General features: G+C 48.2%; 4 protein-coding genes across 9 annotated transcripts in view; 2 read left to right on the plus strand and 2 right to left on the minus strand.

Moving 5' to 3' along the window:
* The window catches only part of TCHP (trichoplein keratin filament binding), a 10,155-nt gene extending 9,326 nt beyond the window's left edge, over positions 1–829 (plus strand). The window contains 1 exon segment of the mRNA XM_054392564.1: positions 770–829. Coding sequence (XP_054248539.1) covers positions 770–829 — 60 coding nt within the window.
* Positions 830–2,614: 1,785 nt separating this feature from the next.
* GIT2 (GIT ArfGAP 2) lies at positions 2,615–31,891 on the minus strand. 6 transcript variants are annotated; one of them, XM_054392474.1, is made up of 20 exons: positions 31,840–31,891; positions 27,918–28,051; positions 27,276–27,388; positions 26,294–26,399; positions 25,909–25,995; positions 25,056–25,186; positions 23,716–23,810; positions 22,881–22,926; positions 20,479–20,530; positions 20,319–20,391; positions 19,880–19,977; positions 19,473–19,584; positions 18,320–18,462; positions 17,007–17,156; positions 15,074–15,322; positions 13,613–13,702; positions 10,913–10,995; positions 10,636–10,818; positions 4,501–4,564; positions 2,615–2,939 (listed from the first exon to the last, which is right to left on the minus strand). In XM_054392474.1, the coding sequence occupies exons 1-20, from the start codon at positions 31,889–31,891 to the stop codon at positions 2,727–2,729; spliced, it is 2,274 nt and encodes a 757-aa protein (XP_054248449.1). In that variant the 3' UTR covers positions 2,615–2,726. The 6 variants fall into 6 exon arrangements, with proteins under 6 accessions (XP_054248449.1, XP_054248451.1, XP_054248450.1 ...); XM_054392476.1 differs by lacking the exon at positions 17,007–17,156 and having other exon boundaries at positions 20,479–20,527; XM_054392475.1 differs by lacking the exon at positions 13,613–13,702.
* Positions 31,892–32,380: 489 nt separating this feature from the next.
* On the plus strand, positions 32,381–51,407 carry ANKRD13A (ankyrin repeat domain 13A). The gene is made up of 16 exons (XM_054392488.1): positions 32,381–32,404; positions 33,204–33,311; positions 35,726–35,858; positions 36,699–36,823; positions 37,509–37,554; positions 37,888–38,031; positions 39,726–39,921; positions 41,231–41,297; positions 42,656–42,737; positions 43,798–43,856; positions 45,133–45,269; positions 46,440–46,597; positions 47,180–47,293; positions 48,903–49,054; positions 49,300–49,364; positions 50,362–51,407. Exons 2-16 carry the CDS (start codon positions 33,213–33,215, stop codon positions 50,558–50,560), a joined length of 1,776 nt encoding a protein of 591 aa, XP_054248463.1. The 5' UTR covers positions 32,381–32,404; positions 33,204–33,212; the 3' UTR covers positions 50,561–51,407.
* A 6,579-nt stretch (positions 51,408–57,986) lies between these two features.
* On the minus strand, positions 57,987–65,854 carry LOC128975591 (sodium-dependent serotonin transporter-like). The gene is made up of 13 exons (XM_054392565.1): positions 65,635–65,854; positions 63,839–63,973; positions 63,496–63,715; positions 63,109–63,247; positions 62,699–62,833; positions 61,772–61,875; positions 61,176–61,303; positions 60,829–60,941; positions 60,442–60,573; positions 60,202–60,301; positions 59,832–59,932; positions 58,680–58,847; positions 57,987–58,070 (listed from the first exon to the last, which is right to left on the minus strand). The coding sequence occupies exons 1-13, from the start codon at positions 65,852–65,854 to the stop codon at positions 57,987–57,989; spliced, it is 1,779 nt and encodes a 592-aa protein (XP_054248540.1).
* Between the last annotated feature and the right edge of the window lie 3,332 nt (positions 65,855–69,186).

Raw genomic sequence — 69,186 nt, forward strand, 5'->3', positions numbered from 1 at the left:
AAACCTTGCATTGCTTTAAAAAGGGAGCTAATGACAGCTAGAATCCAACCCTGTTATGGCACTTTGTGTTTATATAGAGATACAAACTCTGTGACTTGAAAAGGAACCAAACACTGAACTTTGCTTCATTTGTTCACCTAATCATTGACAGCCAGCTGGAGGTGAGCCAGTGGGTGCTCAGGTGGTCAAGGAAACCACCAGCATCCTGGCCTGGATCAGCAACAGGGACCAGGGCAGGGATTATCCCCTTGTACTGGCCATGGGTGAGGCCACATTGCAAACACTGGGTTCAGTTTTGGGGCCCTCACTCCAAGAAGGACATTGAGGGGCTTGGAGCATGTTCAGAGAAGGGCAACAAAGCTGGTGAAAGGTCTGGAGAACTTCTGAGGAGCAGCTGAGGCAACTGGGGTTGTTGAGCCTAAAGAACAGGAGGCTGAGAGGAGACCTTCTGGCCCTCTACAACTCCCTGAAAGGAGGCTGGAGACAGGTGGGGATTGATCTCTTCTCCCAAAGAACAAGGGATAGGACAAGAGGAAATGGCCTCAAGTCACACCAGGGGAGGTTTAGATTGGATGCTAGAAGAAAATTCTTCACTGAAAGGGTTCTGAAACACTACAAGAGGCTGCCCAGGGAGGTGGTTGAATCCCCACCCCTGGAGGTGTTTCAAAGCCCCAGAGATGTGGTGCTGAGGGACACGATTCTCAGTTTTGAAATTCTGGACTGTGGGACATTTTCTGAACCGTTATGAACGAAAACCTCTGACACGCAGAGCGACATCCGTGACCCATCCACCTGCCAGGCAGCACTGCCTGGCTTACTCCTTGGGTAATGGTACAATTTAGAAAGATCTGCATGAAACTCACTGGAGAGAAGAAGTCTGTTCACATTTGGATATGCTGAGGTACGGAGGTGATGTGCTATGGCAGACACAGCTGCTGTCACACTGGCACGTTCCTAACTTCCTAGGTTTCTTTGTTCCTTTAGTGAAACTGCATCTTGAGCAACACTGCTGCAAACAAGATGGTGCCTGGAAGATGGCAGGAAAAAAAAAATTCTCTAGGGAAACTCAACAATGAATTCTTAAACCAGAAACAAAAAGGTTATTAGTTTAACCACTAATGCCCTAAAGTAACATCAAACATATATATTAATGGCATAGTGACAACTAAAAGAAATAACTATGGAGTTTCAAAATCCTTCCAAAAAACAGATAAAGTGACAAAGACCTTGGAGAGTTACATGGAAGAAGCTCAGCTGCCCACAACTACTATTGTTTTAGCAGACTAAAAACATATTGCACAACAGTTGATATGGGAACAGATAATATTCAGCTTGCACTCAATCTTCCTGCTGCTGGTGACAGTTAAGGTCCTGGAGCCTTTGGTGCCCATTTCCACTGTGAGAACTTGGTCAGGCTGGAGAGTAGGGGGAGAGGAACCCCATGAAGATCAACAAGGGCAAGTGGAAGGTCCTGTCCCATGGGAGGAATAATCCCCTGCACCTGGACAGGTGAGGGGGTGACCTCATGGAAAGCAGCTCTGGGAGAATGACCTGGGAGTGCCAGTGGGCAACATGTTCCCCCTGAGCCAGCAGTATGCTCTCATGGCCAAGCAGGCCAATGGTCTTCTGGGGTACACAGAGCATGGGAAAAAAGATCGAGGGAAATTCTCCTCCCCTTCTGTTCTGCACTAGTGAGGCCACATCTGCAGTCCTGGGTCCAGTTCTGGGCTCCCCATTTCAAGAGAAACAGAGAACTGCAAGAGAGTCCAGTTGAGGCTCCAAAGATGCTGAGGGGCCTGGAGCATCTCTGTGAGGAGGAAAGGCTGAGAGCCCTGGGGCTGTTTAGTCTGGAGAAGAGCAGCCCCAGAGGGAATCTGAGCAATGCTCAGCAAGAGATAAAGGACCTGTGGGGGGCAAGAGGAAGGGGTCAGGCTCTTCTCAGTGGTGTCCAGGGACAGGACAAGGGGCAACAGGCAGAAAGTGGAACTCAGGAGGTTCCACCTGAATAGGAGAAGAAACTTGTTTGATGTGAGGGTGCTGGAGCCCTGGAGCAGGTTGCCCAGAAAGGTTGTGGAGTCTCCTCTGGAGAGATTCCAAACCCACCTGGCCATTGTGATCCTGGGCAAGATGCTGTGGGTGCCCCTGCTTTTGCAGGAGGGGTTTGGATTGGATGATCTCCACAGGTTCCTTCAAGCTCTGACCATGCTGGGATTCTGTGATTCTCAGTCAGCAGCATCAAGGCACATGAGGCTCCAGGATGGACAGAGCAGAGGTGAGATTCTGCTCCCTGACACACACAGCTGATGTCAGCAGGAGCTCTGTGAACAAGACCTGAAAGCAGGACATGGCCCCAAGGAGACATCTAGCAAGAGCTTTGATACAACGCTGGTAGGTGATATTGGCTCCACAGCTATTTGCAACATGCTATTATCTGTAACTAAACTGGCAACACAGGCACAAAATAAGGCAGTGGGTTAAATTAATCATAAACTCGTTAGAAAACATGCAAAAATAATACTGAGGTTTGGGGGAAAAAAAACAAAAAAAAAAAAACAACCAGAATTGAAAACAAACAAACAAACAAAAAAAAGAGAAAAGTTTCTTGCCCCTTTTAAGTTTTTCCTCATAAAAACACGAATAGTTCCACACCCACAGCTGAAATCCAACCTTAAAAAAACCCAACAAAACAAAACCCCAAAAACCAGGAGTAAAAAGCCAAGTGGGAGTCAGTTGTTGTTCTCTTTGGTGGTGATGGTGACCAGCTGCTTGGCAGCCTTGGCGATGTCGTAGGCGCACTGGATGACCTGCTGCGTGACCAGCTGGATGTCTGTGCTGGGGCATGTCTCCACAGGAAGGGTTTTTTTGCACTCAGATTGGAGTCTGTAGGCACTAGATGTCAGCAGACGCAAAGAAGTCCTTACCAGCTCAGATTTGGGTTTCTGGGAAGGGAAAAGAAGATGATGGAACACCACAGAACAGCAAAATCAATTCAGGATCGCTTTCGCATCAGGCATGATGGGGCCAGCAGGAGCAGGGTGGTCATTGTACCCCTGTACACAGCACTGGTTAGGCCACACCTTGAGTACTGTGTCCAGTTCTGGGCCCCTCAGTTTAGGAAAGATGTTGAATTGCTGGAGCATGTCCAGAGAAGGGCAATGAGGCTGGTGAGAGGCCTTGAGCACAAGCCCTATGAGGAGAGGCTGAGGGAGCTGGGACTGTTTAGCCTGGAGAAGAGGAGGCTCAGGGCAGACCTCATTGCTGTCTACAACTACCTGAAGGGAGGTTGTAGCCAGGAGGGGGTTGGTCTCTTCTCCCAGGCAACTAGCACCAGAACAAGAGGACACAGTCTCAAGCTGCACAGGGGAGGTTTAGGCTGGAGGTGAGGAGAAAGTTCTTCACAGAGAGAGTGGTTGGCCATTGGAATGGGCTGCCCAGGGAGGTGGTGGAGTCACCATCCCTGGAGGTGTTCAAGAGGGGATTGGACGTGGCACTTAGTGCCATGGCTTAGATAGTCATGAGGTTTAGGGTGACAGGTTGGACTCGATGATCTCTGAGGTCTCTTCCAGCCTTCTTGATTCTATGATTCAATTAGAGGTACGTCAGTGTTGTTTCACATGAAACTTCTGCTGCTAGGGCTCTGCTTGCTGGATGGGCAGTCAGGGATGACCTACCCTGATCTCTCCATGCTGTAGGAGATTGTAGAATCATACAATGTAAGGGGTTGAAAGGGACCTCTGGAGATTATCCAGTCCAAACCCCATGCCAACGCAGGGTCACCTAGAGCAGTTCACACAGGAACGTGTCCAGGCGGACTTGGAACCTCTCCAGAGATGGAGACTCCACAACCGCTCTGGGCAGCCTGCTCCAGGGCTCCAGCACCCTGACACCAAAAAGGTTTCTCCTCTCATTCAGATGGAACCTCCTGGGTTCCAGTTTGTGTCCATTGTCCCTTGTCCTGTCACTGGCCACCACTGACAAGAGTCTGGCCCCACTCGCAGGTTATTCCCAGATTAGCCCTACCCAATCGGCAGATTAAGACATGAAAGATGTGCCAAACACGTGGTCACTTCTCCCTACCTTCAGCTTTTGGGTTTCATTTGCAAAGGGAAATCCACCAAGGAGCAAGGAGGCCAAAATCACAGGCTCACAGGATGTTAGGGGTTGGAAGGGACCTCTGGAGATCATCAAGTCCAACCCCCCTGCCAGAGCAGGACCAGAGAATCCACCACAGGTCACACACAGGAACACATCTAGATGGGTCTTGACAGTCTCCAGATAATGAGACTCCACAACCTCTCTGAGGAGCTTGTTCCAGTGCTCTGTGACCCTCCCAGTGAAGAAGTTCCTCCTCATGTTGAGGTGGAACCTCCTGTGCTGCAGTTTATATCCATCACCCCTCATCCTATCACAGGGTACAACTGAGAAGAGCCTGTCCCTTCCCCCTTGACACCCAGCCCTCTGACATAAAATACCTCATTTTAATGCCTGGAAGGTACTTACTTTTGGGAACAAGGCTGCCATTTCTGTCACTGCCACATGTATCCTCTCGGAGCACGGTATATAGCTGCAAAAAGATGCAGTGGATTATTCATCATGAAAAGACTCCTCTCCCCTTCAGTTTCATTAGTTATTGCCTATTGTTCTCCAAATAACTAACAACTCCCCCCACACACTCTGAAAAAAATATCTCTAATCTACAAAAATATCTCTGTAGACAGCACTGAGGGCAACCAAAAGAGCTGGTGCCACACACAAGGTGGTGGCTTTTAGTGTCAGCTCAGCAGTAGAGAACTGTGTGAGTTCAGAAAAAGCCCAAACTCAGACAGCACAAAATGATTCCTTAAGTTTTCATTATTCATCAAATCACAGAATGGTTTGGGTTGGAAGGGACCTTAAAGATCATTTAGTTCCAACCCCGTGCCATGGGCAGAGACACCTTCCACTAGACCACGTAGCTCAAGGCCCCATCTAAGCTGGCCTTGAGCACCTCAACCTCCATGGCATCCACAACCTCCCTGGCCAACCTGTTCCACTCTTTAATCCAATTTGGTCTGAAGGAAGAAGTCTCCACAGCCACTGTCCACCACCCACTGTCACTAAGTCTCAGTTTGGATGCTATTATGGAAATGCACCTGTGAATAGTAACTGCACATTAATCTGTCTGAATTTCCCAACCTTCCCCTCCCCAACTTTTCACATGCTGGGATTTGTCTCTTAATTGTCCAGAAAATTGCTTAACTGGTTCTGTTTGGTGTATGCACAACCATGTGTTAGTGTCATGTGTGGCAGAGCATGCCCAAGCAAACTGCTTTGCGTGAGTCAGGCACAAAGGAAAGCAAGATTCTCCAGCTTGAGGGTATTGACACAAAATCTGGTGATACAGAGGTGCTTTGGAAAAAAATCAGATCAAAAGTGGGTTGGAAGAGATCTCTTAAAATCATCCAGTCCAACCATCAACCCAGACACCACCATGGCCATCAAACCATGTCCCAAAGTGCCATGGCCACACATTTCTTGAACACCTCCTGGGATGGGGACTCCACCACCTCCCTGGGCAGCCTGTTCCAGTGCCTGACCACCCTTGCAGCAAAGACATTTTTCCTAATCTTCAACCTAACCCTGCCCTGGCACAATTTCAGGTCATTTCTTCTCATTCTATCACCTGTTAATAGGAAGAAGAGGCCAACTCCACCTCACTCCAACCTCCTTCAGGCAGTTGTAGAGAGCCAGAAGGTCTCCCCTTAGCCTCCTCTTCTCTGGACTAAACAACCCCAGTTCCCTCAGCTGCTCCTCACCAGCCCTGTTCTCCAGACCCTTCCCCAGCTTTGTTGCCTTTCTCTGGACCCACTCCAGCCCCTCAATGTCCTTCTTGGAGTGAAGGGCCCAAAACTGAATCCAGGATTCAAAGTGCAGCCTCACCAGTGCCCAGTACAGGGGCAGGATCATTTCTATGGTTATTTTCCACCTGTAAGTTACAAAGTAGAAGCCTTAAAAAAAAATCCCCAAAACTAAACCACTTTGTACCTAAGTTACCAAACACAGTGAACCCAAAAACTGTATTCCAAGCCACTGGCAGCCAGACCTGAGGCTTTACCTTCAAAAGCTTTTCAGCCACCAGCTCTGAGCTCTGTAGAATGATTCATAGATTGGTGTAAGGTGAAAGGACCTTAAAGATCATCCAGGTCCTGCCCTGTTGCCATGGGCAGGGACACCTCCCACTAGAACAGGTTGCTCAAGGCCTCATCCAACCTGGCCTTGAACACCTCCAGGGAGGAGGCATCCACAACATCCCTGGACAACCTGTTCCAGTGTCTCACCACCCTCACTGTAAAGGATTATCTTCCTGATCTCCAGTCTAAATCTCCCTTCTTCCAGCTCAAAGCCATTGTCCCTCATTCTATCACTACAAGCTCTTGTTGAAAAGTCCCTCTCCAGCCTCCCTGGGGCAGCTGTATTTTGTTGCAGAGATGCCTGCTGAGGACACACCTGGATTGCAAGGAGATTTATTTCCAGCCCTGTATCAGTTCATGATCAGCTGAAGGTAGGAATGCAGCACCATGCACATATTTCCCCTTTCTCATCCCACAAACTGGAAGGTCAGCCCTGTGAGAAGGGGATATGGCAAACTTCCAGTGCAGAACTCATACCTTGCTTTGTAGGTAAAGTTTAACTAAAGGTAAAACACCAGGTGAAGGTGCCTTGAGAACAGCAAGAGTACTCTTGCATTAATTTACACACAGCAAACAAACAACACACAATTCTCACACAGCAGCTTACAGATGTGCCTCTTCAGACTACCAATGACCATCACCATGTGTGGGTTTTAGGCTCTAGATTCAGTAATTTTGTTAACCAACAAAGCTGATTCCATCAGCAGTCATAGATTTCTCTTCTGATTAATGTGCCAAATGAAATTTGGTCTGTTCATAACAGATCTTAAACCTATTTCCCATAAGCTGCTGTGAAGTGCTGTTAGTGTGGGCTGTTCAAAGTTTAATTTCATTTTTATGCTTCAAGGACTCAGTTTTAGTTTAAGCTCATTAAAGTGATTCAATCTTGAGCAAAAAAAACCCATCAAAAATCACAAAGCATTCAGGAGAAATATTCAGCATCAGTAAATTATGGTGGATCATTGCCCTTTCAAGCAAAAAAAAAAAAAAAACAAACCCACCCCAAACCCAACCCCCTCCAGTTGTGATTTGTGCAGTCATCTGGTAACAGCAAAGGTGCAAAACCAGGTCACTTGCAAATGCACTGAGACAGAAGCAACACACTGGGGTCATTCTGGCAATGCAGGAAAATTGCTCTCAAAGAATATTTTCTGTAGGTCTCAAATCAAATGAATTCTTCCAAATCAAACTGAAAGTGGAAAAAAAAAAATCTCCTAAGTTGACCAACAGGATGAATGAGGTGATTCTTCCCCCTCTACTCTGCTCCCCTGAGATCCCACCTGGAATACCAGGGCCAGTTCACAACAGGGACAGGGAACTGCTGGAGCAAGTCCAAAGCAGGCCTGGAAGATGATCAGAGGGCTGGAGCACCTCTCCTATAAGGACAGGCTGGGAAAGTTTGGGCTCTTCATCCTGGAAAAGAGAAGGCTCCAGGAAGATCTTATAGCAGCCTTCCAGTACCTGAAGGAGTCTGCAGGAGAGCTGGGGAGGGACTTTTTACAAGAACTTGTAGTTATAAGGGGCAGTGGCTTTGAGCTGGAAGATGGGAGACTGAGACTGGAGATCAGGAAGAAATTCTTTCCATTGAGGGTGGGGAGACACTGGAACACTGGATGAGGCCTTGAGCAACTTGGTCTAGTGTGAGGTGTCCCTGCCCATGGCAGGGGGGGTTGGAACTGGATTATCTTTAAGGTCCTTTCCAACCCAAACCATTCTATAACTGTAATTCCCATTCTGCTGCTGAGTTAACAATTAATTTGCTCCCTTCAAGCCACACTGAGCAGCACCTCAGCTCATTAAAGAGCCAGTTTGCTGATTAGGTTTCTTCACTGGCATGGCAGAGAAAGCCCCAAGGACGCCTCAAATGACAGAGACCATGCTCACTGATAGTATGTCATGGCATGTCCTCCAGGTGAGCTGCAAGGTTCAGAGTGTCTGGGAGGAAGGGCTTTAGAGTCTGCCCACTCACTATGAGCTCATGAAATAAGCTGACACATTTGTGAGTGAACAGACACTCAGTGAGACAGGAGGAAGACATTCAAACAGTGACAGCTTGGATAAAAGAATCCATCATGAGCAGCAACTTGTGGTAACCTCCTCCTGTCCTGATGTCTGTCACTGGCAGAAACACCTGGCTTAGAAGTTGGGAAGTTGTTTTAAAGCACAGCTCACTTAAAGTTCATTTTATTTTGGGCATTAATAAACAAAACTTTGGTCAGGTTGGATGTGCTAGATAAACACACATCCTTTTCCACTGACTCAAGGCACAAATGGCCTCATTTGACACGCCAGCTGTACAAAGAGTTGAGAACTAAGCTGTCAGGTGTCAATGTCCCATGTTGGGAGATGTGAAACTTCTGCTCCTTTGCCCTGTTGGTTGTCCAGAAGCAGCAACTAAACTTTGTGCTGCTGGTTGTCCTATTCTATCTTGTCTTGGTTGCCCAATTTGTCTTGATGGGCAATAGAGAGAACAGAGACAAGAGAATCTTTTCCACGAGAGACAGTTCCAGTTCCCCATGAAATTCTGTGCTTCTGTTCCCTGTTAAATCAACACTGGGTGACCCAATGGAATGGGTAACATCTCAGATCCTCAGCTCCCTGTAGGAGAGTGCTGCAGTTTTGTCCTCACCCAAAGCATTTCATGCATGGCCTTCAACGACCCCTGTGTGGATGGTGCATGAGGGAGAGAGGCAGCAGAAAGGAAGAGAAAGGACACTGTGCCTGGGAGGCAGGGACAGAGGCCAGAGTACCAGGAGGCTGGACTGGGCTGCTGGGTGGTCAGGGGCTGCAGGGGGGCACTCTCAGCCCGTGTGCTGGAGCAGCTGAGGCTCCCTCTGAGCTTGAGCACTCCTGCACGAGCTAATGGCCTACTTGGCCAGGTGAACACAGGAAAAGGAGCAGAAAGCAAGGAAAAAAAAAAAAAAAAAGGTATTTAATTAATAAATTATATTCTTGCACCATTTCATTACTCTGCTATTACCTATGCAGTGTGTGATTTTCATCTACAAGGTTCCTAGCACCACCTTAAGCATCTCACTTTAAGGAAGCGCTGCAGGCAGGGAAGGGTGGAACCCACCCCCTCCATCTCCTGTGTGTCCTAGGCCCACTGAGACAAAGCCAGGGAACAGGAAAACAAAGAACATCAACTTCACAGTGCAGTGCTGTTTCAGATTATACTCATTTAAGTGCTGGCAAACTCCCCACTCCACACATGGGACAGGAGAGAAACCAAAAAACAACAACAAAAAAAAAGTACAGACCAGGTTGTTTAAAAATCTCTTTACCAGCAAGAGCTAGGTGTGCTGCACTGGTTCTTCCAGTGATTTAAAAAATATATAATCTGAATACTGCAAACTGGGAAATACTTCAAAATTAAACTCCTTTAAAGCTTCTTTTGCTGTTGGGTGCTCTGTGAGAAACAAGCAATGAGGGATCAGTGGCAAAGGTTGTGGAGGAGGGCAAAGAGCTCAGCCCAAACACATTGGAACTGGCCGTGAGGGAAGGAGAGGGAGAGGCCATGAGCTGTCCCTTCTAAAAATAGAAAAGGCCAAGAAGGAAAAAACACAGAAGTGGCTCCATTGTTGTGCACTTCTCTCTGCAGGGCAGGAAGTGAGGGCTTGACATAAATCATCAGCTGCTTCTCACCAGCAAAGCTAGACACAGAGTGTGGGGTGGGAGGTGAGAGCTGCCAGCCTGCAGCTTCAGAGCTTCTGGAGACCAAAGCTGTTCCTGACCCAAAACATCTCCACACTTAGGAAGATGTAACTCTTATTGCCAGTCCCCTGTTACACTGGAGCACCACCTGATGAGCAGCTAAGGGCAAGTTCACTTCTGCTCGCTCATGGCTAGTGTGAGATTCTTGAGTTGGGCCAGAAGCCCTATGAGGGAGGTGAAGTTGTGTGCAACCTGGTGTGCTGAGGAACAGGCTCCTGCTTACCCAGCTGTCTCTAAATCCAACAGATCAAACCAGCTTTAGAAGCTACATCATCTGTATCAATATGTCAATAGGAAAGCCAAGTTCCCTCTGCCTTTGCTAATTTTTCCTGAACCAGACTTGGTGTTCCTATCACACCTCTGTGGGATGTCTTCTAAGGCCATAGAGGTCTGAAGATCCAAGAGAAGCTTACAGCAAGTTCTCTGGTTCCTATCTAAACCAATACCCATCTTGCAGCAGGACTTCACAAGTGCTTTGCTTCTCATCCCTGTGCCAGCTGTGGGCAGGGCAGGCAGAGCCCACTTGCAGGGGGCTGATCTGGCTGTTGGGACAGGACCTGCTGTTCCCACCTCCCGTGCTGGTCACTTGTCCCTGCTCATCTAGGAAACCCCACAGACCTACAAGTGGTGTAGGTGTCAAACCAGCTTCTCCAGCGTTAGCACAGGAGCGGTGGCTGCACTTCTGCAAACATCTGAAGAGTTTTCTGCCTTCTCTCCCAAAGCCCAGGGCTTTCCCAGCCCTCCCCCCTACCTGTCGTGCTTGTTCTCCTGCGCCGCTCGCAGCAGCTCCTGGATGTTCTTGGTGATCTGCTCGGTTTTCCGAATCACATCTTCTGTGCTGGGCAAACTGGAGCTGGGGGCTGTGTCGCTGTCTTCAGGGATGGATCCCTCCCCTGGCCAAATGACACTCCTCTGACGGGCCTTCCTGCCTGACCTGCGAAGGGACACAGCACAGCTGGGTCCCGAGGGGCAGAACTGGCTGTGCCGTCAGCTCCGTGCGGCTGTGGTGTCAGCTCTGTGCTACCTACCCAGGCTCCTCCATCTCCAGAGGGGTGGTGGGGTTGTCATAGTCACTCTCAGACATGCTGCTCTGCTTCTCCAGCTTTGAGGCCTGCAAAGAACACAGATCTGTTTGAGTGTCCCACAGGGAAGAAGTGCCCAAGCCATGCCAAGACCATGTGCTGAGAGAGCAAGCCCCATGTGCAGGACAACAGCCCAGCAGCTGCTGCTACCCTGGAGCCTGCTGGGTCCCCCTGCCCTGTGGCAGGCTCCTGCTGCCAGCCTGTACCAAAGGCCCTGGGTGCTGTTGGCATGGCCTCACCAGTCTGAGTCCCACAGTGGGGCAGACTGAATGTAGACTGGAAACCAAACTGAGCATGGGAGGCCCAGCATGAGGTGGGAGGCTGGACTAAGTGAGGGAGGTCTATGGTAGAGGCCACATCTAGTATGAGAGTGTGACCACAGAGCAAAGGCTGACCTAGGCACGGGGAGCCCACCAAACAATGGGAGACCAAAATGAGGGGTGAGGACCAAGATAATGGGAAAGGCAAAACAAAGAGAGGAGACTAACGTGATGGCAGGAGGCCCACTGTGTGGTGATGGCCAAACAAGACTGAAGAGGATGTAGGGAACAAAACCAATAGCTCCAGACTTTGAGCCCATTGCAGATGGGAGGCTGAGAGGAGGGTAGAAGACCAAAGTGAGATGAGGCCCACTGGGTCTGATTTCTCCTCTTTCCCAGATGTATAGAGGAGAACAATACAATCAGGCAAAGCTCTGATGCTTGCCCAAGAAATGGAACAAGATGGCACCAACATGAACCACACAGAAAGAGCAGAGCAAAAAGAGAACTTTTCTTGAAAGATCTTTGCAAAATCAGCTCGGTCTGACAGAGAAATGCAAATGTGTCTCCCTCAAGTTTCATCTCGGAAAGTTTTAACACAGAAATAAATCTTGAACATGTGATACAACAAAATGGGAATAAGCTATTCACTGTTATCTAAGAAATGAGACATCAACATCTCAAACCAGCCCAAAAGATCTTGCATTGGTGTTTGTTTCAGAATTTAAAGAGATTTAGTCTGAGTAAGACCTCAAAACAGCCTCAACTCACTCTGGTGGAAGGTGCTGTCTGCAAGCAGTACAAGCTGGCAGCTAAGGCTGGTGAAACAGCAACATAGAAGCCACACTGCTGCTCACCTCCAGCCTTCATTAATCTGTGACCTGTTAAGCTGGACCTGCCCAGGGGCTGTTACTTCAGTCACAGCCCAAAATGGATGTTATTCTGAAGCTGCAAATGCAATGTGCTTTTCCCTTCTTTGGAGTATCTTAACTTGTAATTAGTTGATGGATCCCAAATAAAATCTAGTCTAAAAATCTAGAAACTGTCACAGACAGTTTCTTTCAACTCTTCATGCTGTTAAATGGGTTCTCTCCCAGGGTGGGATTTTCTGCTCACTTCTAGCAAACAGATTTAAGACCAGATTTAAGTGTCTCACTACAGAAAAAAGAAAAGTGTACAGCAAAACCTTAACCTGGAGAAGGCTTCTTCAGAGAGCCAGCAGCTCACAGATGAGGCCAGATGGAATCAAAAAAGCTTACAGAACGTGTTTGATGTTTCTTGGTAACATTGCAAACCTTTTTTTTTTTCCTAGAGTCACATCTGCAGCTAATGAAATCCCTAAGAACAAAGTTCTGCAGATCCTGGTGTCTTGAATCTTGCCCTGAAAAGAGTCTTGCTAAAAAAAATTCCAGGCTTTTTCTGTCTGTGTCAGCAGAAAGCAGGCTGCTGAGACTAAAATGTGTTGGTGTGCAAGATCAAGTTTGGATGCTTAAGGAACTTGCTTCAAACAAACTAATGAGCACCTGCAAGATAAATGGTCAACAAATAAAGATAACTTGGTCAGTCAGTACCAAGACTCCAGGGAGACATCATAGTGGTCTTCCAATACCTGAAGGGGCCTACAAGAAAGCTGAAAAGTGACTTTCTACAAGGGCTTGTAGGGATAGGATGAAGGGCAATGGCTTTGAGCTGGAAGAGGGGAAATTTAGACTGGAGATTAGGAAGAAATTCTTTCCAGTGAGGGTGGGGAGACACTGGTACAGGTTGCCCAGGGAGACTGTGAATGCCCTTTCCCTGGAGGTGTTCCAAGGCCAGACTGGATAAGACCTTGAGCAACCTGGGCTAGTGGAAGGTGTCCCTGCCCATGGCAGAGAGTTTGGAACTAGATGATCTTGAAGGTCCCTTCCAACGCAAACCATTCTATGAACTGTAAGATAAAGAGTCAATAAATAAAGGTAAGTTGGTCAATCAGTACCAATTTGGATTGGTGCAAGCTGACAGCCCCCAGAGAAAGCAGGCTTCCAAGCTAGGACCCGGTGAGCTTCAGACGCTTCATGCAGCGCGTTTTAGTCGGGAGGAAGAGTTACGGTGGCTTAGGAAATACCAGCAACCAAGTTGTCTTCAGGCTGTTTCCAGTGTTACACAGCTGAGTAAGTGATCTGGAGTAACTGTGCATGGTGTTAAATGCTAAGGATTTCAGCCACTGTGAAGTTAGGGAGAAGCCAAGTGTCCACAGCACGTGGAAGAAGAAACAGAGAGTGATGAGATACTGCTCGGTGCAAGCGTGAGGGGAGTCAGTGTAAAAGAGGAGAAGACAGAGGCAGAATGGCTTCCAGGGAGACTGCCACCTCCTCCAGGGAAGAGACCAATTGGGATGGTACTTAACCCTTCGTGTGCTTTCATCCCTTGACCAGGAAAGCGTGGAGGGGAAGGAAGGTAGAGATGAAGAGGAGGTCACAAACGCACTCCTCCCGATCTAAAAATGGGAAAGAGAAAAAAAAAAAACACTCGGGAAAAAAAAACAAACAAACAAAAACCCCCCCCAAACCAAACCACAAACTGAAATCAATTATTCCATTAACAAATTAATTGAAATAAAGAAACATTCTTACAATCATGGAGATGACAAATCAAGAATGATATTTTTTTTTTAAGGGTGGCTAAAGCTGAGTGGACTTCATTCCTTCAAAATACTCTTGGCTTCAAGTTAATCCCAATATTGATACTCCAGGGGTGCTAAATTCCACAGAGAATAAAATACATTCCCCACAAACCCCAATTAATTAGCTCCACACAACAAATCAATGCTGCACAACCACTATTTCTGCCCTAGTTTCAAATCAAATGGCTGAAGGATCTACACAAAACACTGTCATGCCACATGCAAAAGAATTCTGGACGTTTCTTGCTGCCAGATCTGCCTTTTAATCAATATGCCAATAAAATTTTCAGTGATCCAGATTTGAAGTTCTTAGTAATTGAAGGGAGGGGAAACTGTGCTGATTCCTTGGTGCCCTCAACTGTCTCCTTTGGAATGTGGATGGAATGTTTGCTCTCCCTCATGCCAGGTAATAAAAAAGTTAAATGCCAAATATGTTTTAACTATCTGGAAGGAAATACAAATCCACAAATGTTAAATAAGTGCCTAAAAACCAGTGTCCCATATCCCTGCCCATGGGGCAACCTATAAAGGTGAACAAAAGAATTAACTTTAATAAGCACTGGTGTGTGTTTGCTCACATCAACAGTGTGAACACATCGGTGCTGAATCCTTGTGGCTTAACACACAATTTCTTCTCCACTATTAGCTCATCATACAGGGGAATACCAAAACCAGGAGAATTTGTTCAGCTAACAGATCTAACCCACTTTCAGTTCCAAATTCAGAATAAAAATTTGGTGGCCCAGTGCAAATTTACCTTGGACTGTGTTTTATTTCTGAAGGTGGTTCTGAAATCCCACAAATTGGTACCTGCTTCAAGAAAGAAATCCACCAACTTCCCTACTTGGAATATTATTTTTCCCCTCTTCCTGCTTCAAGAAAGAAATCCACCAACTTCCCTACTTGGAATATTATTTTTCCCCTCTTCCTGGTTTTTAAACAAACACATACTGATATTTGGCCTCTCTCTTGTGCTTAAGAGAAACAGCTGAGCATAAATCAAAAGCTCCAGTTTCCATATACCAGAATCATTCTAGTTTTTAACACAGCAAACATGAAGGGTTCTTCCAGCTGAGATCCGCTCTGGAGCAGAGAGCTGAGCAGCTTTGGTGAAGGAGCAGAGATGGAACAGACAGCAAAGCTCACCACAAAGAGAAATGCAGAAGCATCAGCAGTTTTACTTACATGTGGAGGGAAAGGTTGCAGCCTGGTTATGCTCTCCTCTGGGTAGGTGACCTCTGCCATGGGCAGGTAGGGTTTCTGACCTGAGCCGGTCTCGTACATGGACATGGGTCTGCTGCCCCGTGCGGATGGGCGCCGCTTTAGAGAAGAGTTGTTGCTAGGGTCTGTGTATTCAGAACCACTTTGGACCTGATAGATATTGGTTGTAGCCTGTCTTCTGAGGTTGGTATTTTCACTCTGCAGAGTTTGGAGCTGAAAGAAATGTTTAGCAGTGGGACTGTTTAGCACTGTTTAACAGTGACAGGATGAAGGGTGATGGCTTCAAATTGGAAGAAGGATTTACGTTAGACGTTAGGAGGAAATTCTTCCCCGTGAAGGTGGTGAGGCACTGGAAAAGGTTGCCCAGGGAGGTTGTGGAGGCTCCAAGCCTGGAAGTGTTCAAAGCCAGGTTGAATGGGGCCTTGAGCAACCCAGTCTAGAGGAAGGTGTTCCTGCCCATGGCAGGGGGGTTGGAACTAGGTGATCTTTAAGGACCCTTCCAACCCAAACCATTCTGTGATTCTATGACTTTGCTCTTCTAACAGCAAGCATCAAAAGAACACTGACTGTACGACACATGCTTGGCAGCTTTACCAGTTTGATTTCTTCTTCAAAACCTACTTAAGTTGCTTAGCACAAGCATAGAAACATCTACATCCTGAGCTGGAAATACTTACATTCTGATTTCCAGCAGGATCCAAGCTAATTTAGATCTTAAAACCGGCTGTTGGAGTTAAAAAACCCCATACAACCCATTTCCTTCTAGCCTGGCTGTACTGGCACATGAAACCATGTGATACAATGAGGCTGGGGGTGGGGAAGGACTGCAAATTAAACAGATTTTCAAGCAAAAGTGATCCATTTCAGCAGCCAAAACTCTGAGAGGACTTTAACATAAAGCCCGTGAAATCTGAGCATGCCAGAACTAAAGCACAGACAGCAGAGGCAGCACAAAGAGAACTGGAGCTTGCTCTGCGAAGCAAGAGGAGAGTTTAGCTTAGGAAAATTAAGTGTTTGCTTTCTGAGATGCCAACAAGAAATCATTATAAAGCTTTTTATGATTCTGTGTTTGTGGATATTTAAAACTGTAACAATTATGATGGTTTTTTTGGATGGAGTGACTGGGAGGAAGTTTGCTATGTTAACATAACAGAAAGAAAAGATGGAAAAAATCTCACTATCAGCACTTCTCTGATAAAACTCAAGTCAAATATTCCAAGCAGCTGATGGCCTTTTAACCAGCAAATTGCTTATTTAGTATTTACATTTACTTTGGCATCATGTGAACCTTGGACAACATGATCTCTATCAAATACTCCTGCTTTGCCTAAAGCACCTTCCAGAATCCTACAAGGAAGTGCAGGATTCTGTCAACATAATTTATGCTTTTTCTCCTCATTCTGTGTTCTCTGTAGTGAGATGCATCAAGGCTTAAGATGTGAGGATTAGCCAGGAGCCAAGCCACCCCTTTAACAATTAATATTAGAGGCAATTAAATGGATTTATACATTTTATAGTCTCCTCCTTCCAAACTTCTTCCACATTTTATGAATATGTTTTGGGAGCAGTTTTTGTAAACTCAGACCAAAATCTTAACCACCTGAAAATCCTTCCTTAGCCCACAAAAATATCTATTCACCAGAACACTGGCAAAGCATTTAACAAGTTGTTGATTTGTTTCTGTAAGAATCAGAAGGTTTGGCTTCTAAACTGAGGGTTTGGAGCTTTAAATTCAGAATTTTAGCACAAAATGTTCAGTGTTCTTTTTGTATAAGGCTATCTAGACAGAGTAACTCTTACTGTAAATGATATAGCTCTACCTTATCCTTCTGAAGGTTATTGCATCTTCGGTTTTAGTCTGATCAACTTCAAATACCTCAGGAATGGTGCCTGTTACCTTTTTCTGCATGATCCTCAGCTCATCACTCAAGTTGATGTTCACTTTCATTAGCTGCTGAATCTTGACCTCAGAAGCCACCAGAGCATTTTTAACTTGCATGTACTCCTGGGCTGTCACTGGTCCATCTGACAAGTCTGAATCCAGGCTCTGCAAACAAGAAAAGAACCACACTTACACCACTGAGAACAGATTACCAAAAGAACACAAGACAATGAGATTTCAACAGCTTTTTATGTACTTTAAAGGGATCAGGGTGCTAATTAAGTTGAGTTGAATAAGATACATTCATTAAAATAATTTTAGTCCAATATAAAAGCAATTCGATGCCAATCAACATCGAAACACTTGTCTCAGCGTTTTAGTGACACAATATTGTTTCACAGGGATTTAGTTATGCAATGAAGAACTGGGAAGTCATAAAAGACAGATTAACTAAGCATCCAGCATGTTACCAGGGAAGATTAAACTGGAACTACTAGTTTTACTGCTCCTTTTTTACAATATCCCAAAATCCCAGCACGGTGGCAGTTGGAAAGGACCTCTGGGGATCATAGAATCATAGGAGTTGGTAGGGACCACTGGATATCATCCAATCCAAGCCCTCTGCTAAAGCAGGGTCACCCAGAGCAGCTTGCCCAGGATCACAATGTCCAAGTGGGTTTGGAATCCCTCCAGAGAAAGAGACTACACAACCTCTGTGGGTAGCCTGCTCCAGGGCTCTGGGACTATGTTACCATGGTGCATTATCTCCAGGAATGGTTTAAAACACTCAGTCACTATTGATCTGCTCTAAGTAGTTCTTCAGTAGGAAGCAGGTTGTGAAATAGCATGGCACCACTGATGAAGAATGCTTTGGTAGATTCAATTATTCCAGATTTAGACTGGAGATTAGGAAGAAATTCTTTCCAGTGAGGGTTGGGAGGCACTGCCCAGGCAGGTTGTGGATGCCCCCTCCCTGGAGGCCAGGTTGGATGGGACTTTGAGCAACCTGGGCTAGTGAGAGGGGTCCCTGCCCATGGCAGAAGGATTGGAACTGGATGATCTTTAAGGTCTCTTCCAACCCAAACCATTCCAGGATTCTGTGATCTCTGCAGTGAGATCTGCATCTTAACTCCAGTCATGCAGAGTGGCATGTGTTACTTTTTAAAATCTATTCACAGATTGCTTGATGGCTCTGAAATGAATCTGAAAACTAATTAAAATATTAACATGCATGAATGATCAGGCAGTGAAGTCCCCTCACAAAGGAAAAGTTTCACTGCAGTGAAGTCAAACAAGATTTGGTGTGTGTATGAATATTTCAAACCTACCTTCTGCCTGTTTGATTTAGCTGCATTAGTTTCTAGATCTGTATCTTCATCTGAAGCAACACTGTCATAATCAGGCTGGTCATTATCCTGACTCTCACTGCTGTGTTGGTTGCTGATTGACTTGAGTATCAGCTCCACGTTTTCTGTAGGTCAACACACCCCATATAAAAAGACACCAGTGAGTTTGGACAGGAAATGGAAGTGCAGGAAGTAATTAAAAAACATAAATCAGAAAACATTTTCATCCAGAGAGACAACACATGCCGTAATAAAGGATCATTTCTTAATTAAATAATGTTTGATTAAGAATGCTTGATCATCATTAATCAAAAATTAATTTAGATGCACCAAAGAGGTATGGATTATTACTGGCCAAAACATGAAAGCTTTATGGTTTTGTCTTTTCTTGGAAGTGTTGAGGCAACTTAAAGTAAATGAAAATCATATTTTAGCAGCTTAATACAAATTCACATAAGGGAAAAACGAAACAAAACAAAACAACCCAAACAGACTATGCTGGACAAAAGGATGTCAACATTCAAATGAAAAAATTACAAGTTAGAGAAGATTTTTTTGTATTTTCTGTTTTTCAGATGTTTCATATCAACATGGCTAGAACTATGGTTCTACTTGGTTGTTGGCACAGCTATTTGTACTCTTTGATATCTATCCAGAAATAAAGAAAATAATGATTTTTAGGCAAATGAACAACAAGTTGAAGAGGATCTAAATTACAGCAAAGGCCTGCATGTGTAGAGCAGCCACGAAAGGCAGAATCTGAAACACTGCCATTAGCTTAGCTGCCAATCCAAAGAATCATCACCCTAAAACTGTACAGCAGTACTCTGGAAAACATTACCCAGTTACCATAAAACCCACAACCATCACAGAAAAGATGTTCCTGAACTGGACGAATCCCACTTCATTTAATTGTATTACAGAAACACCACCATTAAGAGACACATCTGTGTTCAGGTATTATTTTGGTGAGCTAAACATATCAGCAGCCTGCTAGCCATGTGATTTAGTTTTTATTATTTATAAACCCAGTATAAATCTCTTTCTTTATTGATAGAGCACTTCTGGAGGAAGTTATGGCACTGACTGAACTACTGCAGAACTGAGGAAGAGCTGACAAGCAGAAGTACCTCACCTTTTGAGCCAGCAAGAGGATTCCCTTGTTGTCTTCTTTTGGCATCACTTAAAATATCAATAACTAGCGTGGCAAACTCGTGGGCATTAAATCGAGCCAGCTTCTGTCTTCCCTGCATTGCAGAATAAGGCAGGGAAAAAAAAAGAAAATACATCATGTATTAGGTGAAAAGCAGAGTTTGCAGGTGAAACTCAGACTACAGCACTTACAGGAAGTTGATTATTCAGTTACATGAACTGCAAAAAGTGTGATTTAAATCACCCAGCTGCATGCTCCAGGACAGGGGGAACAGGAAACTATTTTAATTTCTATACAAGTCGATGCAATAAACCTTCAGCAGCAAAGCACAGCAAAGAAATATTAATTACAAATAGAATTAGTTTTACAGTGTTAAGAAGACTGCCTACCTGATTCCTGGTTGAGGAATACTCAGGATTTACAGGAAGAAAAGGGACCACTGTGGTCTCTGTCACAAGCGTACTGTGATTCTGAGTGGCAAGCCAAACTGCTCAAGGAAGAGAGAAAAAATAAAAAGAAGAGAATCACCTTCCTGTATGACTTGAGAGTGTTTCTTCTCACAGAATAAAAGATCACAGCTTCAAACACTAACACAATCAGGTTAAAGGAAAGACATTTTTTTCCCCCAGAGGGTTCTCTGTTTTGTAAAAACCACAAGATGTTTTCAGCTAAGGTCGCCTTCAGACAGTGCAGGACAAAGGAACTGCCACTATTAGGAATTAGTGAACACAAAAGTACTTCAAACAGAAAATACACCTGCATTAGCATCTTGTATGCAATGTAACAATTCAAATTTGCTTTACAGATCTTCCAGAAGGCCTTACTCACCTGCATCTGTTTCCCTCCTGTCAACTTCATCATACACGTCCATGGCAAGCTCTTCAAACAAGTGGTTGCTCAGCTAAGGGTAGAAGAAAAGAATTATTGCACTTCCACCTTTCATTGCCAAGCTGAGTTTGCCACATCTAGACAAAGAAGTTTTACTTACAGACTGAAGCTTCTTCTTTGCTGCCTTTGCGAGTTCTGATACATCTAGACTGCTATGAAAACAAGAAGTGATCATTATAAGGGGGCCTATAAAGCTGGGGACAGACTTTTGAGCAGCACCTGTTGTGACAGGACAAGGGGTGAGGGTTTAAACTATAAGAGGGAGATTCAGACTGGAGAGAAGGGAGAAATTTTGATATTAAGGATGGTGAGAGCCTGGCCCAGGTTGCCCAGAGAGGTGGGAGATGCCCCATCCCTGGAACCATTCCACATCAGGTTGTTTGGGGCTCTAGGCAACCTGCTCTAGCTGAAGATATCCCTGCTGACTGCATGAAGGTTGGACTGCATGAGCTTTAAATGTCCCTTTCCAGCTAAATCATTCTATAAATCTATGATTACATCTACAGCAGTTAAGAGCTTTTTAAACATAACTTACACATTTCAATAATTCAGTGATTTAAATATCACTTTTATTTGAAACTCCTTTATCTTGTAATGTGTTTAACTCCTGAATCTTCTAGTATTTTTCTTATCTCTGATATTAGAAACCCATTAGGGTGGTCTTAGACTTTTCTAAACAACCTCCTTAAATTTCAAACAAACAGAATCACCAAAGTCCTTTGGAATACCAATACCCACATTTTTACAGCTCAAGAAGCACTCAAGCTGTAGTGCAATAAACTTCTTTCTTTAAGGAATCTGAACAATATGATCACTGTGAGCAAAACTTGAGTCCACAGAAACCACAGAGGGTTTGTTCTATTGGACTGTGCAGAAGGTAAGTGTCATCAGGCTGGCAAATGGCTACAGCAATAGGACCATGCTTAAAATTATTAGTAAATAATCTGTTCTACAGATTTTCAGCCTTGACCATGACCATGAGGCACAGGATGAAAATTGTGCAGTTCAGAATTTATTGTAAGAGCCACAGCTCATGAATTGACGAATTTTGAGTCCATATTTACATCACCAAAGGGAAGACTTCCCTGACGTGCAAGGATGTGCCCAGCTCTGGAGTCCTCAACACAGAAGGAACATGGACTGGATGGAGTGGGTCCAGAGAAGGGCCACGAAAATGATCGGGGGGCTGGAGCACCTCTCCTGTGAGGACAGGCTGAGAGAGTTGGGACTGCTCAGCCTGGAGAAGAGAAGGCTCCAGGGAGACCTTTCAGTGGCCTTCCAGTACCTGAAGGGGGCCTGCAAAAGGCTGCAGAAGAACTGCTTCCAAAAGCCTGGAGTGATAGGACAAGGGGCAATGGTTTAGAATTACAGAAGAGGAGATTTGGGTTGGATGTTCTTTACCATGAGGGTGGTGGAACAGTCACAGGTTGCCCAGGGAGGCAGTTGAGACCCCACCCCTGGAGATATTCAATGTCAGGCTCAACAGATCTGGGCAACCTGATCTAGTGGAGCATGTCTCTGCTGATTGTAAGGGGGTTGGACTAGATGACCTTTGGAGGTCCCTCCCAACCCAAACCGCTCTGTGATTCTAGGACAGAAAAGCTCAAATAAAAGCTTTCTCTGATTAAATGACATCACAGAGTTTGTGTAAGCATTCACCCAGGGAAGACAATAAGAAAAAGCTGAGCAGAGAACACGAGGCAGAGGTCAGACAGGTAGGCTGAACCACAGGCTTTGCAGTTTGAGCAGTGGCACCTTTGAGCAAGTTGTTTTCTCTGCCTGACAACTTCCTCCTCTGCATAGCGAGGTAAGACTTAGTCTGCTCTGCCCTGAAAATACAGTGCTGTATCCAACACCTAATACACAGTGTATCTAAAAACAACCACAGATGTTCACACTGAGTTGTTTTTACCAACTGTTACAGTTTCTACAACTATTTTGCTACGGTTTTTCCCCAGACATTTTGCAAGCAAGAAGTTGAACAGTGGTTTACTCACAGCCTCCTTATTTCCAATTGCAGAGCAATGAAAGAAAAATAAGGACTTCAGATTAACACTCGATAAGGCTTAGACAAAGATGGTTTCATTGAGCAGAACCAAAAGTTAAAAGCACTCAGATGATCAGAAATAGAAATATTTTTCAGAGAAAAATGCAAATTTTTAGCAAGTGTTAAGTTTCAAAATGAGGTATCCAGGAAACTAACTCAGCTGGTCCTGACTTTATTTACAAAATCTGCTTCCCAGGATCCTCATTGGTGTTTCCCTTGTCTCACCTTCCCCCCTACCTTTTCACAAATATGGTAAACTTCTGTTATTTTCTGATTTTGTTTCAATATTCTTTCTAAGAGAAGAAAAAGCTTCTTAGATTGATAAAGGCACACATTAAAAAACAAACAAACAAAAAACCCAGAATGAAAACAAGCTTAAAATGTTGGTTCAGAAAAGAAAGGAAACTTCATTATTGTTATTATTATTTCACGTTTCCATGGAATCAGCAGCTTACCTGTCTGCCATCTGAGGTATAACAAAGTGCTGTCCAGTTTTATGCTCTAGAGTTGAAAACAAATTGTACTTTAATAAGGTTGTACAGCTTTCAGTGTTGGCAGGATGTAAAGCTGGTGTTTAGCTTTAGCAAAAGACACAGCAATGAGAAACCCAAGAACACATGCACCAGGCAAACAGATTCATTTATCTTACATTTAATTACTCATTTTCCAATTATAGGATGCTAACAAGTCTTTTAAAAGGCTCATACCACAATTTCCTGGGGGTATCAAAGATCCCAATTAAGATTCATCAATGGGATTAAAATTCCATTTAGTAAGTTCTAACAGCAGTGCCTTTTTTGGCACCTAAATGGCTTTAAACCTTAATGCTTTTAAGTATCCTTGTATTCAAAAGGGACCCACTTAAAACTTGCATATTCCCCTAGTTCTGCATGCCAATAAGAAACTACTTAAAAGAGTTTCTACAGTATTTCTGCAGCTTATTCAACGTTCATGAATGTTTATTTCCCCCCCAGTCCCTTGAAGTTTAACAGATCTAATTTGATGTGTAGGTTTTGCTCCACCATCAGGGACAGTCCACTCAAAAACCATGAATTTGAGGAGAAAGAAAAAGGAAATTAACTTTTAGTTTAGCTATACTTAAGCCTAAAATGTTAAATCCTAAAATGATCTGAATTTTAACTGCGTGATCACTAATCTGACACCTTTAGCTTTCTTTAGTTCTTCCAGTATAATTTATGAGGTGGTAGAGTACTTGAAATGCAAATCTGTAGCAATACTGACAGAAATATTGACAGTGAAAGATCTCAGAGGGTAATTTTTCCTTCTTACCTGGTTTCCTGCCACAGAGATAGAAAGCCAACCTGTCTGTCAGCTCGTACTGAATTTCCACCAGGCGCTCAGCCAGCTCGTGGTGCCCACCTTGTCTGGTTCACACACACAAATGTGACATCAGTTACTGATTTTGAGACATTAAAAAGTCATAATAATTCAAGCAGTACAAGCTGCTGTTCAACACTGCACACGTCTGAGTATATCAACAGCACAAAGACTCACAGCAGGATTCACAAGAGTGTGTTCCACTGGGTTAAAAATCATCAACTTTAATGAACTTTCCAAAATGAGTCAGTCAACACTCTTGAAAATTTTTGCCTGCTGCTTTGCTCTAGAAAAACCCAGATGATATATTCTGTATTGAATACATTTACCATTTTCTAGGCAGTTCCTGAGCTCATGCTGTGAATTCAGCCCATTTCACATTTAATATTAGGATTAAGAAATACTGTGGTGTGGTGTGTTTTGTAGCTAAGTGAACTTCCTCACCAGTTTTCACATGTGGCCTCAAATCTAAAGCATCACTGCAACAAGGATGCTTTATTTACAGGAGCATGCAGTTTCTAGTTGATCAGTGATGTCCAGTTTTGCATACAAACACAAACCCCTTCACTGATGTGCTGCAAATCCTGCAGTGCCTCATTGCTGCCAAACTGATGAGCAGATATACTGAGGTTTAGTATTTCTTGACATGATGTGGTTGCCCTCAGGAAGCCTGGAGCCTTTCTAAAGGTGAGTTTTCCAGAGAGGGAAGTTCTGCAACTGGGGGCACCTAACATTTCACTGCCACCAAAAAGCCTGGTTCCAGCCCTGCTCCCTCACCATCTGTACCATCCAGACCAACTAGAGAAGCTCCCTCATCAGTCTGCACTCCTGGAGTGTATGGAGCTTGCTGAACGTGGTAGTTTTAGGCTATGCCTTTAAAAAAATACTGTATAATTTGTACATATTCATTGCATTCCACTGTAGATTGTAGTTTTGCTTGTAAATACAGCTTTTATTTGCTTCCAACTGAGCTGGTCTGGCAAATTTAATGTTGGGGGGGGAGGGAATTTTCAACCCACCACACTGAATTTCAGAAACTCTCCTTCACAGATTGGTTTTCTGTGAGATGCTATATTAGTACAGTGTGTGTGTGGGACCACAACTATTGCCTTCAGTAGCCAGGAAACTACAGACTATGAAAGATACAAATATTTATCCATTATCATTTCATTTCTGGAGAAAGTCTTTATTAGCACATAGCAGCCAAATTATTTTCAGGAGAGAAGTATACCTAAGCAGGTTCATCACATGGTTTATGAACATCAGTTAATAAATATGTCAGAACCTTTTACCTTGCATAGTCAACTGGAGTTTTCCCATTGGAATCTTGTGTGCCAGGATCAGCACCATAAACTGCTAACAACTCTGCCTGCAAGGTCTGTCCTGCCTTAGCAGCCACATGGAGTGGGGTGTTTCCTTTCTCCTACAAGTTGGGAAGAAAAATATCTACTTAATCAGCTGGTCTGAGGAGAAAATTGGTGGCTAATGTGCACCAGATGAAACCAGTAGAAGTATTATGGACCAGAAGTGTGGCCAGCAGATTAAGAGAGGTGATTCACCTGCTCTACTCTGGTGAGACCCCACTTGCACTGTGTCCAGCTGTGGAACCCCCAAGACAAGAGAGACATGGACCTGCTGGAGTGGGTTCAGAGGAGGCTACAAAGATGACTGGAGGGCTGGAGCACCTCTGCTATGGGGACAGGCTGAGAGAGTTGGGGCTGTTCAGGCTGGAGAAGAAAAGACTCTCCAGGGAGACTTTATAACTGCATTTCAATATCTGAGGGGGATCTACAGGAAGGCTGAGGAGGGACTAATTTTAGAAGGGCCTGTGGTGACAGGACGAGGGGCAGTGGTTTGAAACCGAAGCAGGGTAGATCTAGGTTGGACATCAGGAGGAAGTTCTTCACAATGAGAGTAGTGTAAAACTGGAACAGGTTGCCCAGGGATGTGGTTGAAGCCCCACCTCTGGAGACATTCAAGACCAGAAACCATATGGCCCTGGGCAGCCTGCTCCAGTTAGAGATGTCCCTGCTGACTGCAGCGGGGGTTAGACAAGATGACTTTTGAAGGTCCCTTCCAACCCAATGCAATGTATGAAACTGTAGGAATTGATTGTCTATCAAAATAATGAAAAGGTGTTCTCACAGGATGAAAGAAGTTGGCTTGAGCTCCTAAGGACAGCAATCGCAAACAGGTCTCCAGATTTCCTGTCCTCACACTGGAATGCAGTTGCTGAAAAAGAGGCAGGATGGTAACTGTGAGACAGCCTTTGCTTTTTCAGCCATGCTTTTAGAAATGGTTAAGCAAGTTCTTGCTTTGTGTAAATTTCTCCAAGCTAACCTAAATCAATGCCTACCAACTACCCACCTCTCCAATATCCCTATATAATACCCCCTTAAAAAGTGCCTTCAAACAGTATTTGATAAACAAAGAACATTTCAACTCAACAGCAACTCAATTCAACCACATTTCACTGTTCTGTTATACCCAAGTTGTGTCTTCTGCAGACGGCCAGCCAAAGCACACTAACCTTGCTGAGATCTTTGGCAGTGACGCTGTCATCTTCACGGCACGGCAAGCGATGAACAAAGGCCAACATTTGATATTTAGCTCTAATGAATTCTGCTTTGTTGGGACTGCAAAGAGAAACCAAGCAACAGAAGGGGGAAAAGACCTATATTAGTGCTTTCAGGGTGATACACACACCCTAGAGAAAGGAAAAGTCACAGCTGAAGATTCCTTTAGAACCTTGCAAAGTTCTAAAGCAGCAAAGTTAGACATGAAAAAACATTGTCATTAAAAAACCCCAACCCAACTCTGTAGAGTGAGACACTTCTGTTACAGACACCAAACCATTTGCAGACTCCAGGATATAGTGTGCATTTCTTAGAAACAAATACTGAACTGAAAATGATGCCAACTTAAAAGCCTGTACTGACTACATGCAGTTTAATTTATAGTTTAAAATGAACCATTGGATCTCCATCCATGTGATGGAAATCCTCAAATCCCAGTGTGGTGGGGGTTGGAAGAGACCTCTGGGGATCACAGAATGGTAGGGGCTGGAAGGGACCTCTGGAGGTCATAGAATGATAGGGGTTGGAAAGGACCTCTGGAAATCATTCAGTCCAACCACCCTGCTAAACCAGGGTCACCCCCAGCAGCTTGCCCAGGATCACAATGTGCAGGTGGGTTTGGAATCTCTCCAGAGAAGGACACTCCACAACCTCTCTGGGCAGCCTGCTCCAGGGCTCCAGAACCCTCCTACCTAAGAAGCTTCTCCTCATGTTCAGAGAACTCATGTAATGTATTTGCCATCAACTTAAAATATTAATCACTGGAAATTAAAAAAAAAAAAAAAAAAAAAAAGGAAAATTAAAAAAGAGTTCTTTTCCAGCATGAAAATATACTCAGCTTCCTGTAGATACCTCCCTGCCTGTCACTGATGGATAAAATAATGACACTTGCACAACACCAGGACAAGACCAGCAACTGTGTCCTTCTGTACTTACTGCACTTTATCCTGTGGGCTAGCCTTGCGCCTTCCACTCATCACCGAGGCAGGATCCAGCAAGGAATGTTCCCAAATGGAGTTAGCACCATTGTTGTACAGGGTCTCAACCATCTGAAATCCAAAGTGTAGACAAACAGGCAGTAAAGAAATTTTTCTGCTTGCCACACATGAGTAACTAACCACATCTCTGTGATTGTTTTCAAGCAGACAGCAAGCTAGAGATTCCCGTTCTGCATGCCAGCATCCATAACCCAGTGAGGTATCAGATCCAGGCACAGGTACAGGAGGTTTTTTGTGTGGAGTTTACTAAGAATCCCCTTAAAACCTCTACTCTTCCCAACAGCAGCTCTGCTGGAAAGAGATAATGGAAGTTTAGGTTGAAACAGATGTGTTGCATCTGTCTAGCAGAAAAGTTGAAGGTGACCTTCCAAAACAAATGCATCAAAGTCAGGTTTCATGGACAATTCTGATTTTAGTGGCCCAGCAGAACAAGAGAAATTAAAGACTGGCTTAGAAAAAGAAACCTTAGAAGGACCAGCCTATCTGCAACAAAAGCTTAGTGGATTAAATCCCATAAATAATTACTAAAACTCTTAATATACCCGGTTTTAATGAAGGAAGACACAGTTTTACTTTTTACCTGCAGCAGCGTTGGAGGCCATGGAGTATGCTTGAGATGTCTCACTTGAGAGATGTGACGGCCCAGACTCCGATGGACGCTGCAGCACTCATCGCAGATCAGAATCCCTCTGTTTATAGAGGCCCAGCAGGGATCTGGAAAAAAAAAATATTAATTACAATATAACTGTCCATCACAGAATCACAGGATGGTTTGTGTTGGCAGGGACCCCAAAGATTATTTAGTTGCTACCCTTTGCCATGGGCAAGGACACCTCCTGCCAGACCAGGTTGCTCAAGGCCCCATCCAATCTGGCTTTGAGTAGTTCCAAGCTTGGAGCCTCTATGAATTCTCCGGGCAGGGCAATCCGTTCCAGTGCCTCACCACTCTCATGGGGAAGAATTTCATGCAAGATAACTTCAGCTCTGAAGAGATACAAATTGAAGCCATCTTATAAGCAAGCCAGAAAGACATCTGGTAGAAGGTGGAGTAGTAAATAATGCACACACCAGAGTGTTACATCAGATTGAAACTGAACACAGGCATAACAGGATGTTAAACTGAGGTCCCTCTCTGCTGCTCTCAGTTCAGAAGAAACTCCAGTTTGCTGTCAGTGACACATGAAATTCCACATGCCAAGATCCCTGCAGTAACAGGCAGCTGGATGGCAAAAGAGATCTTCAGGAAGAAAAATGAATTCAAGATATCTTCTATTTTGGAGAATTCTTTTTAATTTCCAATCCAGAGATGAGTCTGAGGCTAAACGAGTCTAATACCAGAGCAGTTTCTGAGAGAACTTCTGCATCCTGTCAGAATGCATCTAAGCATTGGTGCATCAAAAAAGTCTCCTGTGACCCATGCAATGAATTTACTAAATCCCTGAAAGATGAGATCTGATCACAGTTGTGGGTTTTGAGCAGAGTTGATGTTGTGTGTGTGCTGAAGGCAATGCAGACAAACCTGTTCCAACCACGGCCATGAGGGATGAGAGCATCACTTGACAGATGATAACTATCACAGCCTTGAGCCAAACTGAAGGATATGCTTTAGGAAAAAAACTAATCCAGTGTAAAAACCAAGGTCCTTATTAAATCATCCCACCATTTTAACAACTTTCACTTGGAAGAAGCTAAAAAAATAAGAAAGAATGAAACGAGATACACTGGTGCTGACCTAATGACCTAGGACTGGAAGCAGCCTTCCAGGTTAATGAGTTCAGCCCTTTTTCACACACTTGTTTTGGTTGGAAAAGGCCTTTAAGATCCAGTCCAAACATTCTCTAACTATACCAAGGCTGGTGCTAAACCATGTCCCTCAAGTACTACATCTCCATGGCTTTGAAACCTCTCCAGAGATGGGGATTCAACTGCCTCCCTGGGCATCCTGTTCCAGTCTTTGAGAACCCTTTACGGGAAGAAATTTTTCCTAACACCCAACCTGAACCTCCCCTGGCACAACTTGAGGCCGTTCCCTCTTGTCCTGTCACTTGCTGCATGTAAGGAAACTGGGAGAGCTGTCAGTTTATGAGAAAATGGGAATTTCAGGTTTAAATTTACTTTAATGAATTGTTTGTGCCAGAATTTATTTCCATCATTCAGGAAAAAAAAAAAAAAAAAAAAAAAAAAAAGAGATCCTATTATGGACACAATCTGCTCAAGCTGCTACCAAAATACAGGAGGGGTGAGGCTCAGAGATAGGTCAGCTCTGCTGTCAGGACATGGCAGAGCAATTCAAAACAGGAAGCGTGCACTGAAGACAAGCCCCAGCCATGAGGCTGAAAAGTGAACTCCTGCCTGAGAATAGGAAGTGTAGCAGAAAAGACAGAAAAAAAGTCACCTCCTGTAACAGAAAAATCACTCATACTTTGACACAGAAGCAAAGCTGTACTGATGAAGATCAAAGGGCAGGGAATAATTGTCTTGATCCTCCTGGTGGGGGTGAGAAAGCTGCAGTGTCCCAGGTCTCAGACACAGCCACATGCAGCAGCTCCCAAACACCCCTCTGACAAGTTCTCTGCTTCAACTGAAAGCAGAGTTTGATTTATTTATTTTAAAAAGGATTAAATTCAGGCACAAATTTGAACGTAAGTTCCAAGAATAAGAAGCTGGTCAGGCATTGGAACAGGTCACCCAAGGAGGCAGTAAAGTCACCATCCCTGGAGGTGTTCAGGAAATGTGTGGACATGGCACTTGGGGACACGGTTTGACAGCCATGGTGGCGTTGGGTTGGTGATTTTAGAGGGCTTTTCCAACCCAAACAATTCTATGATGAGAAACTAATTTAAGGGTGATGGAGCACTGGAACAGGCTGCCAAGAGAGGTGGTAGAGTCTCCATCTCTGGCAACATTCAAAACCCACCTGGAAGTGCTCCTTTGTGACCCTGTCTGGGAGACCCTGCCTTGGCAGGGGGGTTGGACTTGATCATCTCGAGAGGTTCCTTCCAACCCCTCCCATTCTGTGATTCTCTGATATTAAGATTTCTTTGTCTGTATGGATAAAGCAGCAGATTTCTTCACCAAGACCAAGTAAATACCTGACAAGGCTATAATGTCACGAAAGCCGGCTTACAAGATGACTCCAACAGTGATTCTGTCACTCTGAGTAGTCCTGAGGAGCTTAACAAACAGTGACACAGCTTTATCTCAAAGTCACCACCCCATCGATGTTTAGAAGCTAGATACCTTAACTCCTGTAAGATAGACCCTGAGTATCTTGTGGTGTTATCCCTATTTATTGTGAAAACAAAGCTCTGTGAAGATAAAAGTAACTCCCTGACAGTTAATTTAGGTTTTTTTTATCATTTTATTATTTTTAAACAGAAGTGCCATGTTACTAAAGTTCTTATCCCCTCTCCCACATCCTATCTTCTGGCCATTCAAATGTTATCTCCATTGCAGTGCTTTAACTCATTTCACTTATGTACAGAAGTAATTACACTGGAAGAATCAGCACAGAAGGCAAACAACAAAGGAGGAAAGCCAACAAATTGACACTGTAAGCAAACAAGAACTGCAAAACTACAGATGGTGGGGAAAGGAGATGGAGCCAACTTGCTAAAAACAAGATTCGTTTGCATAAGCTCCCAAACTTTGTCTGCAGTGTAAGACAGACAACGTGCTTGTCAACACAGAACACATGTTGCTCACTTGAAGGTTTCCAGCCCATCAGACACTTCAGAACACCCTTTCTTTGGATGGCTGGGATTCTTACACTCAGCCCAGGCTGTGGGGCACCTTCTGAGCCAAACTTTCTTTCCTCCTGACCCTCAGAGAACGGGATGTCTCCAAAGCCAGCCCTACCCCTACCTTCTCACGTCCCCAAAACTGCCACTGTCCCTTTCCGTGACGCATTGCCAACCTACACCCGCTTCACACCTTTTAGATCTGCGCCTGTTCGACTTCTTTAAGCAAGTCTTACACCTTTAGAAGCCGAGGAGCTCCAGATTCACTTATAACCAGAGGCTGCTGTTGTCCACAGGCCTCTCTTCGGAGGTCAGGCCCCTCAGTGCAGCCCCAGAAGGCAGGTGGGGAGGAGACGGCGGTACCAGCCGGGTTACCAGCGCTTTAACTCCAAAGCCAGAGCGAACTGGGGAGAGAGTCAAAGCTCCCCACCGCCCGGTGAGAACGGGTGCCTCAGGAGGAGGCCAATACCGACCACACCGCTGAAAACGCGTCCAAACCCGGCTCCACCGGCGGAGGGGCCGCTGCAAGGCGCTGACACCCGCGGAGCAGCGCCGGGGAGGTGCGGGCCCACACTGGGGGCCGCGGCCGCCCCACTGACAGGACCCCCTGTCCCTACCATGGAAGGCCCGGGGGAGGCTCCGCGCTTCCCGCCGGCCCCTCCGCGCCTGAGGCGGGGAAGTGCCGCTGCCCGGTCTGAGGGGAGGGGGATGGGCTAGTTGCCTTCGCCGCGCCCCGAGGCCGCCACCGCCGCCGGTGCCTACCCTGGGCGCTGCAGTCGGCGCAGACCTCACTGCTCCTCAGGCGCTTCGACATGGTGCGCGGCAGTAGCGGCACCGGGAGCGTCCCGCCGCGCTAACGGCTCCCCGCGGGCAGCCCCCGCCAGGCGGCCGAGCCGAATCCAAAGCGCGCAGGCGCACGGCAAAGCCGCCCGCTCCGGCGCCCGGCGCGATTCACCAAGCTGCGTACGGCAGCGTAGGGCTGTCGTCCGCAGGCGGACGAGGAGGGAAGGTGTGAGGCCACACTGCGACGCCATGTTCACTGCTGGCAAAGGGGCGGTAAGCCGCCGGGGCATAGTCAGCCATGTTTGCCCCTGGCAAACGACTACCTCAGGCTGTGCTCTGCTTTTGGGGTAGCACAGACACCTGCTGCCAGGGGTTGCGCAGGCCGGTCGCTATCCCCTCTCTGCAAGAAGGATCTGAGAGACGGGAGGCTTCAGCAGGCTGGCAGAAAAAGCCACTTCCCAGCAAGCCCTGCCCTCACTCATTATGGCGGACGCTCCCGCCCCGCTCTACAGCAGAGCGGGCGAAACCAAAGCCTGGTGGAGGCGCGGGGAGGAAGCAGCCTGTGCTGTACGTTGAGTCCTCCCTAATGCTACACTGAGGCCAACCCCCTGCGCGGTGGGTCAGTCGCGGGCGGAACACTCCATCGGCCCTCCCGCTGGTGGGGAAGAGTTAAGGTAGGCGAGGAGTAGCCACTTCCTCTTTCCGTGGGCTCGCCGGTGGCGGCAGGCGGAAGGGAACGGAGGGGAAGCGCTCCCCTCTCCGACTAGCGCTGTGGTTCGTCCCGACCGCTGCCCTGAGGGACAGGAAAGGGGGACGCGGGGGTGAGGTGGGGTGGCTGGCGCTGTGTGGGGCCCAGGAGCGGGGGAAACTCGAGTGTGTGGGGCTGGGGTCAAGGGAGGCCCTCAGGAGTAGAGGTCCGAGGGGAGCAGGAGGCCCCCAAGGGTCTGGACCTAAGGGCGGGTGGGCTCAGAAGCAGGGAAACCCCCAGGAGCGTGAGGCTGTGGGGAACACTGGGAGCAAGAGAGACCCTTAGGAGTGGGGGGCTGAGGGGAGTAGAAGGCCCCCAGGTGTGTGTGTGTGTGTGTGTGTGGGGCACCAGAAGCGGGAGACTCCTGGTTGTGTGGGGCTAGGAGGGGTGTCTATGAGCAGGGGACCCCACCTTGGAGCGGGGTGAAGTGTTCATTGGGGCTTGTGATCCAGTGTTCCCCAATATCGCCTGGGGAGGGCAGGTGCCAGGAGAGAGGAGAAGCTTAAAGGGTCAAGGCTTAGGTAATCTGGGGTCTCCAAAAATCAAGAGAGGGGGGAACAGTGAGGGTAGGCACCCTGCTTCCCTGCTCCTGCAGGTGTGTGGCATGATGAGTTCCCCTGGCAGGGCCAGCAGCAATTATCCCCTGCACGTCCTGGTCTGGAATAATGACTACAGGAGGCTGGATGTGGAGCTGCAGGACAAGGTAACCAGCACACCGGGGTGATAGAGGGGCTGCGGTGGGGCTGGTGGCCTCAGAAGAGCTTGTGCCATGGTACAGGGCTTGGTGCTCCTTGCTTACTGCCTGTGTAGGCAGGAGTAACCCTGATGGCACTGCCAGGTGTGTTTGCTGGGCTTGCAGGATTGCTGTGCCTCTTTCTCTTCACCTGTTTATTTGTGGCTGCAGGAGTGGTGTCAGAAGGTGTAGGGATACACTTTTTGTCCTGTAAGACCTTTAATGTTGGCTTCTTATCTGCAAAGCCGTGCCCAGAGCATTCAAGTGTGGGTTGCAGAATGGCTGTAGAAAGTATTAGGAGTCATTGAAGCAGATCAGGGAGAGCAGATATGATGGATGTTGCATTTTTTGTATATGTGCCAGAAGAGCAATAAATCCTGCTTACCTTAATGAGAAGTCAACGTGCAGCAAAGGTGGTTGCTGCTGCTACTGCTGCTGGAGATTAAATCAGCCCCTAACTTGCTGAGGACCAGCAATTCTTACAGCTTCATTGCTGTCGAAGGCTGTGGAGGCAGCATTTTTATACTGGCTGGAATGTTTTCAGCATCTCTGGTAAAAAAATAGATCATTGTTTGGGGCTGTAGAGTAGAAAAAATACAAAGCTGTTCCCTTTCTGGGACAGCTAAGATGTAATGACGTAAGGAAACGGTCTGAAAAGCTGCAGCAGAGCTGGAGCAGCAAACATCCTTCGTGCTGAGATGCTGTGGAACAGCTCTGACACCGGTGTGGAGTAGAGTTTGCTGGAGCAGAGCAAGTTCATTACGTTATACCTGACACCACAAGTGTGTGAGCCAAAGAACAGCTGGGCCAACTCCCGATGAGTGACCATCATCTGCAATTCTAATGACACACCACGACCCACTAACACTTGCTTATAGCATGCTGCTGTCCTCTTTGTAGGAGAATCTTTGGAATGCAGTTACTTTTTACCTAATTCATGGGACTTTTAGTCCTTAACAAAAGCTTTAACCTTCCTGGCACGTTGCTTTTGTGTCTTTATTTCTGCTTCAACATTCTCACCTGGGAAAGTTTGTTATTAAACAAGGATTGTTTTGCTTCTCTTTGGTCTGAGGCTGCAGTTTACACCTGGGAAGTGCTCTTCCTACCTCAAACTAAGGAAATGAGCAACATGTTAAGATGGGATATGCCTCTCTCTTACTTCCTTTCTCTGCTTTTAAATGATTTCTGCTTTTTTTTCTTTTATGTATTCCAAAGATATTTTTCCTTCTGCTTCCTTGGGATAAACGCCTTGCTGTCAGAGGGGTGCCTGAGGGAATCTAAAGACACTTGCCAACTGCACTTGGTGTGGCAAATGATAGGTAGGATGTTTGGTGAGCAGTTAACAGTGACAAAGACAACTGGTTGGGATACCTTGGAGTCCTTTGCCTGGCAGTGCAGTGGGCATTGGAGCTGTAGGAAGTGGGGAAGCAGATTCATTAGATGAATTAGTACACCACCACAGAAGTGGAAAGAGAATGCTTTCAAATGAAGCATTCCTTATTCTGTGTGTGTGATCTTTCCAACTTGATGCTGTCAGATACACCGTGTTAACTTGCATAATAACTTTTCCTTTCTTATTCTGCTATTGACTTTCCCCTTTTCCTTTAGTTATAGATGCTCTTCTGTTTCAAATCTCTAAGCTAATAGTGACAAATATGTAAGGTATGAGTATGTTGTGCTTGCATGTTTTGGCTAGTTATGCCTGTGTAGTTTTGTTGGGTTGTTTTGTTGGGGTTTTTTGTGTTGTTTTGGTTTTTTTTTTTTCCTTTGGTCATTTGTTTTTAGTGCCTTGTCCAAAATGCTCTCACTCCTCATTGTGCTGTGTGTGTGTCAGTCAGATGGATGCTTTGTAAAATACCATTTGCTTCTAGACTTGCCCAAAGTGCTATCAAAACTGGTGTTGTATGCCCTGTTCTGTTTCTTTTTCCTCCTCTTGTTCATGATGTTGTGTGGTGTTAAACCCTCTGTTGGTTTCTCAGGCTTGTTGACTGTCCACGGTGCAGTGCACACAGACTAAAGCTCCTGTCTTCTCCTGGCAGAGAACCTCTTCTTCAGGAGAACTTCTCCTGAAGGAGAAATAATGACAGAAGAAGAAATGAGAAGCATCAACAAGAACTCAGTCATGTCTTAGATGGTACCAGTTCTTACCATCTCAGTTTTATAGGCCCTGTTCTGCTTCTCTCTTTATCTCCACGGGGAAGTAAAACTGCACTGTCCAGGGTACAGAACAGGGTCACTGTGCACCACAGATGTGGCAATACCAAGGGAATATTGACTCCTGGATTACTCCTGCCAAGCTTTGTGTAAACTCTACTTGCTGTGTTCTGATTAATTGGGTTGCACAGAACAGCTTCAGCATTCTTCCTCTCTTGGATACTCAACAGGATGTCGATCAACGGGATCCACGAGGCCGGACCTTGCTGCACCTTGCTGTTTCCTTGGGTTACATAGAATCTGCCAAAGTCCTGCTTCAGCACAAGGCAGATGTCACCAAAGAGAATGGGCAGGGATGGACAGGTAAAGAGCTGGAAGAACATCAGGCCTATGTTCATTTTTTTCAATTGTAGGTGTTGGATTTTAGAATCACTTGGGTTGGAAATGCCCTCTAAGATCATCCAGTCCAACCATCAACCCAACACCACCATGAGCATCAGACCATGTCCCAGAGTGCCGTGGCCACAGGTTTCTTGAGTCCCCAGGGATGGGGACTCCACCACCTCCCTGGGCAGCCTATTCCAATCCCTGACCACTCTTGCAGCAAGAGTGGTCTAATCTCCAACCTAAACCTCCCTGGCACAATTTCAGGCCATTTCCTCTCATTCTGTCACCTGATACTAGGGAGAAGAAACCAACCCCCACCTTGCTCCAGCCTCCTTTCAGGAGTTGTAGAGAGCAATGAATTCTGCCCTCAGTTTCCTCCAGATCAAAAAATCCCAGGCCCCTCATCTGCTCCTTATAAGAACCATTCTCCAGACCCATGATTTTGAGTTCTGTATTTTGTTCAGAGAGCAAGGCAATTCCCTGTGTCTGAGTTTCATGACATCACAGAATGGTTTGAGTTGAAAGAGACCTTTTAAAGCTCATCCAGTCCAACACCCTGCAGTCAGCAGGGACATCTGCAACTAGAGCAGGTTGCTCAGAGCCCCAAATAACCTGACCTGCAGTGGTTCCAGGCATGGGACACCTCCCATCTCTTTGGGCAACGTGGGCTGGAGTCTTGCCACCCTCAGTGTCAAATATTTCTTCCTTCTCTCCTGTCTGAATCTCCCTCTTTTAGTTTCAAACCATCACCCCTTTGTTGACAGGACAATCTTGGAGGCCCTGCTCAAAAGATTGTCCTGGTTTTTCTTCTTTCAGTTTTGCATGAGGCTGTCAGTACAGGAGATCCAGAGATGGTACAAATGATTCTGCAGCACCGGGACTACCAGCAGACTGCTATGACACTTGGAGGAGTTCCTGAATTACTCCAAAAGATTAATGAGGTAATGATTTAGGTTAAACCTCTTACTACTCCATACTGCACTCATTCAAGCAGTTCAGTTAAGCAGACAGAAATCAGATGGGCAGTTGTGTTCTTTGCTTCATCTTGTGTCTTCCACAACGATCTGGGGGATGGAGAGTTTTTACTTGACTTCACTTTGACATCCTTGTCATGACTCCAATGTTGAAGGCTAACTCTTGAAGGTGTTGGTGCTCCTCTAGTAAAATAAGGCAGGATAGCTCATCAGAGAGCAGCAGTGCAGGCCAGTGTCTTTGGCTGTTGGTCTCAATTTCATTTTTAAACGTTCATTTATCAGAGAATCACAGATTAGTTTAGACTGGAGAAGGCTTTTCAGATCATCAAATCTGACCCTTAACCCAGCACTGCCAGGTCACCACTAAACCATGACCCTCAACACCACATCTCCTCCAGGAATGGGGATGCCACCACTGCCCAGCCTTGTCCACAGTCTTGGCAAGCTTTTGTGGGGAAGAAATTGTTCTTCATGTCCAACCTAGACCTCCCCTGGCACAACTTTGAGGCTGTTTCTCATCCTGTTGCTGTCATCGTGTCACCATGTTCAGTTCTTTGTTTTCCTTTATCTAAAATGTTCACAAAGCCCACTGTGCTGAATGAGCAATGAAAACTATTTCATGAACTATTAATTTATTATTTTCCTTCTCCAGACTCCTGACTTTTATGTGGAGATGAAATGGGAGTTCACTAGCTGGGGTGAGAATCCTCCTCATCATTACTTCTTCTGATTTGTAGACAAAGGGACTTGTTTCAGTACAAACATCACAAAAGATAGGCCATTTCACATCTTTTAGCCCAAACTAATGTTTCCTTCCTTTTCATATTCATCTTTAATTTCAAGTTGGTGGGGTTGGTCCCTAAGCTGACTGTTCTTAAAGCTGAAGGAGATCAGTATCTGTCCTCCCCTGGAATAATGCTCATAGCACTGAGCAATCTTCTGCGAGGGATGGAGCTTCTACTCAAGTTCAGACTTCCCATGTGCTTAGTCTGCTGAATGTTTTTCCCACCTTTCTCACTTTTCTTCCACAGTCCCTCTGGTTTCCAGAGTTTGTCCAAGTGATGTCTGTCGCATCTGGAAAAGTGGTGCCAAGCTGCGTGTGGACCTCACTCTGCTGGGCTTTGAAAACATGAGCTGGGAGAGAGGGAGGCGCAGTTTGATTTTCAAGGGAGAAGGTAAAGCATCTTAGCAGCGTTCTGCTCTGAAACCTGTGTGAGCCACAGGGAGAAATCCCAGTTTCCTTAGTCACAGAATCAGTTTGATTTGCAAAAGACCTTTAAGCTCATCCAGTCCAACCGTTTTCTAACGTTACCAAAGCCATGGCCCTCAGCACCACATCTCTGCCTCTTTAAAACAGCTTCAGGGATGGGGAGCCAACCACTTCCCTGAGGAGCATATTCCAGTGTTTGAGAACCCTTTCAGTGAAGAAGTTTCTTCTGATATCCAATCTAAACTTCCTCTGGGGCAACTTGAGACCATTTCCTCTCATCCTGTCCCTTGTTCCTGGAAAGAAGAGACTGACCCCTGCCTGGATCCAACCTTCTTTCAGGGAGTTGTAGACAGCCGACGATGTTTCCCCTCAGCCTCCTCCAGGATGAACAATCCCAGGTCCCTCAGCTGTTCCTCACCAGCCCTGTCCTCCAGACCCTTCACCAGCTTTGTTGCCCTTCTCTGGACCTGCCCCAGCCCCTCAATGTGCTTCTTGGAGTGAGGGACCCAAAACTGAACCCATTACTCAAGGTGTGGCCTCATCAGTGAATACAGGGGGACAATTTTTGCAACAGAAGACTTGCTGAGGCTGTGTACTGAATACTATAAAAGCTTTATGTATGTGTTCTGTGAGGCTCAGAGAGATGCTGTGTTATGGTGCAACACAATGGCTTCAGTTCTTTACTTTGGGTAAATCTGAGGTCAAAATTTGGTAACAGGGCTGAAACTTGACGTCAGTCTTTCAGTCTATCTCCTTCTGCTCTCCTGCTGTGGTGGGTTGAAATTCCTTCCCCCCCAACATAAAATTGCCAGACCAGCTCAGTTGGAAGGCAAATGAAGCTGTATTTACAAGCAAAACTACAATCTAGAAATATGGAATGCAATGAATATGTACAAAATATACAACATTTACATATCTTTACAATTATAAACAGCACAAGAACCCCCTCCTGGACAAAACCAGAGGGGCTACTAATAGCTTCCCCTTCCCCACTTGTACACAGGACAAGAGAAGAAAGGAGAGCAGAGTCACTATTAGTACTTAACCACAACAAGAAGGCATTCAAGGTCAGCAGAAGCCAGAGCTAGTACCTGTCAGAGGGAAGGAAGTGAGACAGAAAATTAGTTTACAGATCTATATGTTGGTTTTCAGACCAGTGGGGTTATTCAGACCTTATCATTATTTTCCTTTTTGCATCCAATGGTAATTTATTTACATTCTATCACTTTTACTCAGGATCTGTGGAAAATTTTCTAGGCACAGCCTAGAACTACCACACCTACCCCCTCCCCTCCCTCCCCCCAAATAATTTTTAGGTACAGCTGAAAATTTGATCCCAGCTGAGTGAAAAAGTGAATTATTGTCCACCTTGTGGTGATACAGAGTCTTGTGCTCATATTTTTTATCCTGGAACTTTGCTGCCAAGTATTTTAGGCTAAGATGTACCATTTCAGCTCTTCAGTATGAGGGTGGAGAGACTCTGGGATTTGTTGCCCCAGGCTGTGGATGGCTCCTTCATGGGGCTGTTGAAGCCCAGCTTGGATGAAGCTTTGAGCAGCTGAAGTCTAGTTGCGAGGTGTCCTTGCCCATGAGAGGGAGGTTGGAGTAGATGATCTCTGAGGTCCCTTCCAGCCTAAGCCATTCTGTCATTTCCCACAGATACTGGAGGCTGGGCAGAGCTGATTGAGATCAACCATGATGAGAAGTTTGTCACAACAGAACGTTTTGAGATCTCCCAGCACATGAAGCGTTTGACCTTGGGCTCTATGACACCGAAGAGGAAAGATGTGGAGCGACGCCTCACCTCTCCCATTATCAACACGTGCCTTGATACAAAAAACATTGCTTTTGAAAGGTAAGCTGGAGACCTGCCCTTCACAGAGGAAGCCTTCAAGGTTATGGATGGGCATACTTGCAATAAAACTTTAAAGATAAACTCTCAAAAGCCTTGGTAATAAAAAAAAAAAAATGGCGGGTGAGAGCTGGAGCGGCTCAAAAGTTCATCTTGTGTTAGATAAAGAAATTCAGCTGGATCAGCTTGGCACTGCTGCTTGCTAACAAGTTACCAGTGGAAAAAGCTGATGTGCAGCAAACTTCCAGTTTATCATATTAGTGAGAGGGGTGGTAATCACAGAAACGTTTAGGCTGCAAAAGACCTCCGAGGTCATCCACTCCAACCATTAACCCAGCACTGCCAGGTCACCACTAAACCATGGCCCTTAGCACCACATCTCCACAGCTTTGAAACCCCTCCAGGGATGGGGACTCTACCACTGCCCTGAACAGCCTGGGACAGGCCTTGACATCCCTCAAGGGGAAGAAGTTGCTTGTGTCCAGGCTAAACCTCCCCTGGTGCAACCTGAGGCTGTTTCCTCTTGTCCTATCATTTATTCCTTGGGAGAAGAGACCAACTCCCACCAGTCTCCAACCTCCTTTTGGAGAGTTGCAGAGAGCAATGAGGTCTCTTCTCAGCCTCTTTTTCTCCAGACTAAACAACCCCATGCCCCTCAGCTGCTCCTTACCAGCCCTGTTCTCCAAACCTTTCCCAGCTTTGTTTCCCTTTTCTGGATATGCTCCATCCCCTGAATATCCTTGGAGTGAGGGGCCCAAACCTGACACCAATATTCAATATGTGGCCTCACCAGTGCCCAGTATAGGATACAACCCTTCGTGTGTATCTCCTTTGGGAGTGCTCTGTGCTGCAGTAACCTTCCCCATGGTCACAAGCACACAGTTTCAAAGCAAGATGTAGATTTCCAACATCTTTCTCTTGAATATTTAATAACCTTTTAAAGCTGCCCAGAACTGGTCTCTCTGAAGTTTGCTGAGCCTTAGTAACTACAGCATCTGCCCACCCAGAGACTAAGGTCCTAACTGGACACTCTTAATGTCCCCAAATTGCCATGGTAGGCCTAAAATCTCTTGAGTGTTGACCATGAGCTTAAAATCTCTTGAGTATTGACCATGAGCTAAGAAAAGAAGCAGCACAACTTCCTCAGCCCTCAGATATGTGTGAGGGACGGAGTGACTTGTGATTTTTATCTGAGATTAATCATGAAGTACCCCTTCAGATGTTGTTTAAAGTCAAATTTGGGAGGAACAAGCTGGGGTTTGTGTAGAAATGCATCTGTTTATAGATGACCCTCGTGTTTGCTTTTTGTCAGAACCACCTCTGGATTCTGGGTGTGGAAGACAGAGAGAGCAGAAGGTGTGAATGGTTATGAAGCAAAGGTAAAGGCCATTGTGTTCTTTATGAGATTTTCTAGGTCACTGAAGCATGATGCTGATTTTTGCCTTTATTGCTTGGATATTTTGGGTCTTAAACTTCCCATTGAGAGCATTATTCCGTTGTCAGCAGAAGTGGGCAGGAGTGAGGACCTTCAGGGCTCCCAAGCTTGCGGGAGGGATGTTGCCTGTGTGCAGGAAGTTGCCAGGGGCTGGAGCGGAGAGGAAGGATCAAAGTGTTTCAGAAAAGGGGCAAAAAATTTGGCACAGCTGCTAGAACTCCTTCCAAAAAGTGGAATTTAACTCAAGAATGAGTGTTGTCACTCTTTCACTGTTGGGAAGGTGATGAAGTCATTGGTAAAGTGCCTTCAGCACAGGATGCAAGGAGATAGAGCAACTCCTGACAGCAGGAGGCTGTTATCAACTCAAGTTACAGAAAACTGCTGGTAAATTAATGACCCCAGCCATGCTCAAGAGTCATTCAGCTGTTTGGGTTAATAGATATTCCATGTGACACTGGGCTTGTCCTCATTCCCCTTCAGTGAGTTCTTCCTGAAGATGGTTTTTACAGCTTTGCTGTGTTAGGAATTTAAGGGAAGAATCACAAGAATTAACTTCCCTGACTCAGTGTTTACTCCAGGTTTGGGGATTTGGGCAATCAATGATACTTTAAAAATGTTATTTAACAGAAGAAATGCTGAAGAGCTTTCTGCTTTGCTGAGAAGTTTTTTTCTTCAGGGCTGTTGAGTTGGACATGGGGGTCTTGAGAGTTTGTCTCTGCAGGAACAATCACTAAATTCCATCTGGAAGGTCTTGCCAGTGCCCTCTGTTTAGAAAGAGCATTATCTGACTTTTTTGCCTTGTTCTCTCTCAAATTCTCTGCCCAGCTGGGAAATCTTTCCAGCAAGCTTGGACATGCCTGTTTAGTTTTGAGGTGTAAATCTAGGCTGAAAGGCTGACTTCTGCTGCTGTCACAGTCTCCTGTGACACCAAACCCTGCTGCTCTTGAAGCACAGGATCCTTGGGAGCTGTCTGCTGGCTGGAGACCCTCTGGTGTGTGATTTGCAGGGTTACTTTGCCAGCTTGCCCAGCAGGTGGCATGTCCTGATTGCCTTGGCAAAGCTGTCAAAAATAGATCAGATTTTTCATTCTACCAAAGTGAAGACCCCAAATGCAGCTTGTTGATCCCCAGTGTGTTAAAGATGATCTTTGTCAGTGAGGAGCAGATCCCTGCTGCTTCATTTTATCTCTAGATTTGTTCACCTGGTGTTTTTCCTAGAGAAAACTCTTTTTTGTTTGTTTGTTTTGTTTTGTTTTGGTAACCTATGGTGCTTTTTGTCCTTGTACCTTTCTGGTTTTTCCAGGTGTACTTTGCCAACAATGTGAACGTGGTCACCAAAATCCGAACGGAGCACTTGACAGAAGAGGAGAAGAAAAGATACAAAGGTAGTTTTCCTACAGGATAACTGGAAATAGAATCACAGAATCGTTTGGGGTGGAAAAGATCTTTGAGATCAAGTCCAAACATTTTCTGACTCTTCTTCTGGTGTTAAACCTTTGGGCTCTCTGATACCTTCTCTGTGTTACTGGGCAGGTAGACAAGGGGAATACTTTTCTTGCTAACTTTGCCCTGGTTTGCTTTCATATTGTGTCTGATGTAGCTCATTACTTGACTCCTAACCTACAAATCCCAGTGTGGTGGGGTTGGAAGGGACCTCTGGAGATCATCCAATCCAACTCCCCTGCTCAAGCAGGGGCACCCACAGCAGCTTGCCCAGGATCACAATGGCTAGGTGGATTTGGAATCTCTCCAGAGAAGGAGACTCCACAGCCTCTCTGGGCAGCCTGCTCCAGGCCTCCAGCACCCTCACACCAAAGAAGTTTTTCCTCCTGTTCAGATGGGACCTGCTGGGTTCCAGTTAGTGTTTGTTGTCCCTTGTCACTGGGCACCAAATGAACTAGTCTTTATCTTACCTGTGTTTAGAGGAAGAAAGGACCTTTCAAAACTGTTGGAAGTGCTAAAAGGCTTCACTTTTCCATGCTTTTTCCTGCTCTGGAATATATTCATGCATTTACTTTTGCTTTGGCCATGATTACAAGTTTCATGTGGGCTTTGTTTGCTTGGACTTGTTTTGGTTTGGTGCACTTGTGGTATTAAAAATAGATTACTAAGAGTCACCAGCTTGTAACTTCCTGTGGAACCCCTGCCCTTCACTGGTCAGCCTTGGGGTGGAGGGGGAGAAACTGTGAATAACAAAACTGTCTACTAATGGTAGAAAGCACAGAAAATCTTTGCCCCTGATCTGTGAATTGTACCTGCTTTGTAGTGTCAAGTGTAGGTCCTGGCCTTGCCTTGGGTGAAGCTTAGAGGAGATGTGAAATGTTTACTTCACTGTGGCTTGCCTTGCTGTCAGCCTGGTGCATGTGTAAATTTTACTGCTGATTAACTGGGGGTTTGTTTCCTTTTTTTTTTTTTTTTTTTTTTTCCCCTCCTGATATCCTGAAGCTGACAGAAACCCCCTGGAATCCTTTCTGGGTACAGTGGAGCATGAGTATGGTGCTCAGGTGAGTGTCTCTGATGTCCAAACGCATCACTGCATCCCAAAGATCTGTGCTGATGGGAATTTCAGGCATGTGGATCATAGAATCATAGAATGGCTTAGATTGGAAGGGACTTTAGATCTCATCTGCTCCAATCCCCCTGCCATGGGCAGGGACACCTTCCACTAGACCAGGTTGCTCAGGGGTTTGTCTAACCTGGCCTTGAATACCTCCAGGCAGAAGGCATCCACAATCTCCCTGGGCAACCTGTTCCACTGTCTCACCACCCTTGTACTGAAGAACAACTTCCTAAGCTCCAGTCTAACCCTACTCCCTCAGCTTCAAACCATTCCCCCTGGTCCTGTCTCTAGACACCCCCAGGAAAAGTCCCTCTGCAGCCTTCCTATAGGATCCCTTCAGGTATTGGAAAGCAGCTCTGAGGTCCCCCTGCAGTCTTCTCTTCTCCAGGTTGAACCACCCCAGCTCCAGGATTTGCTTCCTTCCCTTAGTTTGGCAGCACTTTTGATGATGAGGTTTAAATGTTCCCTGAAGATGTTTTTGGTTGTTTTTATCCCTCAGATGTGCTGTACAAGCAGCAGGTACCTCCTTCTGAATGCCCTTAGGAAAATGTCATAGAATCTGTGAGCACAGCAAGAGCTGGGCTGTGAGCAGTGGAAGCAGGTCTTAGCATGCACAGATCTTGGTGTTGACCCAGCAGTGACCTGGGAAGGCAGGTCCAGAGAGCTGCAGGAGCCTCAGGTGGGAGATGGTGATCCTCAAAGATGTGAAAGGATGGTGTGACATGTCAGCACCCTCCTCTTGAGCAGCTCAGAGGAAAACCCTCTGTCTTCTGTTGTTCTGACACGTGTTGATAATGCTTTTGATGTGGCTTTTAGCCACTCCTGTCCATCTGTGCATGCTGCAGTAGATGATAGATTTGCCAGCTGCTGGCTTGGTATCAAGGTGGTGCTGCATATCTCCTATCTAGAGATTATTGTTTCAAATACCCCATCAAAGTTTTGCCTTTAATGAAAGGATTTGGAGCCTAGAAGTTCTGTAGCTTTGTGTGTGTGTTTCTGGTTGGTCTCTAGCTTGGAAATACTGAAGCAGATGTTTTCCATCTCTGAAGTGCTTGGAGATTTTCAACCTCAGTAGAAAATAATCTAAATATATCTTTGTATTTATGGTTATGCATCACTTGTCTCAAATAAAGAAGGTATCTTAAGAGTCTCTTCTTTTAGTTGCTGTCTGCTTGTTCCATACTTCTGGATTTTGAGCTTTTTCCTCTCTTCCCTTACAGAGTACAACCAAGACAACAGAGTATGCTGCAAGTAACAACCCCACTGCTATTACTCTGGAGGAATACTTTGACCCCGAGTTTGATTTGAAAGGCAGAGACATTGGAAGACCAAAGGAGGTCACCATTCGAACACAGAAGTGAGGAATTCTTTTAACTGTTTCTAATTGGCCTCTTCCCAGTCAGCTAATCTCTGGAAAACATTTTCTTCCTTTTTCTTTCTCCCTTGTCTCCCCTTGTCTCCCCTTGTCTCCCCTTGTCTCCCCTTGTCTCCCCTTGTCTCCCCTTGTCTCCCCTTGTCTCCCCTTGTCTCCCCTTGTCTCCCCTTGTCTCCCCTTGTCTCCCCTTGTCTCCCCTTGTCTCCCCTTGTCTCCCCTTGTCTCCCCTTGTCTCCCCTTGTCTCCCCTTGTCTCCCCTTGTCTCCCCTTGTCTCCCCTTGTCTCCCCTTGTCTCCCCCTTCTTTTTTCTACAAGTACCCAGGGTGGTATTCCCCCTGCTTTCAGAGTTAATGAAAAGAGATCTTGAAGTATTCAGCTATGGTCAAATTCTTCATCTACAAACTCACACAATCCCAGTATGGTGGTGGGGTTGGAAGGGACCTCTGGAGATCATCCAGTCCAATCTCCCTTGCTCAAGTAGGGGCACCCACAGCAGCTTGCCCAGGATCACAATGGCCAGCAGGGTTTGGAAGCTCTGCAGAGAAAAGAGGCTCCACAACCTCTCTGGGCAGCCTGCTCCAGGCCTCCAGCAGCCTCACACCAAAGAAGTTTCTCCTTCTGATCAGATGGAACCTCCTGGGTTCCAGTTTGTGCCCATTGTCCCTGGACACCACTGAAGGGAATCTGGACCCAGCCTCTTGCCCCTCATAGGTCCTTTAGCTCTTGCAGAGCATTGGTCAGATCCCTTCTCAGGCTGTTCTTCTCCAGGCTCAACAGCCCCAGGTCTCTCAGCCTTTCCTCCTCACAAAGATGCTCTAGGCCTCTCAGCATCTTCGTAGCCTCTGCTGGACTCTCTCGAACTGGGGAGTCCAGCACTGGACCCCATACTCCAGAGCAGACTGTGGGAGAAGGACCTTCCTCAACCTGCTGGCCACATTCTTCTCCATGCCCCCCCAGTCAAAGAGAACCTGTGGGACTCTTGCTGTAACTTGTGAGTGGCCTCCAGTGCTCTGCCTTAGGGCTGCCCAGGAGTGTGGCTCAGGTTCTCAGAGCAGTGCCTGGCTGACCCTGTGCTGTCTTTTGCTGCATCTGTTCCCAGACTGTAAACTGAGGATGGGTTTCGTGCAAACTTTATGCAACTTTCTCTTTAAGATTCAAAGCGACCTTGTGGATGAGTGAGGAGTTTCCCTTGTCTCTCATGGAACAAGTCACTCCAATCATTGATCTGATGGCCAGGACAAGTGCTCATTTTGCCAGGCTTCGGGATTTCATCACTCTGGAATTCCCACCAGGATTTCCTGTCAAAATTGGTAACTCTTAGCCATTTTTCTTATTTGCAGCATCTTCTTCCTTTCCTTTCTTTCTGTGGTTACTGCAGCAGGGGATTTACAAAAACTGTTATTTTTTCACTGGTAGCTAGAACTCAGAGCCCTGTCCTGCATCTGGGGTGACTGAATCCAAATTTTGCATGACAACAATCCTAGAAGGGTTTGGGTTGGAAGGGACCTCAAAGCTCATCTAGTTCCAAGCCCCTGCCGTGGGCAGAGACACCTCCCATGAGACCAGGTTGCTCCAGGCCTCATTTAACCTGGCCTTGAACAAAAGTGGAGGAAAGGAAAGGGCAGGGGAGGAATTTTTAGAGACTGGATCATTTCAGTAAGAACAAGCTGGTGCCAACCCCATCCTCTTAGCTTCAATTCCTAATTCTGTTTATAAAATAAGAGATCATAAGAGAGTGAGAATGACTAAGGGCAGCTTCAGGATGAAATGAGTTGCTCTCTACTGGGTGCTGCTTGTGGAATATATTCAAGTAAAGGATTGATGTGGCTGTAGGTGTGGGAGTGAAGGAGAGAGTTCCCTTTTTGACAGAAATTTCCCCCTGTTTCTTACAGAAATTCCCCTCTTCCACGTGCTGAATGCCCGAATTACATTTGAAAATGTCAATGGCTGCAGGACAGCTGACAAAACATCCTCACAAGGTGTTGGAGCTGCACAGTGTGAGTCAGGTGAGGAGGGGGAAGATGCAGTGATTGCATCTTTGTAGGTGTCTGTCAGTGGGATGCACAGGAGAGAGCTGAGTTAATGGCTGAGAGGGAGCTGCAGTGTGTCACAGCTGATCTGGGTGCTGTTCTTGCTCACCCATTCTGTCTCTTCAGTTCCTGCCAGACTGAACTGAGCTCTAACAAGCTTTACCAAGTATTTCAAGGTCTAATTTTAGAGGATCATAGATCCATAGAATGATTTGGATTGAAAGGAACCTTCAAGATCATCTAGTTCCAACCCCCTGCCATGGGCAGGGACACCTCCTCCTAGACTAGAATGCTCAAAGCATCATCTAACCTGGCTTTGAACACTCCCAGGCTTGGAGCCTTCACAACTTCTCTGGGCAGCCTGTTCCAGTGCTTCACCACACTGAAGGGGAGCAACTTCCTCCTAATTCTGGTGCTGTGGGAAGTGAAATCCAAATTAGCTGTCACGAGATCTGCAAGTTCTTTCAAGCAAAGAGTGGATCATGCCTGAAGCAGGATGCTCATGACTGCACATACCCAGTGATTCCCTGTCCTATGAGCTGTTGCAGATCCATTCATTAGGAGTTATCTCAGAGTGGTCACTGTAGTGTTTTATCTCCTGAAACCTTTTTATTCTCCCATCTGGCTTTGTCAGTGTTCAGCCACCTCAGTGCTCTGCTGCACACTGGGTTTTTTTGTTGCATGTGCCAGCATCCAAAAGAAAGACCCTGCTTTCTGTCTTAGTGCCATGCTTGTGGCCACAGAAGCCTTTCAGAGCCTGTGGGTACATTCAGCCAGGTGGTTCATCTGCATTTGTGGAGTTAACTGAGTCATGCATAAACAGCAGGGTCTAGAGCATGGATGTTGTGAGGAGCAGCTGAGGGAACTGGGGTTCTTCAGCCTGGAGAAAAGGAGGCTGAGAGGAGACCTTCTGGCTCTCTACAACTCTCTGAAAGGAGGTTGGAGCCAGGTGAGGCTTGGTCTCTTCTCCCAAGGAACAAGTGATAGGACAAGAGGAAATCACAGAATATATCTGGTTGGAAGGTAGCTCAAAGATCATCCAGTCCAACCTTTGACCCAGCACTGAATGGTCAACGTTAAACCAGGTCCCTAAGTGCCAGGTCCACAGGGCTTGATGAACACTCCCAGGGATGGTGGCTCTGTCCTGGGCAGGCCATTTCAATGTTTGAGAACCCTTTCAGTGGAGAAATTTCCTCATATCCAGCCTAAACCTCCCCTGGCACAGCTTGTAACCATTTTCTCTAGTCCTGCTGCTTGACACCGAGGACATGGCCTTAGGTTGCCCCAGGGGAGGTTTAGGTTGGCTATGAGGAACAACTTCTTCCCCTTGTTGTTTGTCAAGGCCTGGCCCAGGCTGCCCAGGGCAGTGGTGGAGTCTCCATCCCTGGAGGGGTTTCGAAGCTGTGGAGATGTGGTGTTGAGGGCCATGGTTTAGTGGTGGCCTGGCAGTGCTGGGTTAAGGGTTGGACTGGATGAGCTGAAAAGTCTTCCAACCAAAACATTTCTATGGATCATCAGAGTTTTTCAAGGCACATCATGTAAAAACAGACTGTGCCACATTTGGAACTGTATTTGTCTTCTCTAGGTGCTAATTTTGAGGTTGACCAGTCGGTGTTTGAGATCCCCAAATCCTACCACGTCCAAGATGATGGCAGGAACATCCACGTGCAGGATGAGGATAACGAGATCATGCAGTTTGCTATTCAGCAGAGCTTGTTGGAATCTGGTGGCAGTAAGGTAAGGAAGGGTGCTGTGATCTGTGCAGTGCAGATCTGACAGCTCTGATGAGGACCATGCAGCAGCAGCTGCCTCTCTTGATGGAACCACTGCAGGAGCTGTTCTTCTGAGAACCCCAGAAGAGGAAAAACGCAGTGATAGATACTTCAGAGAAGAAATCAGAGAGATTTAAGAGTTCCCTTTCAGTGAGCTGCACCACAGATGTGTTAACAGCTGTGATATTGCCTGTTTCTCCCCACTTCTAGGACATGGGGGTGCACTCCAATGGAGCAGTTGCATATTCACCAGACTTCAACATAGAGTATCAGAGGTAACTCATTTGATTTCACATCAAGCCATACAGTGACAGAGCAAAAACACTTCCAGCAATACCATGAAACAATTTTGCACCTTGTTATGTTTTGGGTATTTTTTTGCTTCCTGCCTATTTGTAGGATGCCCAGAGCTCAGAGTCTCTTTTCTTGTGCTTTTAACTTTTTTTTTTCTTTTTTAATGAACAAGGACTCTGAATTGGGCTTCCCTGACTTAATGTAGTTCATTTTATGTTTTGGGGTTTTTTTTGCTTCCTGCATATTTGTAGGATGCCCAGAACTCAGAGTCTCTTTTCTTGTGCTTTTAACTTTTTTTTTTTCTTCTTTTTTAATGAACAAGGACTCTAAATTGGGCTTCCCTGACTTAATGTAGTTCATCTTTGTAGCTCAGCTGTGGGACAGAACAGATTTTTTTACCCCAAAAATAAACACAGTCCTTCTGTTCTGCTCTTAGCACTGTGAATTCGGTCCCTTTAGGCTGATTGTTTGTTTATGAGATGCTGCACCCTTCAGGGTATCTCTCTCTTTTTTTTTTTTTTTTTTTTTTTTTCCCTTCCCTTCTCAAAATCATTATGTAAGCCTTCAAAAGACAGCAACATATGTTTAATGGACCCTGGAGAATCTGCTCTGTGAGGTCTTCCTGCAGTGCAGTGCAAAGACATCTTTGTGCAGACAGAAGAATGCATCCCCCTGGTTCTTCTGTGTGTGGGAAGTGGTGTGGTGTTTAAAGTGGGTGAGAATGCTTTCAGGAGCCCTTGAAAATGGAACTGTTGGTGTGTGTGAAAGGTTCTGAGGAGCCTTCAGAGAGCAGCTTTTATGTTGGGAGTCATACAGATGTTAGAACAGCTGCTCTCTCATCCAGAAAGCTTCTCTCAGCCCTCTGGGGAGAGGGGTTTCAGGGTCACAGTTTGAAAACAGTTGTTGGGGAGGGTGATTGCAGGAGGTGTGACGCTGGCTCTGTCTCCTTTACTCCTTGAAGTTCTTTTTCTCCTCCAGGGCACTGCAGGAAAGCCTCCTCACAAGCTCAGGTACCCCACACTGCAGCACTCCAAGTGAACCTTCCAGCTTTGAGAAAGACTTGCAGCTTGCCATGGAGCTGTCAGTGAGGGAGCAGGAGGAACGGGAGAGGCAGCGCCGTGAGGAGGAAGATGCAGAGCTTCAGCAAGCTTTACAGCTTTCTCTGGTGGAAAAATAACTCTCCAGCCATCTCCTGAAGCAAGGAGGACCAAATTTGGGTAAAGCTGAGAGCTTCCAAAGCTACCAGCCTGAAGACCACTCCTGGATTGCTTAAGTAATCATTTCACTTGCCTTCTCAGTTGGCATCATCAGCCACCAACAGCTGATTTCTTTTGGTTTGAGGGTTTCAGCTCATGGGACACTGTGTTTGGCTCCCCAGCCACAAGGTCCTAGCTTGGGAGGAAAAGTTTGTATCAAAAGGTATTTATTGAAGAGCAGCTGGGAATCTTGCTTAGCCTCAGGATATAGGATTGCAGCAAAGCTTGAACTTTATGGGGAGCTCAGAAGGGAAACTTCATTACTCACCAAAGAGATACTCATCTGCTTAGTCACTTCCAAATAATTCAAAGCCATTGCCTGTTTCTTCCACCACAACTTGGCCCATGGAAGAGTCTTGACACACACAGCACACACAAGGTAGTTCTTCCTGCTGACAGCTGTTTTCTGTTAGTTCTCTTCAGCTGTGATTCTCTCTTCTCTAGTTACTGAGACTTCACCATGCACCCCCTGCTTAAGAGGGATCAGTTTATACTTGAACAGCTAATCCAAGCTGCAGATTAAACCAGTGCTTTCTGAAAGAAAGAAAGAAAGAAGAAAAAAAAGGACAAAAGTAGCCAGTAACATGTTTTTTAGATCCCAAAAAGGGACCATCTAAGTGAAGCAGCAGTTCCTGCAGTGATTCTAAACCAGCCAGTTCAAACAGAGGGGGCAGCAGAAAAAAAAAATCAATGCTAGGTCAAGGTGCTTCTCAAGGATTGCTCTGCATGCATGTGATGTGTGGGTGCTGAATTCAAACAGGAGGCAAAGCAGGGGGAAACTTTGATCTATCCCTTCTTGGGAGATCAGTTTTCATTCTGCCACCAGAAAGGGAAAGGTGTTGCTTTTTTGAAGATTCAAATGCACATCCTTCATGTGAATACATCTATTTTTTTACCTGAATGTTTGTATTGATTTTTTTTTTTTTTTTTAAACCAAGCCAATAATGACCTAACAGCCAGCTTGTGACAGTTACCAGGTATCTTTTAACCAGCTTTCCTCAGGTCTTTCCTCCTAGGAGAGATTTAGAGCTGTTTTTATCTGCACTTCTCTTGGTGTTTACAGCACTTCCACTGTGGCTCTCTTAAGTGCACTCCACAAGGACATGCTGGACACCCGCAGGAAAGCCTTACAGGGGTTAAATTTGAGCAAAACTCTGCTCTGGCTGGCAGAAGCCTGCAGAGTTTGTTATGGTACCTATGCTCTGAGCTTGCTACCTTACCCTGCATGTGTTCCTGGGGCAAAACAGGGTGGGTTTGGGGTGACCAACTCTTAACCTCTATAAAATCACCTTAATGTGGACTCACTCATAACCAGTGAGGTGGTTGGGAACTCAGAACCTGATTTTAACCCAGTACTCCATTGTTTTACATAGCAGATGATTAAAATCCCATCAGTGTGCACTAGAGCTGGTCTGTCTGCATTGTTTTTGTTAGGGATCCCACCTGCACCCCAGAAGAGCTGCTTTGGTGGTTGCAGGGGTGTGTTTGCTTGCCCTGTGGCCATGGTCAGTGTTGGAATCTTGTCTGTCTTTGGAAAGGGTATTTCTGTGACTCTCACAGCTGGGGGGAAAAGGGAATGAGCCTTGTGTTGAGTTCCTGAGAGAGGGCTGTGAGGTGGGAGATGAAGCTGGGGGTTTCTCCTTCAGGGGCATTAGAGTGGTGTTGCCTTTATCAGACATCACTTTGTCTGTTAAGCATCTCCAAGGTTATAGGGTGGGGGGGGAGAAACAACTTTTTTTTTCCAAACTGACTTGTCCTCTGTTTTGTTTTGTTGGTTTTTTTTTTTTTTTTTATATTGTAAACTAAAGAATATGGAGAACTCTCAGTTTTGTTCCTGTTTCAGTCTGGGACTGTAAAAAAAAAATTGTGTGATTCATGTGTTTGCTTTCTGTGACACTAGAGGCCCTGCTTCCACAAAGCAGGAGCTGCTTTTCCTAATCCCCAGCTTACATCTTGCACTTTGTATTCTGCTCTGCCCTAGTTTGGCCACATCTGGAATCCTGGGTCCAGTTCTGGTTCCCTATCTCAAGAGAGAGAGGGAACTACTGGAGAAAGTCCAGCAGAGGCTACAGAGGCTGAGGGGCTTGGAAAGGCTGAGACCTGGGGCTGTTGAGCCTGGAGAAGAGCAGCTTGAGAGATGATCTGCTCAATGCTCAGCAAAAGCTAAGGAGCCTGTGGGGGGCAAGAGGCTGGGGCCAGACTCTCTTCAGTGGTGTCCAGGGACAGGACAAGGAGCAGTGGGCACAAACTGGAACCCAGCAGGTTCCATCTGAACAGGAGGAGAAACTTCTTTGGTGTGAGGCTGCTGGAGGCCTGGAGCAGGCTGCCCAGAGAGGTTGTGGAGCCTCTTTTCTCTGGAGAGATTCCAAACTCACCTGGGCAAGCTGCTGTGGGTGCTCTACTTGAGCAGGGGGGGTTGGACTGGATGATCTCCAGAGGTTCCTTCCACCCTCTTACAGAAAAAGGATCCTCTGTGTGTGCTGGAAGGAAGAGCAAAGGTCCTGCACAGTGTTGCACTGTACACACACACCAACTACTTTTTTTTTTTTTTTTTTTCTTACATGGTAACTGGAACCTTTTAATAAATATCCTTATCTGCCTTTTGGGCCATCAAAGGTGGCATTATGACCTAGGAACCTGCCCAAGATAGTCGTGGTTTAGTCTGAAACAGACCCCTAATGCCTGGAAATGTTGTTCTGCCATTTTCAGCCAACCTCTGAGTCTCTGTTTTGACCACAAGGATCAACACAGTTGTAAGGGAGTTGTGGGACTTCAGGTACTCTTCATCAGTGCTTGGAGGGAGGGAGAGAGAAGCAGAGGCCTCTATGGTGTTTAATATTAATGCTGAGCCTGCTGTAAGAGCTGAGTCCAGCTCCTCTGTCCAGGGAACTCTGAGGCTGATGAAGGGAAGCAGAAGCTCAGAGTTGAACTCTTGCAGTTTGTTCTAGCACCAGCACTTGGCTTTTAAGGTCCTTTAAAGTGATGCCATTTCCAGTGTCAGTGCTGTTTGTCTCTCTTCCTGAGACCAACTCTCTGCTGCTTTTGGGCTGCTGCTTCGAAGCAGAACAAGAATTAATGATGTGAATCCTTCCTTCCCCTGCTCTGACTGACTTTTAACTCAAACCAGATAGTCTTCATAGCTGAACTTGTTCTCTTCATGTCTGCTGTGAGAGCACCATGCCTGCAGGATGAGCTTTCAGTTTCAGTTCACTGCTCCCAGCTCCCTGCTAACAAACATCCATGAACAAAGGGCATCACCCCCCTGCTGCACTGCCCCATTCCTTCCCCAGGGTGGGAAGAGGAGCTGCCCCCTCCCTTCCTCCAGCCCTGTTAACAACCACCAGAGCAGCCATGAATAAAGAAAAGAGTCCTGGGTTGTTTACTTGGGTTTTTATTTGTACAGAGAGACGTGGGAGGGAGCGAGGAATGAACACAAACAAGGTCTCTGCTCAGGGAAACATTAGAGCTGGGGCTATAAGCTCTGCACCAACCACCCCCTGAATGGCAGCCAGCTCCAGGCCAAGCTTTACAGCAGGTGAGGGGCACAACAATCAGTGATCACAGAAAGGAAAGGAACAGAGAGCAAGAGAACACTGTCACCTTCCCTCCTCTCGTGTTTTGGTGACTGGAGCTGTTCAAGGCCAGCCTCCAACTGTCACTTCATAGACTCACAGAATGGTTTGGGTTGGAAGGGACCTTAAAGATCATCTTGTTCCAACCCCCTGCCACCAGGTTGCTTAAGGCCCCATCCAACCTGGCCTTGGACACCTCCAGAGAGGAGGCACCCACAACTTTCACAAATAGCCCCAAAGGAACTTCCCTGTGGCAACGAGAGGTCAGTGTCCTCCAAACCAAACGTGTCATGTGCAGCACAAGGCTGTAAGAGAACAGGTCACCACAGCTGCTCTGGAAATTAAGGTTTAAAACACTAAATAAATTACTAGCCCCAACCACACCACCTCTCCCCCACCCTTCCCCCTTTGTTAAATACCAAGGAAATAATCAGCAAAATCCAGTTATGCCTCAGGGCAGTGCAAAACAAACTAGCAGCATGGGTGTGGAGATGTGGTTCAGTGGCAACACTTCAGTTAGCTGCTGAAGCTGCAGAGAACCGGTCTGGCTGGAGCTTCACCACCACACACACCCTAAGAGCCTAAGCCCAGCAGCCTCTGCTGGGCTGGTGGACATTGAAAGGTTTCCCTTTCCAGGACAGTGACCTGCTCAGAAGGAACCCACCTGCATGGAGAGGAATGCTGAGCACAAGCTGGACACCCTTGCCAGCACCCCAGTTCAGCGTGGCTGTGCCAGTGCAAGGCTGCTGGTGGGTATTAAGCCAAGAGTTTGAGCAAATCATGTCAGGAATGACAAACCTGTCCCTGAACAGGTACAGCAGGGTCACAGAACAGAGTCAGAGAAGCAATTGTTTGGGTAGGAAGAAACCTTTAAGAACATCCAGTCCAACTGTTAACCCAGGTTAAGCCAAGTCACCACTAAACCATGGCCCTCAGCACCACATTTCCACAGCTTTGAAACCACTCCAGGGATGGGGACTCCACCACTGCCCTGGGCAGCCTGGGCCAGGCCTTGACAACACTCAAGGGGAAGAAATTGTTCCTCATGTCCAACCTAAACCTCCACTCGTGCACCCTGAGGCTGTTTTACTCTTGTCCTGTCACTTGTTCCTTGGGAGAAGAGACCAACCCCCACCTGGCTCCAGCCTCCTTTGAGGGAGTTATATATAAGCAACCCCAGGTCCTTCAGCTGCTCCTCCCCAGCCCTGTTCTCCAGACCCTTCACCAGCTTGGTTGCCCTTCTCTGGACCCATTCCAGCCCCTCAATGTCCTTCTTGGAGTGAGGGGCCCAAAACTGAACCCAGGATTCAATGTGTGGCCTCACCAGTGCTCAGGTCAGGGGGAACCATCCCTACCCTGTTCCTGCTGGCCACACTATTGTTGACCCAAGCCAGGATGGTCACCTGGACACACGCTGGCTCCTCTCCAGCTGGTCATCAACCAGTACCCCCAAGGTCTGCTCACACATCAGTGTTTCTTTTGACAAACAAGCACCTACCAGCCCTGTACCACCACAGCTATGATTTTGTCTTCATACTGAAGGCTGTAGAACAAACCCTCCAGATTCCAGGACTGGTGATGGCAACAGTCTGGCCAGGCTCTTGTCCTCACCTCAAGGTCTGGTACCCCAGGTCACTGGCCAGAACAAATGTCACAGCAGGTCACACTCTCTGCACGCTCCTGAGGTGCACATGAACACACCAGGGACGCTCTTGAGGACGTCAGATCAGCCTCAGCGATGTGCTGTGGTTTGGGGATGAAGGTGCAGTGCTACAGACCCTGCTCCAACCCACCTGGGTCTGCTGCAGCACCAGGAGTCAGTCTGCTGGGTGTGATCTCCCACACCCGGCCACGCTGTTGTTGAAGGCGACATCACAACGGAGCCATGGGGAGGTGAAGCTGTGCACGCAACATCAGAGCATCCTGCTGGAGGTGGTGGGATGGCTGCAGCCAGGTGGGATGAACCAGGTGGGACTGGGAGAGCTTCTCTGAGCCGGACCCAGCAGGTTCTGCTATGCTACCGCCGCCGGACCGGCTTGTAGACACAGATTGCCATGAGGATGATGGTGAGGAGCAGAGCACTGAGGATGCTGCCCAGCAACACTGCACGAGGAGGGAGGGATTAAGGTTAGAGAGTCATAGAATCACAGAATAGTTTGGGTTGGAAGGGACCACCCAGTTCCAACCCCCTGCTATGGGCAGGGACACCTGCCACTGGAGCAGGTTGCTCAAGGGATCATCCAACCTGGCCTTGAAGAGCTCCAGGGAGGGGGCACCCACAACCTCCCCGGGCAACCTGGTCCAGGGTCTCACCACCCTCACTGTAAACAATGAGATGTGACGAAAGAGATGGAGGTACCCACCCCCCATAATAATAATATAATAATAATAATAATAACAACAACAATAATAACAACAACAACAACAATAGCAATATTCAATCGTTACAAAAATTAAACAACCCTCCTGCAAACCAAGCCCCCCATGCCTTACCCAGGTTCTGTTTCTGCAGCACGGCGAAGGCTCGGCCGCGCTCCCCGGGGCCCGGCACCAGCACCGCCAGTGCCGCCAGTGCCCAGCCCCGCACGGCCGCCAGCGCCATCGCCGCTCCGCGCCGGAGACCCGCACAGAGCGACGGACGGGCGGATAGAGCGATGGACACACCGCCCCCCCCGGGCTTTGTGTGCCCGGCACGGCCCTTCCTCTGCTTCTCTTCCTCTTCCTCTTCCTGCCGGAGCTGCTCCGCCCTAGGCAGGCACCGCCCCAGGCAGGCACCGCCCCATCGGGAGCTCCAGGAACGGCGAATAGCGGGGACGCTGCCCCTGCAGCCGCTTGGGGGTCCTGCGGGTTCTGCTTGTGCCCTCCAGCTCCATGGGCATCCCCCAGCCCCATCATCCCCCCCAGCTCCTTGGGCATCCTGCAGCCCCATCTTCCCCCCCAGCTCCATGTGCATCCCCCAGCCCCATCATCCCCCCCAGCTCCATGGGCATCCTCCAACCCCATCATCCCCCCAGCTTCATGTTCATCCCCCAGCCCCATCATCCTCCCAGCTCCATGTGCATCCCCCAACCCCATCATCCCCCCAGCTCCATGTGCATCCCCCATCCCTATCATCCCCCAATCCCCATCATCCCCCCATCCCCATCATCCCCCCATCCTCATGTGCATTCCCTATCCCCATGACCCTCCCAGCCCCTTCACCTCCTCCAGCCCCACACTCCCAACCACACCACGGCGCTTCATGAAGACATCTCAGTGAGTTCCAGGCCCTCTGCCTCCTCTGGTCTCCTAACACTCCACATCAGCTTTATTCTCTGTGGCTAAAGGCATGCAGCACTCGCGCCCAGCAGCTTGGCACCAGGAGGTCATGAGCATCTAAGCAAGGTGCGTTCATGGCTGTGCCCTTGGACATTGTCCAGGGCCTCCATCTTCATGAGAAGTTGGGGTTCACCTCCAAACCAAAGCAGCTTGAACCTTGGCTTCCATCTCACAGGACTCAGCAGTGGCTCCTGGTCTCCCTGCTGTGGCTCAGAGGTTTACCTGCCCACAGCCACAACGGGCACCTGCTGGTGCTGCAGCTCCACCAAGATGCTTGGACATGACCAGAGATGGTGGCCAAGGAGCTGCCACCAGCACATGCAGGTGCCCAGGGAGGCATGAGGGGCTGTTCGCTGTGGGATGGTGAAGCAGCTTCTCTTCTGCCTGCCACGTTGCTCTGTCAGGGCAGGAACAGGAGGTTGAAGCAGTCTCTGCATCCCCTGGACATGCCAGCAGGCTATGGGACAGGTGACAGGGACATCACCTCAGCCTGGGGGTCTTGTGTGGTTTTCTCTGCTGGCCGGATGCAGACAGCAAGGCGCTGGAGGGGGAAAGCAGGCAGAGAAAAAGGGCAATGGGCAGGATCTTGCCCACTGCAGGGCCAGGGCTGTGCCAGCCTGCAGCAGACCACAGCAAGCAGGAGAGTCATAGAACCAGAGAAGCATAGAAGGCCAGGTTGGAAGTGACCTCAAGGATCATCTGGTCCAACCTTTCTTGGCCAAAGCATGGTCTAAAGAGGCTGACCCAGCACCTTGGGCAGCTGAATCTTAACAGTGTCAAATGTGGGGGACTCCACCACTTCCCTGAGGAAATTATTTGGAGATGTCCCAAAAACGGGCCAAGAGGAGGGGCGACAGCTGGGGATGGTCTCCAGGCCCATGCTGATGCAGATCCACCATCTCCTGACCCAGCCAAAATCACAGCCTCAGAACTATGACTTCAAACAATGAGTCCACTGAGCCAAGCTCCTCAGAGTCCTTCTCCAAGCAGCTCTCCACGTGTGATTTAATTGCCACATGAACAAAGATGCTAAGAAGGTGGCAAGCATCTGCCCAGCTCCCTGACTGTGGTCCCAGGCTGACCTGAGCAGGGGTCCCTGCGCACTCCCAGCCCAGAGAGGGGTTGTGGGATTGCCCAGCCCACTCCTCACCTGCTTGAGGGAGCCTGGTGTCCAGACGAGCTTGTACACCATGTAGAAGGGGATGCAGATGAAGGAGGATGCTCCTATGAGGTACCCCACTGAGATGCTCCACTCAGGGTACTGGTAGTCAAAGAGTGTCAGAGGTGGCTGGTCCAGGAGGGAGCTGATGACTATGAACTATGACAAACAAATTGGAGATCATTAAGGAGGGAACCTCACGGGGCTGGACCACAGCAGGACGTGTCCCACTGCCTGTCACAAGCAGCACAGGGCTGTAGCAGAGCTGGACAGGCCACCAAAGCCAGGTGCACACAAACATGGGTGGCCAGAAAAGCTCCTTTGGGGTGGCTGGGGCAGAAGACCAGCCCTGTTGGCTGCCCATGGAGAGCAGATCATCTGTGACATGTCTCCAGGCACAGCAGCACCAGCATGGCTCATCCTGTTGGTTCACACCATCTCATCCTGCTGACACTGGTGGTCTCCTAATCACAAGAGGCCAGCACAGAGATTGCAGTGACATTTTCCAGCCTGCCACCTCTTGCTGGCTGCAGGCTGGGAGGTCTTTGTGTGACAAATCCAACCGAGGTGGTGGCCCCATGTCCCTGTGCTGAAGCAAAATCATTTGCTGTTGGCTTTGATGACCTGGACCACCAGCATTAGTCCCCAGGAGGCCTCTTCTCCTGCAGATCCAACAAGATTTGACCCCTCTACAGACATGGCCTTTGAAGTGGGATTTCAGATGGGACAGGGATGGATTCTGCTCAGTGCACAGCACCACAGTGCTATCAGAAATGCAGCTGCAGCTGACCATGCCCAGTATGAACACAGGACACCATGGACCAGGAGGATGAACTGAAGCTGTGCTTGCACCCATGTGAGCACCCAGCTGCTGGCTCTCAGCCCTGGAGCAGCAGCAGAGGCTGAAGAAGGCACTCCCAGCTCCTTTCTGTGGTGAAACTCTTTGTCCCAGGGTCTGCAGGCAGCCTGCTGTTGCTGTGAGAAGCAGCATGGAGAGCTGGCAGGGCAGTTGGCACAAGGTCCATCACCCTGCTGGCAGCTTGTTCACCTCACATGAGCGAGAGGGGAGTGATGAGATGAGAGAGCTGGTGAGGAAGAGGTGGGTTGGCAACCTGGTCTTGCATTTGGGCAGTAGCTACTCACCGCTAACAAGGCAGGGCTGATGGCCACCCAGCACACCTTCCAGAACATCCCTGGGGTGAAGCCCAGCATGGCCTTCACATCATGGGAGAACCTCTGTATCCCTGCCAGAGGAGAGAGCTGTCACATCCCCAGAGATCCGTGGAGGACGTGGGTACAGGGACACAGACATGATGCTCTCCATGTCCCATCCCATTCCTGCCAGGAGTCACACATCTGCTGCTTCTCCCAAACCACTGGCATCTGCACACCCATCCGGGGGCTTTGTTGGGTTGATGGTTGGACTTGATGATCTTAGAGGTCTTTTCCAACCCTAATGATTTGTTGATTCAATGATCCTAGGGTGTTTGCCATAACAGAGGCAGTTCCTTACCATAAAACCAGGAGACAGCTATTGTCTCCAGTAGCACCACTGCCAGGATTGAGCAGCCAGCACCAAACTCCTCCAGCAGCTTCACCACGTAAGCTCCCCCCTGGAAGAGCACAAGGCAAGGGGCTGCAGACCCTGGAGGGATGTTGAGCAGGTCTCCAGCGAGTCCTGCTCCAGAAGTTATTGGAGACAAAAGTAATTGTGGTGTGGGGATGGAGCAGAGCAGTGTCTGGTGGCACTCACGTAGGTGAGGGTGCTCAGGGAGCCCAGGAAGCAGACTGTGATGAGGCCAAGGACGAAGAGCTCCCGTCGTCCAGCCAGGACCTGGGGGTACTCATCCATCACAGCTGTGATCACTGCCTCCAAACCCCCAAACTGCAAAGGGAATGCCAGCGTGGGGTGGAGAAAGGAGACGTGGGGACAGCCCCATTGTTGGAGGAAACCTGCTCCCTGCAAGCCCTCTCTGCCTGTGAGCTGTCAGTTCTGCAGCTGACAGCATGGTGCTCCCTCTGTTCGCAGCTCAGAGAGCTTGGGCAGGCAGCTGTCCTTGCTGAAGCCATAGCTCCCCTTGTCACCCCACTATTGCCCACAGGGCACAGCCATTCCCAGTGCCTGCTGGGGCTTCCCTACCGTGCTGTCCAGCCCCAGTGTGATCATCATCAGGAAGAAGATGATGGCGAAGAAGGTAGATCCCACCATGTTGGCAATCGCTTCGGGGTAGGTGATAAAAAGGAGGCTTGGCCCTAGGAGAGGACACAGGTTTGGTTTAGTGTTCCCTGGTGTGTCCTGGGTGCCAGCTGTGGTGGGGAAGATGCTCCCAAACCAGAGCAGTTGTGGCACCTCGCTGCCTTCTGCTCCTGGGCACAAGCACCCACGCCCCAGCAGACCATCACCCTGTCCTCCCTCAGCCTCGATGGGCACAAGAACCCAGCAGAAGCTGGGTGCCACAGGGCCAGTTCCACTGGAAAGAGACAAACCTTTATCTCTGGCTACATCCTCCACCTCCACGTCCCTCATCTCGGCCATGTAGCCCAGCACGGTGAAGATGACGAAGCCCGAGAGGAAGCTGGTGAGGCAGTTCACAGCGCTGGTGACAAGGGCGTCCCTGGAGAGCAGAAGGCAAGGAGACAACTCCTGCAGCACAACCATGGAATCCCAGCCTGCTTTGGGTGGGAAGGAACCTCTTAAAGCTCAGCCAGTCCAACCCCCCTGCAATCAACAGGGACATTTGCAACCAGAGCAGGTTGCTCAGAGCCCCAGACAACCTCAGCTGGAATGGTCCCAGGGATGGAGCATCTCCCACCTCTCCGGCCAACCTGGGACAGGCTCTCACCACCCTAGTGTCAAACACTTTTTCCATGCATCCTGACTCCCCTCTCCAGTTCAGCCCTCACCCCAGTTCAGCTGTCCTAGTCTCCTGAACCCCTACCCATTCCCTCTACTGGCTGCACATACCAAAACCAGCAGTGAAAAGGGGAAGGATGCTCAGCCCTTGGCCATGGGATGCAGGAGCTGCCAGGATGAGGTCCAGCTGCAGCCCTGCCTGCAGGGACCTGTGGCAGTAGGAGCTCACCTGTAGCAGTTGTTGTGGAAATGGTTGTAACTGGCCAGGGCAAGGAGGACACCAAATCCAGGGCCCAAGGAGAAGAAGATCTGTGCGGCAGCATCGACCCAAACCTGGCAGGAGAAGCCACAGGCAGGCTGGAGAGTGGGCAGGGGGGCTCCAGGGATGGGAAGTGCTCCATGGTGTGCCCACCCCACAGCATGCCCACTCCATGGCATAGGGAAGGGTTCCTTGTTGGCATATGGATGGATTCCTTGTTGGCAAGAGTGGCCAAACCTCCTCTTGCCTTCCCTGTTCCCCCATGAGATGTCCCAGGAGCAGAGGAGCTCCTTCCCACCCTGGGGTCCCACGGCAGCAGAATTCATAGAATCATTAAGGTTGGAAAGACCTCCAAGATCATCAAGTCCAACCCTCTAACCTACACCTCCATAACCCCCAGACCACATCCCCAAGTGCCACTTGTTTCTTGAACACCTTCAGGGATGATGACTCCACCACTTCCCTGGGTGCCTCACAAATTAAACAACAGCACCTGTGCCCTCCTGTGTCCTCCTGGGCCCAGAGCAGGGATGAAGCTGATGGGAGCCCCATGGAGCCAAGACCTCCATGTCCACCCCTACCCAGCACTTCTGGTGCTGGCAGCTCTGCCCTCATCAGCTTTAATGAGAGTTCTGGAGAGCTGCCTGCTAATTACCCACGGAGCCAATTGTCAGGCCAGAGCACAAACAAAGCCCAGGAGATGAGATGGGTGATTCAATCCCAGATTTACATTTCCAAGAGCCTGCCCAGGCCATCTCCTTTCTGTAGGATCGAGGGCCCCATCGGTGGGGGCCAGAGCCATGGGCAGAAGTGGGTGTTGATTCTGGGAAGGGGGTCTAGGTGCTGCCATCCCCGGGTGGGGGGAGGAGGGGAGGGGCAGCTAGAGCTCGTGCTCACCGTGGTGCTGAGGAGCTTGCCCCAGTTTGGGCGCAGGTAGAAGAGGACCCCCCTCCAGGCACCCGGTAGGGTGGCCCCTCGGACCAGCAGGATGAAGAGGACGACGTAGGGCAACGTGGCTGTCACCCACACCACCTGGAGAGAGGCAACCACCACCCCTCAGCAGCTGCTCCAGGCACCCAAGCTGCCCACCTTGGGCACAGTCAGCTTGCCCGTGGCTTGCTGGAGGTGGCAAGGGGTTGGGGTGTGAGGAGGAGACAATATCTCATGTTAAAGTGAGACCCCACCAGAACTCGGTCACTCCTGCTTGATCTTGGCTGTGGTGTGTGCCAGGCTGCAAGCCCATGTGTGCCCAGGGCTCCAGCACACCCACACCCAGGCAGGGCTGCTGCTGGTCCCCTCTTTCTTACCTTTCCTGATGTCTTCACCCCTTTCCACAGGCTGAAGTAGACAATGGTGAAGATAAAGAAGAGGCAGAGGAGCAGCTGCCAGCGGATCCCCCCCACATTGTAGAGACCCCCAGACTTCTGGATCTCCAAGACCTTCCTCCTGTGGGCAGGGATCCAAGGAAGGTGTCTCAGGAGAGCCTGGTGCTGCTGGCTCAGCCCTGGACAGGCAATTCCATGCTTAAATCTCCCCTGGAGCACGGGGCATGATGACCATGAGCTCCCCAAGAGCATCCCCGAACCGAGAACCTGCTCCTAGCTACCCTGGTCCTGCTTCCCATGCAGCAGACCCAAGTTTCTCCATGGGGACGTGCCTCAGCTTAAGCACATCCTCCAGGAAGGTGCACTCACGTGTAGAACTCCTCTGCAGGGGACCTGGAGAAGTTGGTCCAGGTCACATTACTCCTCCCAAAGTAATTTGTGCAGTTGGGGGTGTTCCAGGGGTTGTCACAGCTCGCCCAGGGCAGGGTGCCCGAGAAGGATGAGTAGAAGTAGTAGAGAGCCCAGGCGATGATGGTGTTGTAGTAGAAAGAGACATACAAGCCAATGATGCAAATGGCAAAGCCAGTGCCTGGGGAAAGAGGGGGACAGTCTCCTCCTTGGCCCCTGGGATGTGGCTGAGGGGACCAGCACAGTCCCACTCACCCACCCTGCATGGCCCCAGGTGTGTGGTGGTGGCCTGAAGGTCTCTTACCTTTAAAGACGGGACAGATGTGCTTCCAGATGGGGATGGCACCTGTCCTGTGGAACTGCCCCAGTGCCAGCTCCATGTAGAAGAGAGGAACCCCTCCAAAAACAGCCATCAGCGTGTAGGGGATGAGAAAGGCTCCTGTGGGGTGAGGAGCAGAGTAGCAGTGACTACCACAACCCCATGCTGGCCGTCTGCAGGTGGAGAGCCACCACCACTGTCCCTCCCAGTGCTCCAGGGATGTCACAGAGCAGCCTGTTAGGGTTTGGATGTGTGTTTGTGAAGATACTTTGCAAATTTATCTGCTCAGAGGGGTTCAGGGGTGAGAGGACTTGGTGCCCCGGCTTCCTAGGCTGCTGTGTCAGAGCCCACTGCTGTTGCAGTCTTCACTGTGGTGGAATCACTTGGCTGGGTTGGTACAAAGTGAAATCATCAGGGCACAGGAAATGGGGCATCAAGAACCTCCCAGGTCTGGAAGAGCTTTGGGGGAAACCCCACTGAATGTGCTGTGGCACCCCAAGACAGGAGTAATTAAGGCTGCAATCTGCATTATTCATAGCAATGTCATTTCTAACAGGCTGCACTCCTACCCCATGGAGAGTTTGGAACTGGAGCTGCTCTCCACGCTCATCAGAACAGTCCTGTTGGGATTAGTTAATTTAACCCCCACGGCTCCTCTCTCCAAGAGCTCTCCACAAGCTCCACCTTCAATCCCTCAGGGGTAGAAACATCTTCTGGGGTAAAAAAAAAACCTTCTAGGAACACCTCCAGTGATGGGTGAGCCCACCAGCAGCCTGGATCAGTGCTCCTGCTCTGCAGGGACCGCAGACATCCTTCCCAAGAGCTGCTGTTTGAACTCCTCACCCTCCTGTGTGTGTCGGGTGGGTGAAGGAAGCATCTGCCTGAACCACATCAATGAAGAGGAGCTAAAGTTTGCTCCTGGTCCCACAGGAGTAGCTCACAAATAACTGAGCCTCAGTCTGGGCACCTGGGATCCACATTTTAGCCTTGAGTATGGTACTAATTACCTCCTTCTCCTTTTCCTGAGATGTAGAAGATGTCACCCCAATGCTGGCTCCAGTAATTAAATCCACTCTGCTTTTGCAAAGAGCACAAAATGTTCATCCCTCATCTTTAATTCCCGTTTGCCACCCTCCTCTAGTTAAAGCAGTTGAGTCTGATGCCTTTACTCAAGGTTTGGGGTTGTTTTTTTTTTTTTCCTTCATGGAGCTTTGTCTGTGGCTGTACATCCTGAGCCCTGTGAGACGTGGGGCTCAGCATCCCAAGAAGCTGGGGCTGCTACATGGGGTCCAGCAGCACCATCTGCCTGGGTGAGATCTGCCTGCCTGGGATCTGCAATATTTGGCTGGGATACTTGTGAGGATGGTTTCAGAGCAGGAGCCATCAGGAGGGGTGGCTTTCACAAAGTCACAGCATCAGAAAGAGTATCAATTTCCCACCCCAGATTTGCAGATCTGGACCCTTTTAGGCTGTTTGGACCCTGCTGGTGTTCTCTGTGTGATCCCAGAGCTGCTAACCCACCTCTACCCACACCGGGGAAGGAGAGAGTGTGACACAAGGAAGAGGTGAATGGAGGAGGATTTTGAATGAAGAAAGAGACACGAAACAGTCAAGGGACAAGTCAGGAGAAGTTGGGTTGGTCTCTAAACCACCTTGTCCGGAGAGGAGCAGCTCAAGACAATGACAGACAAGAAACAGTGAGTTTTTCAGCACTGGAAAGATGAAAACCAATTTTTTTTTCCTCCCAAAGAAGGCTTAAACAACCCCAGCAGCATCCTTACCCCCTCCGTTTTGGTAGCAGATGTAGGGGAACCGCCAGACGTTGCCCAGATCCACAGCAAATCCCACCACCGACAGCAGGAAATCCAGCTTTTTGCTCCACTTGTCCCTGGGGTGGCTCTGGGGTCCCAGGAGTGTGGGGCTCCCCGTGGGAGCCGGGCGAGGGGCTGTGCCCACTTGGGGGGGACTGGGAACAGGCAGCGGGCAGGGCTGCTCTGCCATGCTGCCGCCCCGGCAAATCCTGCAGGATTCAGGCTGGGTAAGTAAGTTGGGGATGGGAAGGGAAGGAGTGTGGTGTGGCTGATGACAGAACCGAGGAGGGGAGGGTCAGGCTGGCTGCGCTTCCCCACCTCCCGCTGCAAACCCAGGGAGCAGGCGGCACAGAAGCCCATCCTCTGATCAAAGGCAGGAGGGGGGAGAGCAGCCCTGAGCCCGGGGAGGACAGCTCTGCTCCTAGGTCTGTGCCTGGGCGAGTGCCTTTTGGGGTTAGGGTGGAGCTGGTGACACATGGGCACACGGAGGTGGTGCTCTTTCTTCCTGTCCTTATTTCTTTCTCTTTGGTGCATTTTGCAGTTGGCACACTGTGAAGCACGACCCCAAACCCACCAAAGGCTGCTGGTGGCTCATCCTTGCAAAAGCAGCTCCTGTGGAGTGAGCAGGCTCTGGAAAGGCAACCTAAATGGGATGCCAGCACAGGTCATGAACTCACCTGGTGCTCACCATGAGCCTGTCAGACCTTTGTGGGCTGGGGACATCTCTGTGCTCTGCCAGGAGCCAGGGCCACTGGCACAGAGCTGCCCAGCCTGAGCCATCCCACATCACCCAATCGTTCCTCATGGACTCCTTGGGTCTGTTTGTGTCCCCTGTGTGAGCTGCTGCAAATAAGCCACTTGAAATAACTTCTGCAGCTCAGGTGTGAGCAGGGAGGGGATGGCAGCCTACCAAAAGCCACGTTTGACTAGTTTAACAGCAATTTTTATTGCAAATAAAAAGTGCCAGTGCAAGTTTACAGCCCAGAAAGGTCCCTGTGTCTTGTCCCTGGATGTGACACGGTGACCAGTGCCAATCAAGCCCTTGCCCAGGGCCACCAAGTGCTCTGAGGGCTCCTGGGTGCTCCAGCACCAGCTTTGGATGGGAAAAAAAAAGAAAAAAAAAAAAAAGCCTCATCTGTAATTAAAGGAAAGGACAGAAGAGCTCAAACCAGGTGCTGAGGTTCTTGAGGCCAGGGGTAGCAGGTTGCTGTGACGACGTGACGCAGCCAGCCAGCATCTGCCCAGCATGGGGAGCCTCTGGACTCTGTTAATCCTTCAGACACCCTGATGGAGAGCTGGTAGAAACCCCCAGTTAAACACAGAGGGATTTGCTGTGGTGTGCCTGGCCCTGCCTGCTGTGGCTGTTGGACTGGAGCAGCCCGTGGGGGCTGATGCTGGTCCCCAGATGGATGTCTCTGTTGTGACAAGGTGGGCAGGGCAGGCTGTGCCTTGGTGGCTTTAGTCCAGCTGTGGTGGCACAGCCACCCCAGGGTAGGGATGTGGCTCTGCTGAGGGGACATCACCCCACAGGCTCCTCACTGCACAGCATAAGCACAAGAGCCCCCGGATTTTTTTTGTCTACCCTTCCTTGCTCTCCTGCATTTGGCTGTCCCCAACACCTCCCTGTGTGTCCCCAGGGGTGGAGTGACCACACTGGGATGCCCTGCCCAGAGCTGCAGGCATTGATGGGTGGTGGATCTGTTCCCCAACACCTCCCAGTGTGTCCCCAACATGTTCCCTGACCCAAGAGTGGAGAGACCACACTAGGATGCCCATCCCAGAGCTGCAGGCATTGAGGGGTGGTGGATCTGTTCCCCAACACCTCCCAGTGTGTCCCCAGGTGTTCCCTCACCTGGAGTGGGGACCTCAGCAGTGAGTGGATTCCCAGCCCTGAGCTGTGATCCTTGATGAGTGGTGGATCTGCTCCTGCCACCCTCCTGCTGTTGTTGCCTATGCAGTGTGAGCTGCACTGAGCACAGCTGCTCTGAGCACAGCTGCTCCTGCTCTGCTTGTGGAACATTAAATTGGTGGTTTTTCAACACCTCTCCTTTAGAACTGCAACAATTTTCCACTCATGGCTCCAGGAGGGGTGGCTGGAGCTCTCTGCAGGTGCTTTTTTGCCAAGCCAAGGGATCCATCTGGGTGTCAGGACCCCACACACTGGTCCCTCCACTGGGTGAGGAGCAAAAGGAGGTTGGAGGAAGGGGGGGTCCTGTTGTGGCAACACAAAGCCCCTCATCCACGAGCTCAGGTGCACGTGGCCCCAGTGGACTTTGCCAGTGTGGCTGTCCCCAGGCTGAGGATCAGCACAGGAGTGAGGGATCATTAATCCCCTGTGGGTTTAGGTGGGATTTGTGTCACTCCTGGACTTGCAAAGCCATGAATTTCAGTTGCAGCCCCTACAATAGAGGTGTGGGAGCAGTGGGGCTGCAGCCAACGAGGCTTTTCTGTGCCCCCTCCCTCCTCCCGACTCAGGGATGAAGGTGAGAAATCCTCTTTGCCAGCACAATCTGTCTGAGGAGCCTGCTGGGGGGAGCAGAGTTTAATCCCCCCACCCCAGGACCATCTTAAGGGTATAAATGACAGAAAAGAGCCAGCTGGTGCCATAGCAACTGCACAGAAATAACAGCTTTCTCTGGAGCTGACCCTTCTTTTCTCCAGGTGGTGCTGAGAGTGGAGACCCTCCTGCACCCCTGCCCTGCTCCCTGCTTGGGAAGCCTCAGCAGATGGGCTCAGAGTCACTCCAAGCCTGACAGGAGCAGCTGGTTGTGCTGATGGGGGCTGTGAGATGGTCTGGAGTGGCTTTGCAGGGAGATCACCACCCCACAGCATCCCCCGGTGTGGGGTTCTGGGCTGAGGTCCCTCCCTGGGTGTGAAGCAGCTGTGCCAACACTGGTGGCCTTTTAAAACCAAGCTGCTTGCTGTCCCTAAGAGCCTCTTGTTTTCTCCACGTTGATGGCTGGAGTTCTTTGTGATGAGAGGCCTGAAGTGGGCTTTGTGATCACACCTTGGGCAGTGCTGGCCATGCAGGCACAGTACCAGCCAGGTAGAGAATCAGAGAATCATAGAATCATAGAATCACAGAATCATAGAATTGTTTAGGTTGGAAGAGACCTCTAAGATCTAAGAGACCTCTAAGATCATCCAGTCCAACCATCAACCCAACACCACCATCAAACCATGTCCCAAAGTGCCATGCCCACAGGTTTCTTGAGCACCTCCAGGGATGGGGACTCCACCACCTCCCTGGGCAGCCTGTTCCAATCCCTGACCACCCTTGCAGCAAGGACATTTTTCCTCTTCCCCAACCTAAAATTCCCCTGGCACAATTTCAGGTCATTTCCTCTTCTTCTATCACTTGACACTAGGAAGAAGAGACCACCCCCACTTCACCTCAACCTCCTTTCAGGGAGTTGTAGGGAGCAGGGAGGTCTGCCCTCAGCCTCCTCTTCTCCAGACTGAACAACTCCAGCTCCCCTCAAACTGCTCCTCTTGAGACTTGTAGCTGTTCCCACAACTCCC

The sequence above is a fragment of the Indicator indicator genome, chromosome 26, assembly GCF_027791375.1.
Source record: "Indicator indicator isolate 239-I01 chromosome 26, UM_Iind_1.1, whole genome shotgun sequence".
NCBI lineage: Eukaryota > Metazoa > Chordata > Aves > Piciformes > Indicatoridae > Indicator > Indicator indicator.

Excerpts from the sequence above, each read along its gene's own strand:
- ANKRD13A (XM_054392488.1), top strand. The coding sequence starts at position 33,213 with ATGATGAGTTCCCCTGGCAGGGCCAGCAGCAATTATCCCCTGCACGTC. Across the intron at positions 36,824-37,508 it reads TACTCCAAAAGATTAATGAG|ACTCCTGACTTTTATGTGGA; the intron begins GTAATGATTTAG and ends TTCCTTCTCCAG. Across the intron at positions 38,032-39,725 it reads TTTGATTTTCAAGGGAGAAG|ATACTGGAGGCTGGGCAGAG; the intron begins GTAAAGCATCTT and ends CATTTCCCACAG.
- LOC128975591 (XM_054392565.1), bottom strand. The coding sequence starts at position 65,854 with ATGGCAGAGCAGCCCTGCCCGCTGCCTGTTCCCAGTCCCCCCCAAGTG. Across the intron at positions 60,574-60,828 it reads CACTGGGGCTGGACAGCACG|TTTGGGGGTTTGGAGGCAGT; the intron begins GTAGGGAAGCCC and ends TTCCCTTTGCAG. Across the intron at positions 58,848-59,831 it reads TCAGCCCTGCCTTGTTAGCG|TTCATAGTCATCAGCTCCCT; the intron begins GTGAGTAGCTAC and ends TGTTTGTCATAG.
- GIT2 (XM_054392474.1), bottom strand. The coding sequence starts at position 31,891 with ATGTCGAAGCGCCTGAGGAGCAGTGAGGTCTGCGCCGACTGCAGCGCC. Across the intron at positions 28,052-31,839 it reads CGCCGACTGCAGCGCCCAGG|ATCCCTGCTGGGCCTCTATA; the intron begins GTAGGCACCGGC and ends TTTTTTTTCCAG. Across the intron at positions 17,157-18,319 it reads CTAAATCAAACAGGCAGAAG|AGCCTGGATTCAGACTTGTC; the intron begins GTAGGTTTGAAA and ends TCTTGTTTGCAG.